Source organism: Megalops cyprinoides, chromosome 10 (genome assembly GCF_013368585.1).
Source record: "Megalops cyprinoides isolate fMegCyp1 chromosome 10, fMegCyp1.pri, whole genome shotgun sequence".
Taxonomy (NCBI): Eukaryota; Metazoa; Chordata; class Actinopteri; order Elopiformes; family Megalopidae; genus Megalops; species Megalops cyprinoides.
Genome location: NC_050592.1, coordinates 3356049 through 3425534, shown reverse-complemented (window position 1 = coordinate 3425534; position 69486 = coordinate 3356049). Strand labels below are relative to the sequence as shown.

At 45.4% G+C, this 69486-nt stretch overlaps 6 protein-coding genes and 1 non-coding gene across 7 annotated transcripts; 3 read left to right on the top strand and 4 right to left on the bottom strand.

Moving 5' to 3' along the window:
• The first annotated feature begins 276 nt into the window (after positions 1-276).
• LOC118784514 (cytochrome P450 4B1) lies at positions 277-8129 on the top strand. The gene is made up of 12 exons (XM_036538777.1): positions 277-710; positions 1353-1497; positions 1621-1665; positions 2408-2535; positions 2763-2887; positions 3249-3403; positions 3724-3830; positions 4146-4336; positions 4796-4929; positions 5920-5984; positions 6173-6255; positions 7337-8129. The coding sequence occupies exons 1-12, from the start codon at positions 510-512 to the stop codon at positions 7512-7514; spliced, it is 1557 nt and encodes a 518-aa protein (XP_036394670.1). The 5' UTR covers positions 277-509; the 3' UTR covers positions 7515-8129.
• Positions 8130-12550: 4421 nt separating this feature from the next.
• Positions 12551-23928, bottom strand: ppp1r8b (protein phosphatase 1, regulatory subunit 8b). Its single transcript, XM_036539008.1, has 7 exons — positions 23870-23928; positions 21211-21271; positions 19337-19490; positions 17982-18199; positions 17481-17625; positions 16536-16600; positions 12551-14412 (listed from the first exon to the last, which is right to left on the bottom strand). The coding sequence occupies exons 1-7, from the start codon at positions 23917-23919 to the stop codon at positions 14065-14067; spliced, it is 1041 nt and encodes a 346-aa protein (XP_036394901.1). The 5' UTR covers positions 23920-23928; the 3' UTR covers positions 12551-14064.
• LOC118785298 lies at positions 20631-20797 on the bottom strand. The gene has a single exon (XR_005005276.1).
• Positions 23929-27064: 3136 nt separating the features above from the next.
• On the top strand, positions 27065-44744 carry themis2 (thymocyte selection associated family member 2). The gene is made up of 6 exons (XM_036539350.1): positions 27065-27251; positions 31255-31395; positions 33723-34148; positions 37409-38598; positions 41526-41646; positions 43726-44744. Exons 1-6 carry the CDS (start codon positions 27143-27145, stop codon positions 43809-43811), a joined length of 2073 nt encoding a protein of 690 aa, XP_036395243.1. The 5' UTR covers positions 27065-27142; the 3' UTR covers positions 43812-44744.
• Positions 44745-45657: 913 nt separating this feature from the next.
• Positions 45658-54407, bottom strand: rpa2 (replication protein A2). The gene is made up of 9 exons (XM_036539517.1): positions 54287-54407; positions 53668-53762; positions 53294-53395; positions 51238-51351; positions 49792-49866; positions 49580-49696; positions 47572-47706; positions 46994-47088; positions 45658-46045 (listed from the first exon to the last, which is right to left on the bottom strand). The coding sequence occupies exons 1-9, from the start codon at positions 54297-54299 to the stop codon at positions 45958-45960; spliced, it is 834 nt and encodes a 277-aa protein (XP_036395410.1). The 5' UTR covers positions 54300-54407; the 3' UTR covers positions 45658-45957.
• A 1955-nt stretch (positions 54408-56362) lies between these two features.
• Positions 56363-59816, top strand: smpdl3b (sphingomyelin phosphodiesterase acid like 3B). The gene is made up of 7 exons (XM_036538561.1): positions 56363-56421; positions 56786-56883; positions 57046-57189; positions 57798-57967; positions 58191-58371; positions 58777-58910; positions 59451-59816. Exons 1-7 carry the CDS (start codon positions 56378-56380, stop codon positions 59814-59816), a joined length of 1137 nt encoding a protein of 378 aa, XP_036394454.1. The 5' UTR covers positions 56363-56377.
• Positions 59817-60898: 1082 nt separating this feature from the next.
• Positions 60899-65959, bottom strand: mecr (mitochondrial trans-2-enoyl-CoA reductase). Its single transcript, XM_036539270.1, has 10 exons — positions 65628-65959; positions 65240-65337; positions 64917-65048; positions 64654-64797; positions 64117-64219; positions 63525-63627; positions 62828-62901; positions 62137-62197; positions 61731-61803; positions 60899-61264 (listed from the first exon to the last, which is right to left on the bottom strand). Exons 1-10 carry the CDS (start codon positions 65876-65878, stop codon positions 61101-61103), a joined length of 1203 nt encoding a protein of 400 aa, XP_036395163.1. The 5' UTR covers positions 65879-65959; the 3' UTR covers positions 60899-61100.
• Positions 65960-69486: the final 3527 nt, after the last annotated feature.

The window sequence follows — 69486 nt, the reverse complement described above, 5'->3', positions numbered from 1 at the left end:
TTTGATTAAGTCGTTTCAACTTCTGCTTTTTATTATTATTATTTTTGCACTTCATATATCCGAACTTGCTGTTGAGAAAACAATTGTTTAAAATCCACTACTTATTTTTGACCTTTTTTCTTTTTAATAGTTGTAGGCTATTCACCACATCACATCTTAACACAGGCCTTGCTTTATCCGTATGGTCTTTTTTCACAGGTGATCATGAAGGAAAAATGCTCTCTGAGGGGAAAAAAAATCATAATGCCCTAGTCGTGAGACAGGCGTTTGTGGATTTCTGTAAACACGGATGGAACACCGATGTGCTAACAGCCTGGCTTTCTGTCCATTGGCTTTGCAGCGATACGGCAGAGACGCCACCCCTCCGGCAGCCAATCCCGAACATTTTTTTCTCGGCCAGCGGGACGCTCCGTGCACAACTCCACTGTCACGCATTGTAACATCGAGTAGGTCACACCATACGCCAAGGATTTTTGCAAAACGATTGTCAGCAAAGCGTTTCTTTTGCAATGGGGCTCATCGAGTCCGTTGAGAACTTGACGCAGTTCAATTTCGATCCCCGGCGCGTGTATCACTTGCTGGCCGTCTTTTGTTTGGTGTTTGCGGCGTTGCAAATAGCGAAGCTCTTCGCCAAAAGACAGAAGTGGATTCGAATTCTCGAGTGTTTTCCGGGGCCACCTACACACTGGCTGCTCGGACACGTTCATGAGGTAAACAGTTTTCCTTCGCGGTCTCTTAAATTGCTATGTGACGAACGCCACGATCTATGTGGCCGTGAAAGCCTGGTGCAATATTACTTTATGCAAGAGGGACTGATACTGCACGTCATTCATATTGCGATGCGGACCACGTTTAGAGTTCATCTCAGGTCTGCCATCTTACAGTGAGGCTGCGTACAAACAGGTAACTAACTGCAGCGTTTAAGATATGAATGCAGATCTGTGTCCAGATGTGAAAGGCATGAGTGTCTTTTTTTCTTTTCATAATGCAAAGGTATACTTATCGTAAGTTTCTCAATTGTGTGTTGCTTTCTGAAAAAATTTGAGTCGACTCAGCCACACTGTGAAGCACATACAAAGTGAATTGGTTACACAGTTATTTCCAGTTGGGGTATCATTTTCGATTCGGCACAAAGTAGCCTCCATACAGAAATGGCCAGCAGCGAAGGCAGACAGGCGAGATTCGGCATTGTTTGCAGTGGCAATGCGTTTGTTTCGATAAACCTCTTTATTCTGTGCGAATACATGTCATATTCCAAGCGAGAAGGGTTTAGTGGTGGATAGGTGGAAACCACTAGCTTCCCCGGCCTGCGTCTCAGACATCCTCTCACACCAATTTCATGTGCATTTCAGTTTCGGCAAGATGGGACGGATTTAGACAAAGTTTTAACGTGGGGAGAGAAGTACCCTCTGGCGTATCCGATGTGGTTCGGACCATTCGTTGCATTCCTGAATATCCATCACCCCGCTTATGTGAAGACCATTCTGGCATCACCAGGTGCACTGTGTACTTTGTGTACACAATTCTAGATAATGTGGCAGCTTGGTTCTCCAATGTGCATTTGCTCTTCTGTTCTGGGAAGGTACAGTAATTTCTGTAATACTGTTTCTCTCATAACAGAACCCAAAGATGATATTGCATATCAATTCCTAATTCCTTGGATAGGTGAGTTCTGTTTTCAATGTATTATATGTAGTAAATACTTTTACTCTTTATTTGTATGTGTTATTCTGAGAGTTGTGTGCATTAAAGGTATGATACAAATTATGTGAGCCTCTTAAAATATGTTTGGAAAAAAGGAAATTTAAAATTTCTGTTAATCAAGTATGACAAAAAAAAAAACAGATGTTTGCTGCCAGGATTAACCGCAGCGATAAAGTATTATCATGGTTATGAGGAAAATGCAAAGATGAAGGGGTGTGGATTTTAGCAAACATTTAATGACTGATTAACCCCCAGTGCCATTTTTATGCCAGGTTACATTCTGTTATGTATGACTGGTTCAGGGACAAGCATAGTGAGGATGTTTAAAAACGGCAATGTATCATAATACTTCAGGGTATTTAAGGTTTATTTATAATTAATACTGCATTATATGGAACACACATGTGCCACTCTGTTGCTATACCAAGGGCATATGCCATGTAGCTATTATTGTGCTTTGTCCTAAATAAATTTAAATTGGTTTATGTTTAATTCCAATATAAGTAATTACAGTTATATATAATAATTAAATAAATCCCTTTTAATTTTTTTTAAAATTCTTGCTGAAATTCTTCAGACTAAGATCAGAGGGATATCACTCTTGATAAACATCCCCGTATGTACACACCATGTAGCTGCTGCTTGGTTATTAAAAGTGGAAAAAACTGAAGTGATTTTGAGGCTCATTCCTGTGGTTTTGCAGGGGACGGGTTGCTCGTGTCTCAAGGTCAGAAGTGGTTTCGCCACAGAAGGCTGCTGACTCCAGGCTTCCATTATGATGTTCTGAAGCCTTATGTGAAACTAATGGCTGACTCCACCAAAATTATGCTGGTGTGTTGATGGAGCTGACCTTAATGTTGACTTTTCACTTTTCTTCCTTCGTTCTGAGAGAATGATGGTTCTCAGTCCTTCCCTGAGTGTTCGAACACTGGAAAGGGGCAGCCTTTCTGAAACTGGTTGATGAGGTTTGCAAATATTAGCGGATATATGAGTGTGTTAGACACACACGTCAACCGCATTCTTTTTGCAATTAAAGTGCACCTCACATGTTTCTACAGGACAAATGGGAAGCGTTCGCTAACAAAGACGAGTCGTTTGAGCTTTTCGAACACGTGAGCCTGATGACTCTCGACAGCATTATGAAGTGTGCCTTCAGCAGCAACAGCAACTGTCAGATAGAGAGGTTTGGTGATTCTTCATATTAATGTAGTCACCATTCACTAGCCCCATGGTTTGTGCCTGCTTTCATTTTGACTTCTTCCAATGTCACTTAGTATGGAGACAGTAAAAATTTCCCTCATTTCTAAGGTTTTGGGGTTACAAGATAAACCCTTTCCTATCAAAGCCTGATAGGCTGACAGTACAAGTTCCTGGAATTTGAAGTCAAATTGGTTAGAAATAGTTGGTATTCTGCCGTATGCTTTAGAATTTTTGCAGAAGGTGCATTTTAATTCAGCAGGTTCAGCCAAAAATCATGGGAGAATGTCACTATAAGCTTGGTAACCAAGACGTCATGTGTTTGTATGTTTTTTTTAATCTTTCAGCGGCACTAATGCATACATCCAGGCGGTGTATGAGCTGAGTTATCTGATAAACCTCAGGTTCCGGACTTTTCCATACCACTGTGAAACAATCTTCCGTCTCAGCCCACACGGCTACAGGTTCCGCAAAGCCTGCAGTATAGCACATCACCACACAGGTGAGTTTTTTTTTTTTTTAATCATATCCTCACCTGGCCACATGCATCAGGACCGGAAGCCCTGTTCCAGGAGGCTGCAAAATAATTAGATTTATGAGCTAGTTTTATTAATAATAACTATGATGTTGACTCACTAAAATAGCCTAAGCTAAATTAAACTAAACTAAAAAGACTAAAATTAACAAAATAAAAATAAACCAAGCTAATAAACTAACATAACCTCATTTTGCAGTTGGCTCCAGCATGTGGTTCACATAGATATGGGCCTTGGGTGAGAGCACTGGGGTATACTCTTTGATGTCTGTAAATTCTCTTCACAGAGGAAGTTATAAAAAAGAGAAAAGAAGCTCTCAAAGACGAGATGGAACTGGGCAAAATAGAAAAGAAGCGATACCTGGACTTTCTGGACATCTTACTGTGTGCAAGAGTACGCCGCCGCCTCCCCTGCTGTGTTTCCCTTCCCGGTGCAGCTAAACAGAACACAAAATTTAGTGGAATTAACTTGAAAATGTGGAAAATGTGGAACTTAGGATCTTAGAGTAAAGGTACTTGTTTATCATTAGCAGCTGATTGGGCCTTTTAGCCATTTCACTGCGGTGTGACTGGAAATTTAGGCCCTTTCAGTGTGTAGAAAGGAAGGATCCCGCGGTGTGATTGGACATTTAGGCCCTTTCGGTGTGTAGAACAGAACGATCCCGCGGTGTGATTGGGCGAGCCCCAAACGGCTGTGGTTGCGTTTCAGGACGAGCACCAGCAGGGGCTCTCGGACGAGGCCATCCGGGCCGAGGTGGACACCTTCATGTTCGAGGGGCATGACACCACGGCCAGCGGCATCTCCTGGATCCTGTACAGCCTGGCCGGCCACCCCGAGCACCAGCAGCGCTGCAGGGAGGAGATCGCTCGGGCGCTGGAGGGGAAGGACTCCATGGAATGGTATGGCAGGAACCCAGCCTGTCCTCTCACAAGCGCTCGTGAGCTCGGCCCCGATATATCCGCACCTCGTGCTTTATGGCACAGATCCCAGCTTCTCTCTCTGAAACGTCACGTACATAAGGACAGCAGTGTGGCGCAGTGGTAAGGAGCAGGGCCCGTACCGAAAAGGCTGCTGGTTCGATTCCCCGCTGGGGCACAGCTGCTGTACCCTTGGACAAGGCTCTTAATCCATAATTGCTTCAGTAAAATCCAGCTGTATAAGTGGATAAAACTGTATGCAGGTTGCTCTGGATAAGACTGTCTGCTAAGTGACAATAATTTAATGTGCCTTCTGCAGTAGCTTATCATCGTATGCTGTAAAGAAAATCTTTAATTTTCCATCAGATTCTAATTGAATTTTAATCCTATTTCGATTTCTATCAGATTAAACTAATTGTGTAAAACTTGCCTTGATCCCAGGGAGGACCTCAGTAAGATCCCATACACAACAATGTGCGTTAAGGAATCTCTGCGCCTCTATCCCCCCGTGCCTGGGATGTCCCGGAAGCTCACCAAGCCAATGACGTTCTTCGATGGGAGGACCGTTCCAGAAGGTGGGGAATTCATATCCGTCTCTTTCAGAGCAGACAAAAACAAACACACTTTGATTATGAACTTTATCTGTACAAGATAAAGATCCTTGTGTCACGAAACATTAATAGGTCATCGTTCGCAGTTAGACCTTTGTCTCGGTCAGAAGTTAAATATTAAACGTCCTAAGCTCTCACCTGTATCAGCATATAAAAAAACGTGAACTATAACCCAGGTTCTTCTGCAGCTGGGTCACAAGTTCAGGTGCAAAAGTTAGTAGTGTGAAGCTCCGTACAATGGCAATCTCCCCTGTGAACTTTCACTTTAAGAGATTACACAGTAAACTCATCCAGTTTAAAATGCAGACATTGTGCAAAACCACAGCAGCTAGGTGATGCTGCCCTTTGTCAGCCATTAATTCCAGCTCAAGTTCAGTTAAATTCTGCACTGAAGTTTGGAAGTATTTTTTCTGCAAAGAGTTAACGTATGGAGTAACCTGCCAGGATTCACAGCAGTAACGTGACAGGCGTGACAGAGCGCAAAATGCACTTTAGGCCACAGGACAAAAGGAGGGGCCCAGGGGGACCCCGTTGCCTGTTCTCGTCACTGAACAATATGTTCTTATTGTGTGCATAGTTAAATGAATGGCAGTATAGCGCAGTGGTAAGGAGCGGGGCTCATAATTGAAAGGTTGCAGGTTTAATTACTTGCAGGGGCAATGCTGCTGAACCCTTGGGAAACATACTTAACCCAAAATGGCCTCAGTAAATATCTGGCTGTATAAATGGATGAAAACGTAAAAATTGTAACCTGTAAGTTGCTCTGGATAAAACCCGTCTGTTAAATGACAATGCAGTGCAAGCAATGAATGGTTAGGATTATTAAATAATACACATTTTCACAATTTAGTCATAGGTCATTTCTCTGCATATTTACATTAACGTGCATTCAGGAACAAGCCATAAACATTACATGCACTGCAGTCTGAACAGGCATGTTGTCACGCTTTGCAGGTTGTCTCATTGGAACCAGCGTTTACGGCATTCACAGGAATCCGACGGTTTGGGAAAATCCCAGCGTAAGTTTGCGATTACACTTAAACACTTTAGTTATCTTAAACACTTCAGTTACTATGGGAGTAATAAGCCTGTAAATGTTTGTTAAATGTGTTGTTAAATAGAGTCAGGGTGCCAAGAGCCTTTTACTGTCATTTGTAGCTTTTGTAAACTATCTGACTTAATACATGTCATGCTTCTGTCTCTTAAGGTGTTCGATCCACTGAGGTTTCTGCCGGAAAACTGCGCCAAGAGGTCTCCTCATGCTTTTGTGCCTTTCTCTGCCGGACCCAGGTTTGTATTGGCCAATGCAATCCGTGATGCAGCAAAAAGTAAAGAGAACATGATTGGTCTGGCAACAGATTGCAGCTCTTAAGTTACAAAGGTCACAATAGTTGCTGGTGAGGGCTTTCATTTACCAGACAATGGCTTTGTGTTTGGATTGGAGGTCTGGTGTCAGTGACCTACTTCTTACAACTGTATCTTTTAAAGTGACAGCGCAATCAAATTTAAAAGTGCTTTAAAGAAAAAAAAAAAGCATTTGCTTACCTTGAAATGCAGTCTTCAGAGAGCTCCAGCGGTGTACGGGGTCTGTCTGCACGCTCAGGCCCGCTGCTGCTGCATGCTGATGGTCAGCATTATCATAGAAACAGGAAGTCAGTTTGGCACCCCGGAACTCTAGTGGCAAAATTTCATTCCAGAATCACCAAACGACATATTGAATCCAAATCGTCAGGGAGAGTCATCCTTCGTGAATCCTTGAATAGAGACTGGAACTCTGTTTTATCACGGATCAAGATGCTGCTGCCCACAGCCATTTGCCTTGCAGTGATTGTTTTAGATGCAAACCAGCTTTGCTCAAGGCTGTGTAGTGCCTACAGGGCGCACTCGAGTGAGCCTGACACTTTCAGTGTGTTGCCACAGGACTAAACGTACCACAGAGCTACTGCAGCATCAACAGGATTTAAACAGTTTGCGAGAATGAAAACAGGCTTCAATTGCACAAAACATAAGTTTGTATACTGTATGTGTACAAGTATATACTGTACTAACTTGAAACTTAAAGAAATTGGGTATAAAAGTGTGTTTTGGCATTTCAGTTTTTTTCCTGCTTCTTTCCATAAGAAGTTTATGAAAACACTAAACTCTTTCATAAGTACTTTCATAAGTTATTTTTAAATTCATCACTGTTTTCTCTTAGTATAGTTCTGCTTTGTACCCACGATAATCCACAACACTTGTGGTTTGCTGTGTAGATTCAGTCATCTGAAAATCGCTTGATTTAGATTCAGTAAAATATACTTATTGTGTAGAAATAATTCCTCATTGATGAAAAAAGTATATATAGTGATGACATTTGTTTTCCCCGAAACAGAAACTGTATCGGACAAAACTTCGCCATGAACGAAATGAAAGTAGCAGTAGCGCTGACTCTGAGACGATACAAGCTGGAAAGGGACCCCGAAAAAACACCCAAAATGATCCCCCGTCTTGTGCTGCGCTCTCTGAACGGAATCCACCTGAAGATCAAACACGTGGAGCTCGAACCCTGACTGCAACTCAGTGGGTTGCGTTTGGGATTTTTAACGAGGGCTCTCTGTTAATACTGTAATTCACAAAGAAACTGGATATAACAATAATTATGATACAGGTTACTTTTTGTGTGAAGTACATTTGCAATTCCCAAGAACAAGGGAGAAATGTTTGATTCAGTTAGCATTTTAAAGAATTACTGCTAGTGGTGCTTTCAACATAAGGGCAATTCATCAAATAGGGGTAGCATTATATTTTTAAAGGGATTATCATTGTCATTTGGTTTTCTTTTGTCAGAAACATTCTTTTTTGTACTCAGAATGTCCTAATACTCACAAACCTTTAGGCATTAATGTTAAAATATTACAAATCATCTTTGATTTTGACTGATGTCAAATTAAGATGCTGCTTTTACTGTGCAAAATACACATGCTAGTGTCACAGGTGGTATTGTGTCCTAGAGTGTTTTGTTTTGAAGTCTTAGTTTAGTACAGCTACCGCAGTACAGACTTACTTACCCTAAACTCTCAATGTGTTTTTGCTCCTTTAGACTTAAAGAGTTATTTCTCAGTTTGAGAATACTTACTCAATTCTCCTTCAGACGAATTAAAGAGCCCTGCTACCACTATGTTTTTCCTGTTACCCGGTGCTGAAAATGCCCGGCACATCCTCTTTCCGTAACCTAGCAACAGCTGAATGTGTGTGTTGTGGTTGACAACACTATTTCATTTACCCATTGCCTTTAACAAAACCAGTGGCTTGGAAAAGCATTTGAGTCCTTCCGTCTCACAGGATCCTGGCTGTGACGTGTTTTTTTTTTCCTTCTTTTTAAAGTATTTGAACAAGGCTTCCCTTTACTGCAGCTGACTGACTTCTGGTTTCAATTCACAACACCAAAGGGAAAAAAGACACCAAGGCCTTCAGAGGAGTTAAATACATAGTGTAGTGTATCCTCAGTTGGCCTGTCCCGTGACTGTGCATAGCTGAATCTGAGACATGTATCACATTCAGACTGCGGCAGGTGGCATTCAGGCAGCCCCAGGGTCCACATGCAGCTGCCAATGCATTTCCTGTTCACACTTGCAGATAATTCAGGGGAAAAAACATCGAGAAATCAGCTTGACTGAAATGAATATTAGTGTAACTGATTAAACACTATTCGTCAATCACTCTAGGAAAGCAAGGTGTTGAGGAATGGCTTGCTTTGTTGTTATTACAGAGTAGGATGTTCCCTGTAGTCCTGGCCCGAATTCCAGTTCTCTCTCTTTCAATCCAGCCTTCTAATGATACCTCGTCAGTGTAAGAGACTAATTAATCCATGCTCCTCCTCAGCTGGCGTACGGTGACCACTCTGGCACAAAAATGGGCACAGATCCCCCCAGATGGGTGCTACATGTTGGAAGCTGAGGCAGGTCAGCCAGCTTCACTTTAAAGCACTTAAGGATCCATTACATTATTATCACTTAGCGGTCACTCTTGCCCAGAGCAACTTGCATATGTTACAGCTTTAAATGTTACCCACTTATACAGCTGGATATTTACTGAGGCTATTGTGGGTGAAGTACCTTGCCCAAGGGTACAACAGCAGTGCCCCAGCAGGGAATTGAACCGGCAGCCTCCTGGTTTTGAGACCTGCTCCTTCCCACTACCCTTGCATGAAGCATAAATTAATTGCATTGTAGGCAAAAACATGAATGCACTCAATGATTATTTGACTATTTGCCTGGGAGTTCAGCGTAGTTCAGTAGCTTACCCGTCTCACGCTTCTCGCACCCCTCTTGTGTAACGCATGGCGTTGCGCTCCGTTCTCACAGCAGGTAGCACCCGCAGAGGCAGCGGCAGGTTTCAGAGCCTCACAGCACACAGGGCGGGCGGGCAACGTGTTGCACACGACTGCAAACATAGCGCCGTAGCAACACTTTCACGCTCACGCTCACACTCACGCTTACGCTCGCGTCTCACAACTGTCACACACAGCCGTGAATCGCAACGCCCGCCTGTAACGGCAGCATGCTTTCACTTCACTCGTCTGAGCACGCACTGAGAATTTCGGTCGGCGCTCCTTCACCCTTCTGCTTTCATGAGAATCAAAAAAATCACGTGTGTGCAGAATGCAGACGCTCCTCACAGCCAAGAACGAGGACCGTTGCATTACGGCAGGATAGAGGCCTTAGTCTGACAACAGTCACAGGAATTCAAATGGAGACCAAAGCTGGACACAATTCCTCGGCGGAGGACAGCTTTCTGCTGCCCCGAACCAGGACAGCGTGATGGCCGATATCCTCATTTGATCTTCCTATATATTAACCACAAAGGAAAAAAAAATTAAAGCCTGTGTAAATGATTACTTTTTTGCTCTGTAACCCCATGTTCAAGACAATAAATTTCACACTTTAGTGCAAAGATGAACTGTGTTAACTTCAGTTCTAATGAGGTGCTGCATGCTCAATTGAGATAATGGGTGCCGTGTTTCATTGTTCAATGATTATCACACTCTTCTGAGAAAGAGTACGCCAACTAATGAGAAATGGAGAGACAGTGCTTCTGAGTGGCATGCAGCAGAATGACTGCGAAAACGTGAAGTGGTTATCTGACGCAGTGACACCATTCTCGGCTCGCTGAAACCGTCTAAACAAGTACAGAGAAATTCCCAGCTTCTGCTTTTCTACTGCTGCACATCTAACGGCGTTAGGTCGTACTGCTGCGCTGGCCTCCCGCTCCCGGCTTAACTGCAGTTTATAAGCAGAGAGGGTTGTCTTGTGTCATTCGAGCGATATAGGAACTGCCCGAGTCCTTTGTGACCTGCACCCGTGAGAATGCCGTAGCCTACATGAAACCAGCCGAACTGGAAATGATTCATTTCACCTCCTGAGGCGCACACAGCAATCACAAAACACGGGGCTGAATGCAATGACCTGCCGCAGCGGAGGGGGCCGCATAATGGGCGGCAGTGTAGCATGGTGGTTAAGGAGCAGGACTCGTAACCGAAAGGTTGCCGGTTCGATCCCCGCTGGGACACTGCTGCTGTACCCTTGGGCAAGGTACTTAACCTGCAATTGCCTCAGTAAATATCCAGCTGTATAAATGGATAACATTGTAAAGAACTGTAACCTATGTACGTCGCTTTGGATAAAAGCGTCTGCTAAATGAATAAATGTAAATGTAAATGTAAATAACAAAGCAGTACGCTGTGCCAGAAGCTTAGCCAGCCCTGAGAAGTGGAAAGCTAAACATACGGCCCTCGGGCAGCGCTGTAAAGTTTCAGTTAAACATCTGACCGCAATAGACCTGCTGCGGCAGACATGCGATGTTAAAGGCAGGGCGTGTTAGAGATGTGCCACCTGAAACTGCAAACCAGACAGGGAAAGTTAACCATTCACCATGGTTACAAGCAAGGCAGATGGTCACAGTGCACTTCAACCCCTCTTCCCCTTGGCACAGTGAGTATCCAACCATACTTACCCTCTACACATCCAGCGTCTAATCCTATTCCCCCCTCTACACAGCCAGTATCTATCCATAATTACCCTCTACACAGCCAGTATTGAGCCATACTTCCCCTCTCAACAGCGAATATGTAACCACTCACCCTCTACATAGCCAGTACCGAACCATAATTACCTGTTAAACAGAGAGCATATGACCACACCTCCCTTGTACACAGCCAGGATCTAACCATACTTCCCCTCTACACAGTGTGTGGAACGCAAACTTTACAGTCTCTCCACACTGCAATTATAAAACTGTACTTCTGCTTGCACACTACGAAGGGAGTGTCTGTCTCCCTCGAGAGCGTTCTGCAGTTCGCATTTTCACTGCCGAGTTCACATGAACAGCATGGAAACAATGCAGCTCGCAGCTTCGAACACTGCCGTAAGCAGACAGCAGGCTGAAGGCCAATCGGCCGTTGGTTCCTGTCCAAGTTTAGGGAGGATCCAGTGACCCCCCACCACCTCACAGTGCAAACACCAGTCACAGAATACGAAATCTGTAATACAGTGGGCCACAAGAGAACCCCCAACACTTTCAGAAACACGCATATTGTGGTTATGTGGTCGTTGTGCAAGAGAAGAGACACGACGTGGGGATTGTGACAAAATTCTGGTGGTGTTTAATTTAAACCCAAGTGCAGCTTACAAATTAAAAGCTGAGATTCATCCCCACGACGGGGCAAGGGTACTTTTTTTAACACAACTGTACACGTCTGTACAAAGCTTGTAGAAATCGCTTGTTTTATTCACAGTGGTAAAAAGCTGACAGTGATCCTTCCTGAAGCAGACAGCTGCATTTCAGTGACCAGGCGGAGAGGCAGAGGGGGAGAGGGGCACAGTTCAACATCAGCGTTGCTGAATACAGTACTTCCGGGTGCTTTTAACCCTCTGTTTAGCGGGACTTTGGAAAGGTTGCTCACAAGTATTTCCATCTGAAAAGTTTAAAAATGGTTCCTTTTCCCCAACTCTGCACGTTTCCAAGAAGCCTCCATGACTTACTCTTGCGTGTGGATGAAACGATCGACCTGAGGAGGGGACGTGACCTTGCACCCTTTACATGTGTGATACAAACCCGCTCCCCCGATAATACCCAAGAGCTCATCATCCACCCGGAAAAGCTCGCCTTCAGGTCGGGTAGACTCATCTAAACATTCAGCATATGTATCGCCATCTAGTGGATACGAGCTGTCAGCTTCTCCTCAACACTACACTTTAAAATTTAGTTAAATTATTTTTTCTTTTTCAGCACAATGTAGGTGCGCCTCCAAGTCTAAGTCATTCAAGGCTTTTTTTTGCCACAGAATGGCTACGTTTATGACTTATGATGCAATACTAGTTCTTGAGGGCACCATCTACACAGATCTTTAACGGACATGATATGACAAGCAAGGAGCGGCCAATGGAAAAAAAAATCTGGTTACACTGCACAGCTCTGATGCCTTTTAATTTCACATCAGTCATGACTTTGTGTTCTTTCCCAACAGGCCACACTCTGGGGGAAGCTCAAGGAGTTAAAGCTACAACATTACCACATTTTCACCATACCGTTTCCTGCTGCAGCTTCAGCTTCAGCTTTAGGATGCAATTTGTCTTTGCATGTTGTTCAAATTACTGAAATTTGTTTCTCATTCTTCTCCTGGGTCCTTCCCAGGCAGAGAATACAAACCTCATACCAGGATGCTGTAGCCGAAGCTGCTGTAGACTGTGACATCAACACCGATGTTTAACTGCCCTCCACCGTCATCTCAACCCCTGTAAACAAGCTTTCTGCCACCAGGAACATTACACAGTTTGTCAAACTATAAAAACACAAATATAACAACAGCCACATTAAAAACTAACTGTGACGGGCTGCTGACCGCACTGGAATTCAGCTTCACCGCAGGAACTGTCTGAACGGTTTAAAAGTTGAACGTCAGCAGAGGGGGGTGAGATGAGGGTGTTCCACAGCACGGGACGAGATTCAGGGCTCAGAGTGTGAAACACACCCTGCCAGGCCAGCGTTGCTGAGAGCACAGGGCTCCTCTCACGCCTTATTGCTTTACCGAAATACGCCCCCACAAACGCACCCATTCTGCATTCTCATGCTGTCCGGATGGAGATGGTACATCTCAGCCTTTGTGTGCGATAAAGCCTGGTTACTGAGAGGGTGGAGGCGGAGCCAGCTGGTCCCCCGACACTCCAGCGGAGCGTCTCCTGCTTGTGACAGAGCAGAGGGAGAGAGAGCACGGAGAGACCAGCGCCAGACGCAGTGTGGACCGGGCTGTAAGAGAGGAGTCCCACACGTGAGCCGCGTTTGGCCACCTACGCTGACCTGTGCCGGGGGACCTCTGAGGAAACTACCGCGCTTCGATCTTACGGCGGATTCCACGCCAACACCACTGCCTGGTCACTGAATGCAGAGCTGTCTGGCTTTACGAAGGCACAACAGAGACACGTGTCACCAATGCCTCTCCCTCGTTTATAAAAAAAAACAAAAAACAAAAACAATATTACACATAAAACGTAATATATAAAAAATGTACGTCATTTCCTGCTGTAGAGTAATATTACGTATGATCACACCTCTGCCTGCTAAGAAACTGATATATTCTGCAATGAATGGATATGTAGAGAAGGTGTTTCATGTTCCCAGTTCCCACTTCCTGCGAGCGCTCCGTTTCTTCCTGCGGTAATTCACGTGTTTCCCAATGCCCCGTACTCCCCCCCCAACGAACACAAAGTGCATACAGCTCTGACCGGCTCGCTCCCATGAGACGGACATGGGCATATCTGAGCATAATGCACTGTGCGTCTGCAGAATGAAATAAAAAAAGAAAATGACACCCACTCCAGGATATCAAACGGTGGGTCTACTGACGCGCACGACACAGAAAACTTGGTCTTGCAGCTCAAAGTGGGTCAGGACGCTTGTCGATGAGGGGAAAGAAAAACGACAAAAACGAAAACAAAAGATGGTCAAAATGTCCTCCCCGCCAATCAACAAGGTTCCGTTCCCATGGTAACCTACTCCCCAGAGCTCTTACTGACACGGTCCCCGGCTTCAGCCCCTCCCCCCACGCAAAGTTCAGGTGCAGGGCTAGATCAGCAGGGAGGGGGTGGGCTTCTTGCCAGGCCACGCCTCCTTGGCGTACTTCTTCTTGCGGGGCTCGTTGAGAGCCTCGGAGACGTAGGAGCCGGGTGCGGGGGTGGGGTTGAGGGTGATGGGGGGCTGGGGGGCGGCCGGGGAGAGGTCGACGTCGGGGGCTGGGTTGGGGAAGGGGAGCCCCCCCATGATGGTGCTCCCGCCCTGGGCTCCGGTGGGATGGGCATCGTGGCTAGTGGGGGGCAGGTCTCCATACAGGCCCCCACTGAAGGGAAAGTTCTGCATCCGCCGGCCCACACTGTCCTCCAGACCCAGAGAGCTCTGCCCCTGCATCTTCTTCTTCTACAGACAGAGAGGGAGAGAGCCAGCGTGGTTACCCTGCACAACACACAGTCCACAGTCCCGCCGATCACTAAGCTGTTCGGACTTCCCTAAAAATCCTGCCCTACAATAGACAATCAAGAACTGAATCCTACTTCCAAACAGACCGTTACTCAGTGCCAATTACTCTCCTGAAAAAGTAATATATAACTATGGGATTAATTAAAAACTGATTGCCTTTTCTGCGCGTGTCACGTTTAGCATCACGTTAAGCTTACGTGCATGCTCCTGACCGTGTCGCTACACTGGAGCCTGCATGTGCAAGCTGTGATTCCTATCAGAGTAAATGCAGACAACAAACAAAGACACACTCAGATGGGCAAAAATCTCTGATGCCTTTTTAGAGGGCTGTCTTCACACTCCTTTGGCTCCTTCATTAACAGTGGCGTTTCCGCAAACGGCATACGCGTGAATGGCGGGGAAACAGGGCCTGGGTGTGGCAGCACACGCACCCGGTGCTGGAGGGAAAACCCCAGCTGCATCCTCACCGCAGAGGGCTGCAAAGCCTGGCTTCCCGTGCTCGGAGACACTTCTCACTCGCTCAGAACACCTCAGACGCGAAGGGAACGGCTGGCCCTTTGCCCAAATGTGGCGTCCGTCCAGAGTTTTAACTGGCCCAGCAGAGAATTCATTTACATATGCACTGAGTACTCAGCTCTTACGATATAAGGCCGTAGGAATGTGGTAATATTGGAATTGGCCAGTAGGTGGTGGTGTTTGCCTAAGAGCTGGAGTGGGCAACTTACTCCCCTTTAAAGGAGACTACGCCTTTTTGTACAAAAATGCAGACTCCATTATTTTTACCAAAAAAAAAAAAAAAAACTGACATGAATCAAGACACTTCAGCTTTTCATTACCAAAACATTACAGAAATACAGAACATAGTATGTTTCCTACATTACACTGCTGTCATTTTGCAGAAGCTCTTATTCAGAGCAACTAACATTTTTACGGAACAGGTTACCATATGTATCTTTCCTAAGGCAATTTTGGGTTAAGTACCTTGCCAGGGCTCCAGACTGCGACCATTTAGTCGCATTTTGCGACCATTTTTGAGACAGTGTGACAAAACTTTATAACTAGGTGCACCAGTGCGACTTGCAATTCGTGTGAGTGCATGATGATCATTATGCCGTTTTGGTGCCCGTCCGGCACAAGTACTGTGTGAGCCATTGTGGTTGAAAGTAGTACTTTTTCTTCTTCACTGGCTCAGTCGGTCTCTCTGTGCCTGCACCTGCACTCTCCCTGCCTGCACTTTCATCATGCGCACGCCGATGATGAAACGCGCGAAAGAATCCATTTAGCTGTTACCGTGTTCCAAAGATGAAGCGGTCTATAGCTGATTATTTTAACCCTTTCGCACGTAACTTATTTTATGCTATGTAGCACGTGTTACGTTACAAGGTTCATTATGTTTTCATTAGCATTATTAAGCTTCTCATAGTTTTCACTGGCGCATTTGCTATATTTTTTAATGTTAAATTGCTGTTTCCCCAAAGCTAAAATTAGCTAGAATTTTTCCAATCTCGTGTTCTAATTGCACCGGTTTTAGCATACGCGCTAAATGGCTAATCACACCGGTGTGACCGTACGAGCGAAAGAGTTAAAAAACCAAAATGAGTTCACTGCAACATGCAAACAATGTTGCAAACAACTGCTGATGATTTCATAACACAGCAATTATTGTAATTTATACTTTCATTATTTGGCTTTATAAAATAACTTTTGCTTGCAATTTTTCAAATTCTTTTTTTTCCCCTCTTGAAATGAACTTCTGTTCAAGTTTAGAAAACAGTACAATCTCATTCTATGTACAATCTGCATGTTTGTTACTTTACTGGTTTTTTACACCCTTGAGAAACTGATGATAATCTTAAAAATAGATGAATCCTATGATTGCGGGCCACACTGCTTTACGTGCTACAAAACAGTTTGTGCTTCATACTGCAGTGTTATCTTTCACCAATGTCACCCACCAAACATGGGTGTGACCACAGGGACTTGCACAGCCTTAAGACGGCCTCTGCACACAATCTGTAATGATTAAACACGAGCCTGTGCTAACGTCTTCTGCCGAAGCTTACCTTTATGGGGACGACTGCAGTCTGCACCATGTTCCTGAAGCGCCCGACCGAGGGGTCGACGTCCTCTGCAATGCAACATTCAGGTTAAACGCAGTTTTAGCCTCAGGTCTGCACAGGTCAGCTGACCTGGCACTGCAGGTAAGAATAAGAATAAAGTATTTCTTATTCTTATTCTTACCTGCAGTGTGCTCCTTCAGAATCTCTCCTCCTGTGCGGGGGGCTATGACAGGCTACACTCAACACTGAGCAGGCAGACCAAGGCCATTTTCCACTGGTGCACAGGGCTGCCGTGGACCTCCTTCCTAACAGCTGCAAACGCATCTAACGTCCTCAGGCTGATTTAGTGGGGCACGCTAATTTGTTCATAAAAGAGTGGAATCTGAGAGGTTTTTTTTTTTCTCAGGATATAGGAGGCCAGGAATCAACACATTTTTTTAAAAAGCAACTTTTTTTGGCTGACTGAACGACAGAAGTGCTTGTGATAAGATTATCACTGAAATGTACCACTCAGCTGACCCACAACCTTAAACACACCAAAACGGCCCCGGTGTTTTAATTCCACCAGGACTGTGGGCTGCTCTGCGGATGGAGCTGCAGCCGAAACACCTGTGGGATGCCTTCCTTTCAGCACACTGCAATTCCGGGTTTACACACTTGTAGATGGCTGTAGGCAGCAAAACCCTGTCACCAGTGACTTTTCATAGTGATCCTTATGAACAAGCCAGACAAATGGAAAATCGGGAGTATCCAATAACATGGCTAGAGTGGACAGAAATGACCCTGAGCTTGTGCATTACAGAGTGATGGACATATTTCCCACATTGGAGTGAACCCTTTTTGGGTGGAGGTTTGGCAGTTCCCCACGCCCTTTCCCCTGCATTCGGACAGTGTCCTCAGTGTCTTGCAGGGCATTCAGGCTTGGGGGGGGGGGCGTTCCGGGTGTACCTGGGTTGATGATCTCGTCGTCCTCGCTGAAGGTGACTCGGGAGCTCCGTCTCTTGCGTTTGGGCCTCTGGATGTCCAGGTTCCCCTCCTCGATGGTCAGGGTGGAAATGCGCTTGTTGTGGGCCGTGTTGAACTCTGTCAAGTTCTGCCGGGGGGGGGGGGGGGGGGGCAGGAATACATGCACAGAGTTAGAGATCACTCACAGGCAGGGGGACAGCCTCACCAGAAAGCAGGTGCAGCGGGAGAGCAGAATCACACCTATTCCTGCGTCTGCACAGGAGAGGGTCACCACTTTCAAACAGGATGAGCAGGTTCACAGCTCAAATACAACTGACTCCTCTCCTATAAGCTCCCCTGTATCATGACTCCCATGTAATTTTACTTTTTAACACTGAGGCACATACAAATACACACACACACACACACACACACACACACACACACACACACACACAGGTAGACAAAGATAAAACAGACAGATACACACATGCACACACACACCTCCAGCTCAGTCTCCTCCTCCGGCAGTCCCAGCAGGCCTTTGAGCTCCTCGTCCTCGCCCCCCTTGCTGTCGCCGGTGCCGGCGCTGGGCTGGGTCTGGGGTTTCTCCCGGATGGTGTACGCCCGTGTCGACGCCCCGAACGACACCGTCGAGTCGATGGGCACCTGCTGAGGCTTATGGGGCTCCAGGCGGATGTGACCCAGGAAGGTGCCATGGGCTGCGGGGCACAGGGCAGCGCTCACATCACACACACACGCACACTTACGTATACAGACACATACCACTCACACTCACATCACACACACGCACACTTACGTATACAGACACATACCACTCACACTCACATCACAAACACACGCACTTACGTATACAGACACATACCACTCACATCACACACACACTTATGTATACAGACACATACCACTCACACTCACATCACAAACACACGCACTTACGTATACAGACACATACCACTCACACTCACATCACACACACACACACACACATTTACAGACACATACCACTCACACTCACATCACACACACGCACACTTACGTATACAGACACATACCACTCACACTCACATCACACACACACACACATTTACAGACACATACCACTCACACTCACATCACACACACGCACACTTACATATACAGACACATACCACTCACATCGCACACTTTCATATACAGACACATACCACTCACACACACACACACACACACACACACACACACACACACACACACACACACACACACACATACACACACAACACACATCCATCACACAAGGTGTGCTCATATCACACAATCACACACACACCACAAACTGCAAGGGACTTCTGACCTTCTTTTAACCGTGTTGAGGTGTGAAAATAAAGAATGCCACTCAGCTCTGATGACAAAGAATCAGCAAAGATGCGGCAAAGCAATGGGTTAAACACAGCCCTCTTTCCTGACCCTTCTCTCTCAACCAACACTGAAAGCCCCCACCTTACACTCCAATCAGCAAATCGGAGCAGTGGTAAGGAGCAGGGCCCGTCCCCAAAACGCTGCATTCGATTCCCCACCTGGGGATTGCCACTGTACCCTTTGGGCACAGTACTTAAGCCAAAAAATTGTCTCACTAAATGTCCAGCTGCATAAATGGATACTATGTAAAACTGTAACCTAAATCTAAGTAACTCTGGACTCTGGCATCTGCTAAATGACAGTAATGTAATATAACCTCAATACCTGAGCCCCTTCCCTAACCTACCCCGTGTTCCTCTGTTCAGTTCCAGCACCCAGAGGTCAGAGGTCAGAGGTCACGGACCCCGAGGAGAGTGACCCTGACCACATGCACTTACTGCTGTTGAGGTCGATGAGGAAGACCCTCTTGAGGTGCTTGTGGTAGACGAGGGCCGCGTGGACGCGCGAGCAGGACTGGTGGTCGATCGTGAAGTCGCAGATGTCCGGGTTCCTCCCAAACAGGTAGTACTTCTTCTCATCGATGATCAGTTTCTGAACAAAGACACAGACGACTAACTTACGGGCCAGTGTGGGAATGTCAGGACCCAGAATGTTACAGGTTCAATTCCCTGTAGACTACAGCAGCAAGCTTTCTTACATTCTTAACTAAAATTCTAATGTTTAAGTACAAGAAAGCTTTAAAATGCAAGATCCAATCACCTCTCAACTTTTATTTGAACTAACTTCACTTCAAACGCATTCACTGACTCATTTCTCATGAAATTATTAAAATACAATATTGATAACATCAGATGTCAGGTTCTGTGGTTTTGAGCTAAATGACTCAGTATGTAAAAACATTAAATAAAAATACACCTGCTTCTAAAAGTTCAAATCCCCCTTCCTGAACTAGAGTCAGCTCCAGTGACCTGATAATGAATGCTGATTGTGATGAATCTGACATTTTGCATCTCTAACACCTCAAAACACTTTGGATTCTCTTTGCCTTGCTTTTGCCAGCTGCCTAAGATCCCAGCTGGGTCTTGCTGTGCAAACTGGCTACTTGCCTTCTTGTTTTCAATTCTTAAATGACACTTTTGTTTACTTGTTTTGATTTAATACTTTTACTATAAATACCTCATATTTCTCATGCATGTTTAATTCAACTGGCGTATTTTTCTTGATCCCTTTTTTCACACACTTTCATCCATCATCCATACAATGCCAGTCAAGACAACTTTTGCACAACTGACAAACTGATCAAATATTCAACTGCTTTTCATCTTAGCAACTCAATTATTTCAATTTAGAATCAAAAGTGCAAGCTTATATGCACCTTACACATATATAATATTTTCAGTGGATATGAGTGGCATTTTAGCTGCTGCAGCAGTACCTGAGACCTACAAATTTCTGATTACACTATTTTACAAAAGTGGTCTGAATAACCTTATAATTTGTCTTATTCTTCATTTCTGAGGCTGAAGAGAGGAAATGACGGAACTTTTGGACACGCTACTGCCCTACAGTGATCAACTGCTGTCAATCAACCACATGGCGCAAGAACTTTGGAATCAAAGTGAGGTAACTGAATTAATCAAAAACAACACGATGACAGTGCAGATGAGAAACCCCAGCGAACCTAGAGATGAGACATGCAGACAGCTCGAGGGGGGAGTGGGGAGGCGGGGGCCGTGTGCCACCGAGTTATAACACAGAGCGAGTCTTCACGCTCTGAGCTTAAATCACAGGGCTCTTGTTTCTCTCGCACCTTTGGGGACCTGGAAGCCACTGGGACACAGCGTTTAGCGCCCTGGGGGGCGCCAGGCTGAGGACAGCCAGGTCAGTATCTGGTGCTGCTGAAGCAGTGCATTCTGGGAACAGCATGCGACACGGAGAGCGGTGGCAGGATGGATGAGGCAGCTGTATCCAAGCCAGCTCCGCGGAGATGCGACCGACCCGGTCTCCGCGGCTATGAACAATGCCGTTTACGCACACACACGCACACACTCCACGCATGGATTCACACAGAGACAATACGCTTATCAAAGTACACAGGTAAGAGGGTATTCCCACAGCTGGACGTGGAACTGAGCAGTAGGCTCTAACAGAATTCTCCCTAGAGAATGTTCTAGAATGTTCAGAAAAACGACTGTGGGGGTTTCCCTTACATGTGGATGGATGAGGGGGACCCATGTTTTGTACCACCCCCCTGAAAAAAAAGCACACCTTAACCCTGCCCTTCCTCCCACACACACAGACCCCCTCTCACCTCCACCAGCTTGTCTCCTTTCACCACGTCCAAATGGAGTCCGGGAGGAGGCTTCCCTGCCCTGCAAACACATTGCCACATGGATCAGGGTTACATTCTCTAAAGCCTGGCTGCTAACAGACTGGTGTAAAAGGACATTTCTAGGCTGTTGGGATTATACTGACATGTACTGCAATATGGCGTCATCAGTGCTTTAGCAGAAATGTGTGCAGCGGGTAGACTGAAGTAAGGAAAAAGTTAAATGATTTAACAACCAACAAATGCAAAATTTGTCCTCAACTCATATTTAACCAAAAACAGAGGTAACACAAAACACTACTATATACAATATCCCTGTGGATGTAACATCTTTGGTCACGCTATTGATCAAAAATATTTCGTACATAGCTAAACAGCAAAAGATGTTTTTTTTTCAGTGCTCAAAAATGACAAGTGGGAAAAAACATGTTGCCATGTGTTCCTGATGTTTAGTTATGTGATAATGATCTGTTCTTCTCATGCAGCAAAGATATATGAACAGAAACACCAAAACAAACGCTTCCCACAGACTGTAGAAACGCAGCTTTCACCACGGCTAAACAATGCTAGCCTAACCACAGGTTCTCTGTCTACTTTAGATATGGATCAGAAATGTGCTTGAGAAACTAATTGCAAGTGTACGTAAAGTGGGTCTATTTGATCCATCCGCTAACAGTTAGATAGCATTACAATCAACAAACGCATATCTGTCAAAAGCAGGAAACAGGAAGCAGTATAATCAAAAAAAGTACCCACATAACCAGGTCGCACACAGAGCTAGTAACTCTGTGTGCTGTCAATCTCTGTTCAGTGCTTTACGACTGAAGGGCTCCATCAGTGGGGCGGCAGTGTAGCATAATGGTTAAGGAACAGGACTCGTGACCGAAAGGTTGTCGGTTCAATTCCCCGCTGGGGCAATGCCAACAATGTAATGGTAAGGAGCAGTGCTTGATTCCCAGGTGGGCTAATGCTGTTACACTTTATAAGATACACTTTATAAGCCATGCAAGTCACTCAGGGTAAGAATGTCCGCTAAGCGAGTATAATGTAATGCAACTTGATACGTGTTCTGACAGGGCTGCGGCAAAAAACAACTTCTGAAATGTTGTGTATCAGCACCTCAGCACTTGGCAACAATTCTGGAGTCATACAGTATCACCCACTGGTCATAATATTACATTACATTATTGTTATTTAGCAGGCACTCTTATCCAGAGCAACTTGCATCGGTTACAGTTTTTTTTGCAATGTTATCCATTTATACAGCTGGATATTTTTTGAGGCAACTGCAGGTTGGGTACCTTGCCCAAGGGTACAGCAGCAGTGCTTCAGCATGGAATCGAACCTGCAACCTTTCGGTTACAAGCCCTGCGCATTATCACTACGCTACACTGCCACCCCTATGCTGTGCCACTACAACAATGTGCTGGAAAACAGTTAACAGTTCACTCCATACTGTCTAAAAATAATTGTCTCGTGTGTATAAGTCATATGTGAAGTAGCTTTAACTTCCACTAACAGGCGACGGGGCAGCACCCACACGGCCCTGATGACCATGTAGAGTCACTGTGAGCGGGCCGCTGGAGGAGCGGTGCATGCTTCCCCCGGGCAGGGCCTCGCACCCTCCGCCTGCTCAAAGGGGTTTATGCGCAGCAGTACAACACATCGCTGACAACATACCCAAGTTGAGCTTTCAGTCCATATTTCCCAAGCATTCTGAAATGGTACGGTGTAGTACTATCAACGTAAATGGGCCCTTGCTAAATCCTTTAAGTACAAATATGTACATTTTAGTAGTAATTAAGAGGGTGAATTAATCTGGGACATCACGTCAGATCTGCTTAAAAACACCTGGCTGCACGGGGGGGGGGGGTTTCCACGTCCATTTATCTAACATCAAATAAAGTGACGTTCCGACTCCATTCTATCCTGTAGGCATCTGACTAAAAATTAATCACCATTTTTGAAGAATGCAATCAGAAGTCAACCGCAACGGAATTTAAAACGTTTCCTTTTCTAATCACCTTTGTTTCTGCTGCGCCATCCTGCTATAGCTACTGCTACACTATTGCTCACAGTGTGGCTACACGCTCGTAAATATTTTTTACAATCTTAAACAAAACTTAAACTTACACACTTGGAGAGAGACCCCAGCACCGAAATTGAAGCAAGTAGCAGACAACCTCAGCGGCCCCTTCGTTTCGCTGTTAGCTAGCTAACTAACTAGCCGCTAGACAACTTACCTAGCCACTCGACAAAACTTACCCAGCTACCCACCCTTTCTATCCATATAAAGTTTGCTACTTATGTGAGACAATAAAAATAGAGGGAAAAGAGCCACATCGCCCTAGAAATGTGGCCAACGTTAGTTAACTTACAGTTACAATAGTTCGCCATATAACTTACTCCAGCTGTTTGTTTTAAAATTAGCGACCCAACGCATGAAACTAGCGAGCTAGCTAGCTAGCTCGCTATGCTAACTAGCTATGCTAACGAAAACATTTCACTGCTGCAAGCTGAGACCACCCACAATTTAAAGCGACCATTAGGATAAGATTCACTGCACCCCGGACATCGCTTTATTCCAGTTTAACTGAAGAGTTAATAGTTCACGTATTGGTAACTTAACGTTATGCCTTACCATGATGGACACTCAAATACAGGTAAGTTTGCAGCGGGCTTTGCAGCCATCTTGCCTAATTCATCGTTTACACGCTTCCAGAGGAATGCTGGGTACGTGGAGGACTTCCTGGAACAACGGTCAAGTTTATTTATACCTCTGGGTATTGTAGTTTCCAGGCAGCCAGCACCAGTTGCAATTTGAATCATTTGAAGTGGTTTTGAAACCAACGGTGAATTTGCTGCCAGTGTATCAGATAGTACAAGGCAATGAAAGATGTGTCCCGAAAACATGTGAAATGTTTAATGTTTGCATGGATAATTGGTAAACGAATTACGACCAAGTTGGCCATCTTTGTTTCCAATGTTTCTTGTAAAGGTTAGTAATTTCAAAACTGTGACTCACATTTGAACTTGCCTTTGTGGACTGGGTGGAGTAATATTATAACACTTAATTGAACAGCATATAATGTCATTTCTTTTGTTTGACAAACACTATGGAGCTGTACTTCTCAAATTAAATTCTAAAGATATGGCGGATTGTTTGGGTCCAAAACCGTGATGGTTGTCTTTTCATGCCGAGAGAACTACATTCATTAAACTTGTTTTGCATATAAAATGACCAACTCCAGGCATCACAATCTAATGTACAAACCCGATTGCATTATAAATAAATGTTTTCGTCTATTCTTGTAACAGATGAATCTTTAAATGCTGTAATGTGCAAGCCACATGATAATGCAGGTCTAGGGCCCAAAATAATACTAAATATCATAAAAAAATGACCCATAGTCACAGGTTGATCTACACTATATACACTGTGACCATACATATACGCACTGCATGGCTTGAAATGGAAATGTTTCTCAAAACTTTTTTGATCACCCTAATGCAATATGACTGACATGCTGGGGTATTCTTTAGATTAGAAAGCATAACATGTCATCGGAAGTTGCTCCATGGATAACCTTATTCCGAGGAAATTCAAAAGTGCTGAGCAAAATACAACATTTGTTAATGCATCTATATAAAAAAAAAAAAAAAGCAGTTCCACTGACTAGACTGATCACCAAACAATTTGCTTTTAAATCGGAGCCACACCACGCAAATGAAGCCTCTCTTTTCTAGGTGTTTCCTGCCAAGGGATGCAACACAGAACATCAGCCTTGAAAGCTGCACTTCCTGACCATCCTCCCTCTCATGAGTCCAATACATTATCTATGTGCCACACACAGAGTTCATTGTTATAGTATTGCGATCTCTGTGTTATGTTTGCTGTTATGTCCCTCACATTTATTTATTTATTTATTTGCTTAATTACTTCAGAGAGATTTTTTTTCAGAGTCAGAGAGATTTTATTGTCAGCCCATCGATATGCGGTATACAGTGCGATTGAAATAATGTTTTCCTGGGACGCATGGTGCTACATCCAAAACAACTGAATAAATACACAAGACAATAAATAGACAATAACAAGACAATAAATAGACAAGATAAAAAGACAATAGATAAATATACAAAAGTAACATGACATCAGCAGCATCATGTTCGGGACCCTGAGTGGCCGCTGCAACCTAGCGCGCCACCATCTTGTAAGGCATCTTAAAAAATATTACTTATCTATCTATCTATCCTTTTTTTAATCAGGAAAACCTCATGAGAGACTGAAATCTCTTTTGCAAGGGGGACCTGACAGGTAGTTTTGTTGACAGCCATACACAAGTTTGAAGATGATTGGTGGAATTCATGCCACATCTTGCTAGGGAGGGTGTTTCGTCGTTAAAAAGCAAAAGAGACTTCCTTATACACACCACTATTGGCAGTGTACGAGCTCGCCAGGAACACACAAGCGATCAGACTGCAGGGTTTACATAGAAACACTGCAAGGTTTTATTGTTTTTGTAACTGTATACGTTAATGTTAAATAGCAATGACAACGAGGCGTTATAGTGTTGATGGTGTTTATGAATTATTACAGCGGCATTGAAAAACACTTTTGAAAGTGTAACTTTCACGCTAGAAGCTGTGCCAGCGTGAACACTTTATCAGTGTAACTCTGTTTGCACTTCTTCTAAACCTGGCATTTGTTGCTGCGCGTGTGTGGTGTGGCAGTGTAGCGCAGTGGTCAGGAGCAGGGCGGGGGTGCATTGCACCCCCAGGCGGACCTCAATGCACCCCGTTGTCTCCTTATCCCGATGTCTACACAGTATGTATGACTTTTTGTGCACCCCGCTGTAGCCCATTTTCTCCTGGTGCCGAGCCTGCACTGCCGCTGTGCCCTTAGCCAAGTACTCGATCCAATTGCTTCAGTAAATATCCGATTGTAAAAATGGATGTTTTTTAAGGTATGTAAACTGTAATGATAATGTAATTCATGTCGCAGTTTGAATATGATTCTCGTTTAAAATTATGAATAATATTCATCATGAAAATGAACGTTATGGGCATATGGGAAACGTTAAAACTAAATCACACAGTACCTGCACAAGATAAATATTTGAATGTATGAACAACGTATAGCCTACTTGAAGTTATTTCAGTAGTTTACTGCTTTTATTATAACCAGGTTCACTCTGAATAACACTGGCCTAATAATATAGTACTGGTAGGGTTCTCCACAAGGAATTATTCAAAGGTAACACAAAATATAATTACTTGTCTTACCTTTACAGACTAAAAGCACTGTGACCGCATTAACCCTACAGCAATAAAAAGAAAACGGTCAACTGCTCAGCACAGTTTACAAAACATAAATCCTATAAGTAACTTACGGTAATTTGGAAATCCAAAGATGATTGCTTTTCAAAACGCCTTAAGAGTAGGCTAACTATGCCGATTTACATTTGACAGAATATGAGCAAAAGCAGTCTTTAAAAGATATTTACCAAGATATTTAGCCAGAATCAATTTAAGGTTCATGACAATGACAAATAGATAGAAATACTTTCAAAACTGACGTGACACCGGGATCAAATATTTGAATACAGTCCTTACAGTTTCTTTATAATATATAGGTATCATGACTGACTTCATGTCTGTAAGTTACTGCGCCATCTGTCTGAAGACAATGGTAGTCTATATTCATATCAGCTAGTTCAGCCCTGCTCATCAGCGTTCTCACGTGCCGAAGCGAACTTCCTTCTATTTAAAACGCAGGAACGTTTTGATCGTTTAGAAACCACAGCCGAGTTAACACTGACTGTCTGTCTGTCTGTCTGTTCGCGTATCACTCTGTGCGAGAAGCCGGTGGTGAGGCCGTTACTTTCTCTCAGTCTTCCTCCGCCCGACGGCAGCGATGCATGCAGCGGGGACCGACACACTATCCCTCCAGGAGTATGCTGCGTCCGTGGATAAAACCACCCTGCCTCGCATTCTGCAAGTCTGCTCCGGGGTTTACTTCCAAGGTGGGTCCGTCTCTCTGATGCCACTGGATGGGCGTATCAGGAGTTCACGTTTTAAACTGTTATTATTATTATTATTATTATTATTATTAGGCTATTATTGTAGTTTATATAACGGTTTTTTAACCGCGTAAGACATAATTCATTCACACAATCATGAAATTGGAAGACGCGCTTAGGTGTCTGTAAGGGTGTGTTCACATTTGTATGGTAGGTAGATGTCACATTTTAATGAACAGGGAGTGTGTAAAAAAAGTGAACTGTTGTCTGAAAGCGCGCCTCGGGACCTTCCTTTCGTTTCAAACTTCGACACCCCGGCAAAATAATATGCCATAATATGCGTCGCGTCTCAAAATGATTTTTTAAATAGAAAAAGTTGTTAGACTAGTGCCTCTGTCAATCGACCTTCTTTGGAACTGAGAATACATTTTCATGAGAATAATAGGCTTGTAATAAGATGATTATTACACTGATGATACAGTTTGTCTAAGTAGTGAAATTAATCCAAGAGCATTAGTCTTTCTGAATCTACCAGTCGGAGGTCCTTGACAGTTTGCAGCGAATGGGAAAAGTGAATCTATTTTTTAAAATTCTCATCCTAGCTGCCACTGTTGGTTTAACAGTCTGTCAACAGTTTCATGTAACTATACACACAGAATAAAACGCATGTTAGAACGTTTAAAATGACACAATCCTTGCTGTTAGTGGTTTCGGGTCTTTTTATCCGTGACATCCTCACTACACTAGGAGCCGTTTCTTCAGAGATAAAATTTAAGGCAGTGTTTTGTAGGTGGTTGAAAAAACATGCTTTATCCTTTGCATACTTCATTTGCCGATCTTTTTCGCGTGTTTGTAGCGTCAGGCGAACTAAAATGTCAGCTCTTTCGTGAAGAGTAGCTTTGTGAGAAGTTTGATTTTCATCTTTGTACATCCATATTTTTTGATGGACTATGAGCACAACTACTTAAAATTTGTCACCACTTCCTGATTTTCAAGGGAAAATGATAACAAAGTAAATGTCTGTGTTAGGCTTCCTTGTGTTAAGGCAACAGTAGCATTTTCTCACTGACTGACAGGTGTTACGGTTTCTGTCACATTTCTGCATCGTGTGGTGCTGTAGTGAGTCAGTAAATCTATCACACCTATGAAATAGCATTTATCATGGTTCCATCTACCCACAGGACTGTCACATGATGTGATGTTCAAAGCGCAACACAAAATAATCGAGCCTATGTTGTGCCAATTAAAATAGGTGCCGTTATCTTTACGTAAAGCAGGCATTACCAAAGTTTTTTTTTTCTGGTTGTAGGTGGTAGCAGGGAGAGCGGCGTAAGAAAACATGCCAATCACTAAACAGAATGAACCGGTTTGATCTCGAGTTATTGCATGCTTCGCAGTGGACAGACAGTACTGATAACAGTTCAGGCTAAGATTCTTTTTTATAAAGAGGGTGAAACGCACTGCCACGCAAGTCTTTAAGTGCATGGCAATGCTGGACCACTTTTGATTCCTTTCCTCTAACCTAGAGCTCAGTTAGTCACGGAGTAGTTTGTAAGAAACAGTGCCCTCAAACTTAAGAGTTGAAATTATTATTATTATTATTATTATTTAGAAAGCACACCAGGCTCACACAAAGTTACAATTCTTCATTTGAATTTAATTATAATGGCTGGTACACACTAGATTGGATTGCAATATCATCTTTCAATGTTCTGTACAATTGTTAGCCAACAGCCACATGTACAGTCAATAACAAAGCTTGTGCATTTTAATTTTCAATGTTGAAAGCAATTGAGCAAAAATCCAAAAAAATTTTCAAAACAATGGAACAACAAGCACTCAAAATCAGGAGAGAACACACAGGCCTTATGATAGATGGAGCAACAATGCCATATTAAACTGCTAGCAAAAGATGCGGTGTCTCACTGTCCGTTATTATTGGCAACTTATGCACTGGAATGGGCAGCTGAAACCGCAGTTTGTTTCTGAGGTAGTAGCAAAGACAGATGTAAGATGCAGTGCTGTGATCTGACACCAAGATGTTGGCTATCTCATTTTCAGTGGAGGGTAAGGGGTAGGCTGCATGGTTACGTTTAGAAACCATATTTTCTCAGAATAAAACAGGGCTGTATTTTGATAAGTCACTTCTACCTAGACAACAGAGAAAAGTATATATATATATATATTTTTTAGTGCGCTTTTTAACGTGAAAGGTCAGAGCTTATTGTGGTCAGATATTCAAAGACATTTCTGTCCTATTCTGTTTTCTAGATTTAGCACCCATATTTTCTGTGAAGAAAACAGGGTTGTGTTTTGATAAGTCACGTCTACCTAGGAAACATAAAAAAGGAGATTTTTTAGAGGAGACTGCCCTTTTAATCAGAAGGGTCAGAGCTTCCTGTGGTCAGGTATTCAAGCCATTTCTGTCCTATTCTGTTTTTTTTTTTTTGCTTTTCTGCTTTTTCCCTCCCTGAATGATTACCAAAATTGTTGATGAGGAACATGCTGAACATGGTTGATGTTTCAAACTGATGGAAGAATCAACTAGTACAGCAAATAACCTGAGACTGGCTCAGAGCAGCGGATTTTCACATAAACTCATTAAATATTGACCCGGGTGGTGTGTTTTGCCATGAAAACCATGCATAAGGCGAAAGTGAAAGTGTGCCTTTGCTCTAAAAGGGGAAACTGCTTTGGTGTTGCTGAGCGTGACAGTTTTGGACGGTGAGTCAGATCACTGTTGCATGTGGCGAAAGTGCTGCTGGCCATGCTGGTGGAGTTGGAAGCACACAGCACACAGCGCTCTGGGTTTTATCATTCTTACACAGTCGGAGCAGGGGGTCGTAACCGAAAGGTTGCTGGTTCGATTCCCCGCCAGGGCAGTGCTGCTGTACCCCTGGGCTAAGTACTTAACCCAGATCTGCCTCAAGTAAACATCCAGTTGTATAAATGTATAACAAGTAAAAATTGTAATGTAGGTAATTTGCCCTGCATAAGAGTGTCTCCTAAATGAGAACGTAATGTAAAGGGGTTCCCCCTGCAAAGGACGGTGGGATATAGGAAGGCTAAATACCAACCTTTAAACTGCAATTGATTCTTTTTTTTTTTTTTGTTGCATTATTCTATGGACGATTGTAACTTTTTTGCACTTTGGATTATTCTTCGTTTCATCTTACCAGGAAAGCAGAATGAAGAAAGCTCATTTTAGGCAAAATGTGAATGGGATATAGAATTCTCAAGAGTATTCATCAACTTCTCTAATTTAGTTCCCTGAACAGTGGCTTTGCCCTGACCAAATGTACAGCCACACAGCCCTGAACAAATTCTCCATTTCTGCAGAAGTCGGCTGAAGCAAAAATTATCTTTTTGTGGAGAGGAAGCGGTGAAAATATGATTCAAATAGGTTTGCCCTCTTTCCTTTCAGTATCCACATGCTGGCGAGCTTTGTCTTGGTTTTAGGAGGAGTCCCGAAATTCACCATCTGCAGATTCACTGCCATAAAATTGCTGTTTGTTCCTCTACTGTGCAAGAACAATATACAGAGAAATAGTTCTCTATTTTATTATACGTATTCTTCTAGCATCTGCCACCACTATTCCAGCGACTGTGCAACATTCTCTATGTTGCGAGAGTGTTAGCTGTTAGCCTGGAGTCACAGCCTGACGATAACCAGCAGGGTGAATGCAAGCACAGAGAAGACTCAGGACACCAAAAGGCTTGGTTCAAAGAAAATAACATTTCCTTTACTGAGGACTTGAGAGAAGGCTACAACAGGTTTGGCTCAAAAGTTCACAGACAACAAGCATGGTAACTCAAGACTGAGCAAATGTGTGGACAAAGGACAGGGCTTAAATTACAGAAAACCAATAACTAATTAACACAGGTGGAGGACATTAACTAAATGAGACATAGAGAACACAGGAAGTTATGAGGCCACCTGGTGGTCATCGCAGGAAGCAGCAGCTGACATGCACAGTGTGTTGTCTGGTGGCGCTGTGATCGTTAGGGTCCGTGTACGAGCTATCGGGGAGCGAGGTGTGCCTCTCCACGGGGGACCTGCTGAAGATCATCGGCCTGGAGTGCCAGTCCGTCTCCTGTGAGGACATCAGCACCAAGGAGACGTCGGAACTGCCCCTGGACTACACAGGTAGGACTCTCCTTTGTGCGGCTCAGTACCTGCTGCATCACACATGTGGGGGGGGGAAACCATGGCGACACCTCCAGCTGGGTACCAGCGTCGCATAACTGCTGTCTGCAGTTGTTCCACCCATTGCCCAGCTGTGAAATCCAGCGCAGTGTTAGTGCTTCAGCGTTAAGCACTGCTGTACGTCCTTGCTAATGCCACGTAGGTTCATATTTTCTCTTCTTCTTGCTGTTGTGGTTGCCCTTGCTTCTTATTTGGATTTTTTTTTTTTTTAACACCGAGATGAGGCGAGATGATTGTTTTAAATACAGCTTGTATCTGATTGGTGGCATGCTATCTTCCTCTTTGTCGTTGATGTTTTGCTTGTCATTCTGTGCCTTTGTGCTTGCAGCTGTTGTGGTATGCACGTCGTGTATCTACAGCTAGCGGGCTACGATGTAGCTTTCTCGTGCCAAACACCTGAAGCAGAGTGGGGCAGGAATCGGTTAGTACCTGGATGGGAGTCTCGCTGGGAAATCCAGATTGCTGCTGGAGGTGGTGTTTGTGGAGCAAAAGAGCGCACTTTTGCCTCAAGACAATGCAACTCAGATGCCCTAATTAAGTGATGGGGGCATTGTGTTGTGGGGGGAGGTATCTCTAACAGGAAGTGTTAAATTGTGGCTCACAGTGACCAAAATAGATCTGTGTGTCTCACAGGCTGAGCACAATGGTGTGCATGGCAACACTGATTTGTTATGATAAAAACAAATCAGTCAAATAGGATCTGTACCTATGGAAAAAGTACAGGCGTTAATCCCAGTACAGTGGTCAAACGACCATTCTGGCTCTTCATCTGCTCACCCAATCACCTCCTGAAATTATAATAATTCCATAATCCGTTGTATTCCCTTCCTGCCTTGATTCCACAGGTCATCACCAAACCCTGTTTTAATACAGTACCAGTCAAAAGTTAAGACACACCTGCTCATAGAAGGGTTTTTATTTATTCTTACTATTTTCCACATTTTAGTAAATGGTTGTCTGACAAACTGTTGAAAGTCATGCAGCGCTTCTAATATTGTTGACTCCTTATGGTTTTTTTTTCCTTATGGTTGTACTCTGCCTCACTTGTAAGTCGCTTTGGATAAAAGTGTCTGCCAAGTGAATGAATGTAAATGTAAGTAAAGACATCAAAACTATGAACTAACACAAATGAAATTATGCAGTGACCAAAAAAGTGTTAAACAAATCAAAAGTATTTTATATTTTAGATTCTCCAAAGTAGCCAGAAAACATTTTTTAAAATTAAAATTTAAAAAGATAGTTCATACATAGGCATCAACTTCACTATTTATATTTGCCTAAGAAACAAATTTCAAGCATTTAAGCATAAGTCTTTAGATCAAAATGTCTTTGAATGCCTTTTTCCCATTATCTTAGGTCTCAGTTGTGTTCAGACTTTTGACTAGTACTGTAAGGTCTGAGTAAACAAATAAATCTTAACTGTGTGGGAACCCCAGTGTGAAAAACAGCCAACGGCTGTGTCCTGGTGCCCTGTAGTAGTGCACTCACTGTGCACAGGGGTGAGTGAGGAGAGGAGCTTAATACAGCACAGCTGGAAGGTCCACGATGGGTGAAAAAAAAAGGAAAAAAGCATTAAAAAGAAGAAATTAACAATCTCTCCCACACACGTTAAAGGTTCACAGTCAGCTTTCACACCAGGCCTCTAGCGTCTTCATCTGAAATTTCTCTGCGGTTCATGGTGCAAGGCTGAAAAAACTGCCCGCTAACGGCTATTTAAATTGGTGGCCCAGGCCGACCGGCCGTGAGTTACCGAGGCTGGTTCTCAGAGGAACAGCTTCTGAGCAGGGTGGGGTGCGTGCATGCAGTTTACTAATGAGCACTATGTACTTCTGCTGTAGCATCCACACTTGTCAGCAATTTTGAGCCTTGCAGCATTCACAGAGTACTTGACATGAAGCTTTATATTTTTTGCTTAGCGGAAATTTTTTTTTCCAGAGCAGCGTGCAATTATATTTTGTTACTTAGCAGATGCTCTTATCCAGAACAAAATTACAAAGCATGTCATCCATCTATGCCGCTGGATATTGGCTGAATTGGTTTTGGGTGAAGTACTCTACTGAAGACCTCAACAGCAGTGCCTCACCTTGAAACTGAGCTGGCAGCCTTTTACAAACTCTGTGCCAAAATTGAACTGAAAAAGAGTTGAGGAGATATTGCCCTCTGAATCCCACTATCACAAAGCCTGGGAGGTGCGCAAATGTTCTGGTTAGAAGTAGGAATGGTAGATACTGACGATAGCCTGTGTTTGCCGCGGGTGTCGGCGTCAGGTCTTTTCAGGCTGGTCCCAGAGGACATGCCGTTCGGCAGCCTCGAGGAGATGGTCGGCCTGGTCCCAACCGAGGTGGACGCCTGCGACTCCTTCAGCTTCACCTGCCGGCACCAGGTGCTCCTGGAGGACTGCACGCTGGAGGCCGGAGAGGCCGTCACCGTGCTGTCTGTGGAATCCCGGCACGGGGAGGAGGGACACGCCCGCTGTCGCCTGAGGGACCACGCGGGGGCGCGGCAGGATGTCCTCGTCCCGCTTTCCTGCCGCGGGGAGTTCTACGAGAACGACAACGGGCACAGCTACTCGCTCCGGGAGATCCTGGCCACACCCCGCCTGCTTCAGCGCCGGTTCCGCCACTCCAAGGCCAGCAGATGCGGGGGGCCCCTGGTCCTCAGCGTCATCTACCAGGTGCAGGCCATCATGCACCGTGAGTACCACCGGAACTGCACCCCGCCTGTCCCGACCTGGGCTCTCTGAGCAAGCCCACATCCACATCACTTCCTCTGGGGTCTGTCCATCCCCGGGGGGTCTGTGGTTTGTGGGTGTGTCACAATTTTTGGCACTTTGGGTTAGATGCCAATCAGCATGGATCCTCTAGACCAGGGGTGTCCAAACCTCTCCTGGAGGGCCACTTGTCCTGCATGTTTTAGATCTCTCCCTGCTCCAACACAGCTGATTCAAATGATCAGTTTTTTATTCAGTAGCTTCAGGAGTTCGTTACGAATTGATCATTTGAATCAGCTATGTTGGAGCAGGGAGAGATCTAAAACGTGCAGGGCAGGGGGTCCTCCAGGAGAGGTTTGGACACCCCTGCTCTAGACCCTCTGCTGTAAAAGGACCACAAATACACAGGCCCAGACTGTGTGATAGGAAGCCATGTTTTAACGTAATGAGTCAGCCTGTGCGATGCCAAGTTACCAAAATGTTTAAATATACTGTACAGCCACAGTATTCAAGGCATATGTGGCGGTATTTTAAGTGTTTGTTCAGCTGTGTTTCTTCCATAGACAATGAATGGAAATGGGCTTCTTAGTTTGTCAGCGCCTTAGGGAAGTGTCGGGCCACTGTATCGTATCTGGCTTTCTTGCTAGCTTCTAAAAGCATTCGTGAGAGCGGTAGAGAGGTGACAGTCATGAAGAGAAGATTAGCGGTATTTCAGAGCATTTTTCCTGTCAGAGAAATTCATCTGTCCATCTCTCTCTTCACTTGTTTCTCTGTGCATCCAAACCCTCTATGAAAAACCAAGGCTAGTGATGGACATTGCAGTCCTGGAGGGTCATGAGATGTAATGATACTAGGGGGGGTAGTGAGGCTTCAACAACCCCATAATGCTTATAGTTATGAAAGTCTGTCTATCCTTGAGTTGTTTGAGCTAAACAAATGGATTTGCTGTCGCACAAAACCAGTGTGATCGGCTCAAAATGAGTGAGTCACCGATGACACGGGGTAGCTCCACCCATTCTGGGATTCATGAGGCCTCTGCCATGCTCCTTTTAGTATCTGATGAGATTCGTCGTGTCTCAGCTCTCAATTATTTATTAAAATTCAGTTATTTAACCTGTACAAAATACCCTCACTTCTGCCTAGTGCACATGTTGCCGTTTTAGTCCACATTTAACTTTTGCTCGCGATTTTGATACACGTTCGATGAAATTCCCTGAGTGTACGTTGACGCTATACCAGGGCTCATCACCATAGGCTGTGTCTCGCATGCGGCTGCACGGGTGCCAATACTTACGCTATGGCGTGACTTACAATCTGTGAGTGGTTACACCGATTTCTGTCCAGCGTTGGGTTTAATAACAAAATGAGGAAGTGGCAACACCCAGTGAAAAAACTTAACTTCCAGAATGACACATGCATATGCAGACCAGCTAAGGCCGTGGGAAAGCAAGGAGAGTCGTGTGAGGTCAGAAACACACAAGACCAAGAACACAGGCTAGACAGAAGTAAAAGATGACAGATATGTTCAATGATATGATCTGAGAGATACGATAGTACTTGGATGCATTTAATCTGTCCACAGGAAGCTGTAATTTTAAACAAAGGAAGCACAATAAGCAGTATGAAATAGCCAGGGAGCCTGATAGTTACACAGTCAGTTTAGACTTATGAGTTCAGGAGTTCTGGAGTTAAAGGAGTTCAGTGCTCCACGAACCAACAGGGGAGCGGCAGTGACCAGCGGGTGCCACCGCATGGCTCTGATATGCTGTCAAGCCCTGCGGTTGGAACACTGTGTGAATCTCCAGTTTCAGAGTGTGTATGGTGTGTCGGTCCGAGCCCGGTCCGTTCTGCAGGAGCACACTGGCAATGTGCACCGTCTTACTTTGGCAGAGTCTCGGTTGTGACCTTCAAGAAACATAAAGTGCATGCTAGACTCCAATGAACCACGTGGAAATCCTTTGCTAACTCGATAAGGTAGAGGTTACTCATTTTTATTAATGGGGAATTTAAAATCTAGCCTACATTCAAAGGAGCGGTAGGCAAAACAAGAAATCTTCCTCAGGTACAAGGTGGATGGATTTGTCTGTCTGTGGGTGTGAAGGGGGCACCTGGCTACACTGGCCTTCCTCAGTGGCGGGAGGAAAAAGAGATCATCCATGAAAGCATTAATAGTGTCACAGAAAGAGGAAGTGTGATGTTAGCAGTGTGTCCTTTTCACACCGCATCTGACTGACCACAGGCGCAGTGTGTGAATTCTCCTACCCCTGAACACAGAGAGGCTGAATTTGGATAGGCCTGAATTGAGGACAAAGGCCTTGATGGCTATTCATAGATGCAGCTCTACTTATTCTCACGTGGGATGCACAACTGCGCACCTGCTTCAACAGGAAAGAGATCAGGTGTTTTATTTTTAAAGCATGGCATCAACCAATCACAGTATTCTTTGCGTGTGGTATATCACCAATACCTGCTGTAGAATGGGTTGTGTATGTAATTCTGGTGTTACAAAGAAACAGAGGACCAAAGTAGGTTGCAAAAGCATTAGATTCGGTCAAGGTTTGGATAGAGGAGCAGATATTACACATACACATTCTGTATCTGTGCAGACATAAGCTAACACAGAGACAGACTTTTCTTAAGCAACCGTTTGCTAAGCTTTCCTCTCTCACACAAGCATCTACGCCTACCATCACATTGCATTATTGTCATTTAGCAGACGCTCTTATCCAGAGCGACTTACATACGTTGCAGCTTTTACATGTCATCCATTTATACAGATGGATATTTACGGAGGCAATTGTGGGTTAAGCACCTTTCCCAAGAGTACAGCAGCAGTGCCCTAGTGGGGAATCAAACTGACAACCTTGTGGTTGCAAGCCATGCTCCCTTCCACTATGTTGCACCGCTGCCTCTACCCCCTACCACATACTCCCTACTGACTACCACATAAAACTGACCACAAATACAATGCATGCTTGAAATCTGTTGTTAGAGCTCTTTAATTTCATTATGACATACTGATTGTTTGGAACTACCACTCCTGCACCAAGCAGTCATGGCTGTCTGACACTCATGTTTTGACCACTACAGTGGCATTTTTCATAATGACCAATGACAAGTGTCAGTCTTTGATGAATACCTACATTAAAGGTAACGTACATTACTGATTGGTTTACCAAAAAAAAAAAAGGGAACCCAAGTGCTTTCAGGGACATTTACTCACCTTTCCTGGTCCTCCAACAGTGAGGAAGAACGTGGTGAAATTCCCCTCCAGCCTGGAGGTGGAGGTGGTGGATGTGACGGAGCAGTCGCAGGACGTGGAGTTTGTGACGCCGCTGTCGCTGGCAGAGGTGGCATCGCAGCCCGAGCGCGCCTTCCCCACCGTGGCCGAGATCCTGGAGGAGCCCGAGGCCGCCCAGTCTCTGTTCCGCTGCGGCTGGCTGCCGGCCCTGCACAAGGGCCACCTCCTGGTGCTGCACGGGGCCGGCGCCTCCTCCATCGTGCTGGCGTCCAGCTTCAAGGGGAAGAAGGAGAGGCAGTACTTCCTGCTGTCACAGCGCTACGGCGGGTCCCTGCGGCGGCGCCCCCGTGACTTCACCTCCGTCTACGAGCTCTACGCGGCCTCCCTGTGCCACCCGGGCCTGCGGGTCAGCGTGTCCAAGCACTGCGAGGCCCCCGAGGAGGGCCTGCCCTCGCTCAGCGTCGGGGACCAGCTGGAGGTGCTGAGCTCCAGAAAGATGGAGCTGACCTGTGACGGGGAGAAGCAAGCCGTGGAGGTGCTCGTGTGCAAGCACATGCCGGAGGAGGAGGACGAGGAGGACGAGGAGGACGAGGACAGGGGGGAGGAGATCGAGGAGGTCTGCCTGCCCATGTTCCTGGAGGGCCACTTTGTGGAGAAGATCACCGACAACAAGAAGTACAGCCTGGGGGACCTCTGCAAGCGCTTCACCCTGCCGCTGGATGTCAAAGTGGCCAAGCGGGACACGGGGATGGAGAGCGACCCCCTGGCTGGCTTCTCCGCCCTGCGGCTGGAGGAGGCTAACGTGGAGCCCACGGTGTGGGCCAGCCTGCCCTGCAAGCCGGACCTGTGCTTCGAGCTGCCCATTCGCTGGCTCACCATGTCCCTCTCCTTCACCAAGGACCCCCTTCCCTGGTCCGAGGGCCAGCCCCCCGAGCTACGCTGGGAGACGGTCACTGAGGTGACAGACAATTTCTACTACGAGTTCCGCAAGCTGACTGGCTGCGTCATGGCCCCGCCCCCCCGGCCTCCCAAGCGGAGGGTATCCACTCAGAAGCCGCCCCGGCCGGCTACCAAGTCCTCGTCCAGTCCTAGACCTGACAGGCCACACTCCAAGAGCCACACCCTCTCCCAGGACATGGGGCAGCTGAAGCTCTCTGATTGGACAGATAGGAGCCCTCTTCCGCCACCCCCGGTGAGTCCTGAAAACTCTGATACACACCCCACAGCAAACACCCTGTGTGTTAGGGTATTCTGACATGAACTTGCTGCAGTGGAACTGTTTTCACAGGAAAACACTATCCTATATTTTACTGAGCAGAAGTGAGCCAAAATATGGATTGGCTACTATGACTACCATAGGTGTCATCAGGTCATGCCAGAGTTACAATGCCATGAAAAGCACGTTTATGCTTTTTTTCCCTTTTATGCAACCCTGTTTTGGAATTTCCAACTGCGCACTAGGCTCATCTCACTGAGACAACTTCTGTGCTTGCACAGGATTTCAGGGGCAAGATGAATACAGTCCAACCAAACATAGGCATGCAGCCAATGGCTATTTTTCACACTGCAAGTCATATTAAAGTGGAACACACTATAGCACAGTACAGTGGAGTGAGCACTCATTGGAGGATTCTGAACTTCCAATGACATCATTTAAACAGCAGCGGAGGAATCACAGGGTGCCTGAGAATGGCGGGATGAGCCACTCCTGCCAATGTCCCCACCTTTATCCCCATCCGCCATCTTGTATTGGCTGATGGCATGGGCTGGGACTGAACCTGGGCCGTAGAGCTCAGCTTGCACTCGAGGTAGAGTTCACTTTTTAAGACGCGGTCATCCAAACAACTGCAAAGGGGGACACCCTCTGCCTTTCAGCGCTGAATACGGACACCTTTGACTTGCGCAAGCAGATGCCATTGCACAAGCGCGATGCCATTGCTCGCATTGCATTAACACACCTCTCTCCCAGGTCTCATTCCTTTACACGTCATAAAAGGACACTTTACAAACAAAGCCCGTTGCCATGGATTTGTGAGTCTTTGACACACCATGCAACAGGAACCTCTGTGGACTTTCTGCATTCTGAAGAGTAAAACAGGGTAATATGAATGCGGGGACCTCACCAAAACGGTTTCATTCCTTTATTGCCCAATACTATTTCCTCATAGCTATACACGTACAAAACACCCTTTCATGATGGTGTGACTCTCTGAACAATAAACAGAAACCTTTTGTCAAACATTTATATAAAAAAAAATTCTAACACCCCGGTCCACCACTCACCACAGGAAACATTTTTTTCAACATTTAGACAGTGAGAACACACATCACAAAGCTATCCATGAATGAAAATAACACCCAGAGCAGAAAGACAAAGCTTACAAAGTGACAAACCATCAGAGGCCACTCAGTCAAAGATTGATAATTAATTTATTGTCAGGCTTGTCAGAAATTGTATGGCAATAGAAATAAATTAAATAAAAAAGGCGAATTGGTTTCAAACTAATTACACAATGACCATTTTTACTTGCCCACGCTGAATTTGAGAATACTTACTTATGAGACTATTTTCGATTACTGCCCCAGATTTTTTTCCCCCAGATTATTTATGATGTTAATTGTTATTTTATAATTGGTCATAAAATATCCAACATGCTGTCTGTAAAATAGGCAACCGGTCTTGTAATGGCAACATGGGTCTGAGTTGGATTTTTTTTTCCTCAGATGGCACATCCAGGTGTGTAGTGTTACCTTGTCATCTCATCCTCATCCAACCATGTGTATCCCACTGCTAATAGGCTTTGGGCGGCATTTATGTCTCCATTGTAGCCCGTTGTCTTCAGATATACCACTTAGGTACACAATCAGGTGTGAGAGGTTCATTTGGTTTCACATTTGTGGAATGCCATCCATTTGCTGCCTGGGAGATACATGTCATTGTTTCTGTATCAAACCATGTTTCCCAGCATGCAACTACGCAGATCAGAACTGTGTAAATCTTCGAAAAGGGAAGCTCACTGAAGGCAGATCTTGAGGCACCCAACACAGAAAACAAAAAAAAAAAAACAAGGGAGAGAGAAACTGGCTAACACTGGGCCCTATGTGGAAAGAATGACAGTTTTGTTTTGACATCATATTTATTTCAGATGAGCCACTGAGAACAGCGATGTTTGGGGAGATAAAAAGAGATACAGAGATGGTATATTATTGGTCTTGGCGGTTAACAATGTTAATCAGCACTTTACAATAGTTCCCCCAAGAAACTCCCAGGGGACTCCTTGCACTGACCCTGGTTTCAGCTGAAGGGTGCAGGGCTTGTAATCCAAAGTGAGCCAGATAGATTCCCAAGTGGGACATTTCTCTTGATTAAAGAACTAAACCCAAATGTTATTTCAGTAACAATCCAGCTGTGTAAATGGGTGATACATAAGTTGCTCTGGATACAGGTATCTGCGACATCTGAGTCAAAATTCTTATAGACTACTTAAATAATATATATAATACAGTAACATATAATACACTCAGTTCATGAAATTGAGTTCATGATACAAATGATTACAAAACAAGAGAACTGAGAAATAATGCTGATGAGAAATAAAAAATATAACATGACTGAAGTTAAGTTTTACTTTTACTTTCCTTTCTTCAGATATCAGATATAACCTTCGTTTTCTTCAGACATAACCCCTAGCTATCACAGCATTTATGATGTACCACAGGTTCTAATTCTGCATTGCGATCATAAAGCAGATATCATAAAGCAGATCAATAATTGGTTAAACTCTCCTTAGCTGTGTAAAGCCGTTAAGAAGTTTTTTTGATTTTACTTGAAACAGCCACTGAAAGTAGCACCTAGACCGTTTTTCTCTTACATCATCAAAGGCAACCCAGTTACCAGTGGTTACTGTTTAATGTTTCTCTTTACCATTTGACATGACTGCCGTTGAATAAGGAAACAACTCAGTGTTATTTTTTCAGTGGTTAATGTTTTGCTAATTTCACCTGTTTTCACAATTCCCGGAACGCATCCCCTTTATGGGCCTTGTTATTAATCTCTCTGACAATGACATTATGGAATGCCTCTGATCTTTTCGTGTGGTTTTGCTCCACTTCTTCCAGGACATCTCAAATGAGACTCCTCCACTGATTCCCAGAAAGCCCAACTCCAAGTCAAGCGGCCGAGCGCCTCCCAACACCTACGTGCAGACGCCCAAGAGCAAGAGCGCTAGGAAGAAAAAGGGTAGGTTCCCACCCGATTCTCCTACAGCAGCCGTACCGCTCTACCCTGCCTGATGGTGACAGCTAAGCCTGCTCTTGAGTCACAGCAGAGAAACAATGAGGTTGCTCCTGGAAGTGGTGTTGTTGGACCATTCCTTCTGGGCTGAGCAGAGGATCAGTGCCTCAAGGAAGCCCCCCCTCCCCCCCCTCCAATAGAGTCAGCGGGAGGGACACTGTGCTCTAGGAGACACTGTTTTCTGAACAAGACTGTAAACCGAAGTCCCAACTCACTGTTTCAAATTCTCAATACCCAAATTCCCAGTACAGCCATCAAATAATTCCCCCGGTTTAGTCAGCGAATGAATTCCCAGCTCCTCACCACCTCAGCTGACGCATGGTGAACATTCTGGTGCGAAATGAATACAGCGCATCACCTTGGTGAGGTGACCGAGGTGTGTTACCGCCCCCTTCAATGTAAATCACCTTGAGGTCCTTAAGCTGGTATAGTCCAGCAGTGTGGCATAGCGGTAAGGAGGAGGGATTGTAGCTGAAAGATTGTTGCTTCAATCCCCCACTGGGGCACTATAGTTGTACCCTTGGGCAAGACACTTAACCCACAATTGCCTCACTAAATATTCAGTTATATAAATGGATAATACTATAACCTATGTAAGTCACTCTGGATAAGAGCATCACCTAAATGACAATAATGTAATGTGGCCCATTCATCATTTTTATTATACTACCCAAAACTCTCACAAATGCTTCTGTTGCTATCAGTGACACTTCAGGTCAGTCACCCAGCCAAGACCAGGGTCAAAGCCCCACCCCTTACTGCAAAGTTTTCGGGAACTTTAAGGCTCAGTAGTCTCTTAGCACCATGTTTGCTATGCAGATACCTTTATCCAACATGAGCTCCATAGCTTGCATTTTTTCCATTTAATCCATTAATACAGCTGGATATTGACTGATAAATTTTGGGTTAAGTGCCTCACCCAAAAATAGAACAGCAATTCCTCACCAGGCAATCAACTTGTTTACGCAGTCTTAGGGTCGCAAGCCCTGTTCCTTACCGCTATACCACACTGCTTCCTTGGAGTCCAAGGGCTGCACTCCTCCGGTTTTCATTATGTTGTCTATGTTGTTTGACTAAATCCTGACTGCACTCGCACTGGGGGGGGAAACTGGTAGAGACCACATTTTTTTCCACAAGATACAAAGACTGCTCAACCTGTGATGGGCCCATTTGTCTCTGATTGGACCGTTTTGACCAACCATGGAAGACTGCACTGCTTATTCATGGGAGTCAAACAATAAGCAGCCGATAAACTAATCTTTTTATCAAACGGCAGCATTAATCTAGTCATGGACGTGAAACAGTACGGTGCTCAGGGGAAGTGGGCAGCGCCCCGCCGAATGGGCCAACTTCACTTACATCAGTTCTCAGTTGTTCACGCAGGTTTCGCGAAACGTCATCTCATGGCCTCAGAGCTGTGAACACAGGGCTCAGTTTGGCTCAACCCCCGACTTCAAAACCATGGCCACACCCGTCAAAATCGAAAAGCGTCACCCATTTAATACACACGTGTTTGTATCAATAGCTATCACTGAGCACTAGTTTCACGTTGCTATGATAGATAAGTGTTGCGTTTTTGGCCCGATTTATCCTCATCCCGTGCTTCTTCAGGGTGCATTAGAGATGCTAACATGGTGCATTTTGAGGAGCATTTCTGAGTCTACCATGATCAACAAATCTTCTGGCAGTTACCTATATGTGTGTGTTTGTACGCATTGTGTATGGTTCTGTGTCACGTGTTGCCTCAGCGTATTTGCATTGAATTGAAATTCGATTTATTTTGAATTAAATTGAATTGAATAGGGCTCCGATACACAAGCTTCAACTTCTGATATCTGTGTGTACAGCTGCGGTCACAGTGTGTAAACAAATCAGAAAACCTCCAATAACCCCTCAGCTTCGGGAGGGTAACCGGTTCCACCTCATGTCGAGCAGAAGTTCGGTTAAGAAATGAAGCAAAATTGGACAAGCACCTCTGACAGACCCCTTTTCTTCCCTCTTTATCTCTTTCCTTCTCTCTCCCAGATCAAGAAAGATACTCGGACAGTGACCATGACTACGAGATGATTGACATGGTGAAAAAAGCACAGGAAAGTGTCATGTTTTACTGAGCCCGCCGTCTCAACTCGAGGGGACCACAGAGCTTTTTTTCTGCCGTTTTGTGGAGAATTCATCGGGACAGAAGCCGGTGTACGGCAACAGCCAACTCTGCTCTGCAGGGTGCAAGGAACACCCCGGTCCCACCATCACGAGTCTCGTCCTAAGACTTCTGCATGTCAAAAAACATTCTCTGCAAAGAAACGCCAAAGAAAGAAAGAAAGGCCACATTTTATTATTATTTTTTAAATCTGTCTCAACATGTTATCAGTACATAATTAACTTTTGCCCTGGGTTCCTCTTTATCAAATTTTGAAATTGCGTTTGAATTGATGTTGGTTGAGATAACCTTCAGCGCCACTGAATACAAGCTGAAGTCGGTTTCTCTGAAAGCTGAATGTCTGCGATGGTTTTTGAGATCTGTATGCAAGCAGACACTGAAAGACAGAACGACAGAGCCGGTAGCCTCCAGATACAGCATGTCCGAGCATTACATACTTTCTTACAGGCATCTCGGGAGTCACCATTAGGCTCCAGGTGACAGACACCGTCATAGCAAAGTGTGACAAATAAATCTGAACGTAGTCCTCAGACTATAATCTGTTCAATTTAATAGCAATGTGCTTTGCCTTCAACTCTGGGAAATGAATTTGTTTCAATTTAACTTTGATGTGCTTGGCAATTTAACTGAGTTTGAACAAGTTACATTTTTTGTTAGAACATGGTGTATTTATAACATTAATATACTCAAAAATGTAAGAAGACAAAACTACATGCGCAAAAGGATTTTGTTAAAGCAACCTTCATAAATCCACAAAAATAATGGTTCAAGGTCCTTTGATCGTTTTCAGACTCCTCAGAATGTAGATGAGGCATCTGAATGTGACAGTTGTGCTTTTCACACAGGCATGGACGTGATTTTTATTAAATTTCCTTTGTGTCATGCAGCGATGTGCAAATGTGTTCTGGTAAGTCTGAGACGTTTATTTCGCAGAACTTGTGAGCATGAATCCCCAGGGGTAAAAAGGCACTCTGGCTTCCGTTCTGTCTTTAGAAGGTGTCAACTGAAGCTCACACTCTTCCCCTATTTGCATACCAAAAACACAGTAATGTTTTTTCTGTTTAATTTTCATCCAGCGAACAGCTTCCTCAAAATGCAACCGCTAAAGGACAACAGTGGGTAGGACGTGGAGCAGGCTCTCAGCTAGTGCAAGTTCACAAAGACCTTCTTTGAATTGCAATATTTGTGATGAACAGAAAAAGGTCTGTTTTGCATGCCATGAAGGACAGCATTGCTTTTCTGAAGTTCCTCCTAGAAACGCAGTCGAAGACACCTGCGTCATGACATGGGAGATTGCCACTCCGCCAGTCAGACACAATGTCCTGCTGTCCCAAGTGTGACGTTTAAAAAAAAAGCTGCGCAAGTTGTGGGGGACTGGATTTTATCTCTAGAAGGAAATAAAATCAGGAAATTAAGTGATCTTTCTGAACCACGTACCAACTAGCTCAATACTCATGGGAAAAACACAGAAAAATCATAATGTGGTTCATCAAATATATTGGGTTGCTTTAAGTTTAGATATTTCATTTACTAGCTTATTCAAACTGCCTTCTGTTATGCAATTGTTTACAGGTTCCCACAGATCTGGAGCAACGACTCCTCTGATATCAGTCATACACAATCATCCATCACATTCAAACAAAGTAAATAAGTGCCATGAGCCATGCTCCATTTGAAAAATCAGACAGTCATTATTTCAGAAAGGAACTACATTTTTCATTACAAAACATACACAAGCCAAAAAAAAAAAGCTTAATATTCAAACTATAGTTTCCTAAAATACTTACAGGTTGGTCAAAATAGACTATTATGAAAACACCAGAAATCTGATTTCCTTTAGAACCGAACACCTTAATTCAGACGTAGGCAAAATGACACTGAGCGTGCCAAAAGCTCCTCCTCCTCTCGGGAGTCACACAGCTGATGCAAGACAGGATGTGAGAACAAAACACAGGAATCACTGGTACGATCTGGAGTCTCAGCTTCCAGAACCACCCAGACCACTTACACTGCCTCAGTCACCGGACGAGAAAAAGCGATGCATTGTGGGAATTGTATTTCTGTGGAGCGAAATGGTGGGTTCTTGGGGATAGAGCTCTTTACTCGTCGTTGTCTGTGGATCTGAAGTGGTCTTCGTCGATGGTGGAGAAAATGTGGCCTTCGTTGCTGAGGAACTCCACGGCTTGCCTGGGTGGGAAACGGCGTGAGAGTGAGGCTGCCGGCCCGCGTGCGTTCGGCTGCGCTTGCAGCGGCACACATCACATTTACATTACAGTACTGTCATTTAGCAGACGCTCTTATCCAGAGTGACTTACATCGTTAAGGTTTTATCCCTTTATACAGCTGGGGTAATTGAGGGTTAAGTATCTTGCCCAAGGGTACAGCAGCAGTGTCCCAGTGGAGAATTTAACCAGCAAACTTTCGGTTATAAACCCTTCACCTTACCACCATGCAACACTGCCGCAAAATCGCAACAGCCGAACCACACACTGATTCACTACCTCTTCCCTTCCCATTTTATGCTCCTGTCAGGGCCTCCATTATTGCAATCTTAAATAAATGATTTTATTTACGCTTCCCCACACCTTTTCACTTTTCTTTCAAATCACCCACTACACTCACACTCAGTCAACGGCTACTTTTCCACACCGTGTCCCACAGTGCACTACAGCAGAGCAAACCCCAGCTGGAGGATAGGTGCATCTCCACTAATGTCATTCCACCGAGATGAAGGTGCCTCACTGGCAACCAGAGAGTGCTAACTGGGGAAGGGAGCTCGGTGACAAAACCCACCATAGCTCCAATCGATTTCTGCTGCTGCAGCGTCCATGTCAACGATGGCCAATCACACAGTTTAATGTCACCGTTATTAAGCATTTATGCCGTCACCATGTCATTCTCCAAACGCGAAGTGAAACTTAACTAGCATTCTTGTTCTGAAAAACCGATCTTTGGGTTGACCGCACAAGAAGGAGGAACGGACGCGTTTCGAAGAAACGCTGCCAGATGACTGCTGGCCTGACTGTGGAAAGAAGAAGTTGGCTTCGCCCTGCCTCGTCACACTGCTTCGGCGAAACCCCCCCCCCCCCCCACCCCCGTCCCCCGCGAGGCCTGGGTTTATGCGAGAGGACTCACTTGATGACGGACGCACTCATGCCACTCAGTCGTTGCTTCAGATCCTGTAAGCTGATGCCCTGAGGGTCCGGGCAGCTCCTGATCAGGCGCAACACCTTTAAGGGGAGGAGAGAAAGAAAGTCGAGAATGAGCACAGACCGTATCGTATTCATGAGTCTCTTTTTTTGCTGGGAGAAGTGGTAAAGCAACCATGGTGGCCTGGGAAGTCTTTACACATGATGCTCTGGGAGAAAGTCCAAAGACATGTTACATTACATTACATCATTATCATTTAGCAGATGCTCTTATCCAGAGCAACTTGCACAGGCTTCAGTTTTTACATGTCATCTGTTTATACAGCTGAATATTTACTGTAGCAGTTCTATGTTAAGTACCCTGCCCAAGGGCCTGCCTTTGAGTTATGAGCCCTTTTCCGTACCACCATGTTACCGCCACGTCTATGAACGCATTGTGAGTAAAAGTGAACTGAAACAGCTCAGCCGACACAAATATGGCTCAACTGACAAATAAGAAAATACTAAGAGGCCCAATGGCAAAGTCCTTCCCTGCAGCTCCATCGTCCAATCAGAGCTACTCACCTGGTTCTGGCTGGCGCTCAGCCCGTTGGCCGACGTGTCGCTGGCTCCGGAATACCCGCTGCCCATGCCTCCAAAGCCCGCCATGCCGGGGCGCGGCACGGTCGCCATACTGGTGTTCATGCCTCCTCCGCCCATCTGAAAGGAACCCCAAAAAGTTTCCCATACAGTGGCCAGCAGTCAGCAGGGTCTGTACAAAACTGCAACAAAATGTTTTAATTTTACCAAACCATTTTCTTTTGCATCATATCTGAATCAATAAACCCATGAATTTTGCTTCAATTCCATGATGCATCAATCATTTGAAAATCAGCTGTACTAAATATGCTTAGTCACACAGCAGAGGGGTAACCCCACAGCCAGTGCAATGGCCAAACCACAGGGTTCCAACTGTCCAGGGGAAAACCATCTCCAGTCTTTTTCCTCCCCCAAGAGCACCACCTAGTGGTTATGCTAATATCTGTGGACACCACTGGCAGCAGTACCGTCTTTGCTGCTATGAATGCACACGCGCCTGTGTTTGTGACGATCACGCAGTGCAAGCTAACTGGAGCTGGATAAGTGCAGCTCTACTCTTATAGGTTAAGGGAGAGAGGGGCTGCATGGGTGTGTGCAGTGGGTTCAGTCCGTGTGTGTGTGCATGTGCGGTGGGTTCAGTCTGTGTGTATGTGTGTGCATGTGCGGTGGGTTCAGTCTGTGTGTATGTGTGTGCGTGTGCGGTGGGTTCAGTCTGTGTGTATGTGTGTGCGTGTGCGGTGGGTTCATTCTGTGTGTGTGTGTGTGCGCGTATGCACAGGGTGGGTTTGGTGTGTGTGTGCGTGCGTGTAGTGGGTTCAGTCTGTGTGTGTGTGTGTGTGTAGTGGGTTCAGTCTGTGTGTGTGTGTACGTGTGTGCGCGCGTGCGCGTAGTGGGTTCAGTCTGTGTGTGTGTGCGCGTGTGTGTGTGCGCGTGTGTGTAGTGGGTTCAGTCTGTGTGTGTGTTTGCGCGCGTGTGTGTGTGCACGTGTGTGTAGTGGGTTCAGTCTGTGTGCGTGTGTGTGTGTGTGCGCGTGTGCGTCTGTGTGGTGGGTTCAGTCTGTGTGCGTGTGTGTGTGTGTGTGTGTGTGTGTGCGTGTGTGCGTGTGGTGGGTTCAGTCTGTGTGCGTGTGTGTGCATATGCACAGGGTGGGTTTGGTGTGTGCTCGTGTGCATCTGTGCAGTGGGTTCAGTCTGTGTGCGTGTGTGTGTGTGTGTGTGTGTGTGTGTGTGTGTGTGTGTGTGCGTGTGTGCGTGTGGTGGGTTCAGTCTGTGTGCGTGTGTGTGCGTATGCACAGGGTGGGTTTGGTGTGTGCTCGTGTGCATCTGTGCGGTGGGTTCAGTCTGTGTGCGTGTGTGTGTGTGTGTGTGTGTGTGTGTGTGTGTGTGTGTGTGTGTGTGCGTGTGTGCGTGTGGTGGGTTCAGTCTGTGTGCGTGTGTGTGCGTATGCACAGGGTGGGTTTGGTGTGTGCTCGTGTGCATCTGTGCGGTGGGTTCAGTCTGTGTGTGTGTGTGTGTGTGTGTGTGTGTGTGTGTGTGTGTGTGTGTGTGTGTGTGTGTGTGCGTGTGTGGTGGGTTCAGTCTGTGTGCGTGTGTGTGCGTATGCACAGGGTGGGTTTGGTGTGTGCGCGTGTGCGTCTGTGTGGTGGGTTCAGTCTGTGTGTGTGTGTGTGTGTGTGTGTGTGTGTGTGTGTGTGTGTGTGTGTGTGTGTGTGTGCGTGTGTGGTGGGTTCAGTCTGTGTGCGTGTGTGTGCGTATGCACAGGGTGGGTTTGGTGTGTGCGCGTGTGCGTCTGTGTGGTGGGTTCAGTCTGTGTGTGTGTGTGTGTGTGTGTGTGTGTGTGTGTGTGTGTGTGCGTGTGTGTGTGTGTGTGGTGGGTTCAGTCTGTGTGTGTGTGTGTGCGCGTATGCACAGGGTGGGTTTGGTGTGTGCGCGTGTGCGTCTGTGTGGTGGGTTCAGTCTGTGTGCGTGTGTGTGCGTGCGTGCCAGGAGCTCACCGTGCTCTGTGGTTTGCTGAGCAGCATGTGGGCGCGCACCACTTCCAGCATGTGTGAGGTCACCTCGTTCATGTCCTCCAGGGGCCTGACGCTGAACGCCACCACCGACTTGTGGTTCTGCAACAGGAAGAGAGACGTGAGCTGGCGCCATGGCAACGGCGGGCCACCTCCTTTCAATGTGGCGAGAGGAGAGGGGGCGAGGCGGGCGTCACCTGGAAGGAGCGGAGGTTCCCGGAAACCTTGACATACGTCCCCGGGGGGATGACTGTGCTCTCCACACTGGGGTCCTGAGAGAAAAGGGGAAGCAGAGGTCAAAGGTTAGATGGGCCAGCGGGTGGCTCTTACCAGGGCGGTGCCTCTGATGGACCCCAGTGCAAGCTTAACAGAAGGAAATTCTATCTGTCCCAGAGGCAATATGAAGTTAACCACAACAGCGTGATTCTGTCTCTGAACCCTCTTATATCAGTATTTCTGGGGTGTTCTTCCATCTGTGTGACACTTCCATTTTGCAGTCTGTTCAACAATTACTCCTCTTCCTTTGACCGCTGAGAAGCATTCACGTAAATTTCACATTATACAGTTAAGTGGGTATACTCATATTGTACATTTTTGTGTGTGACTGTGTGTATGAATGCTCTCTTGTGGCCCAAATCGTAACTGCCCCTAATGGGATGAAAAAAGTCACACTGTATTGTATCGTTAGCACAGTGCGGTAAGCTCAGAACAAGGTGATACATAAATAATTGCCGCTGATCCACTACATTTTGCAATTTAACCTACAAGATAGTCTGCGTGTCAGCGTGTTTGCCAAAGACCACTCCACTACAAAGCTCCTTGTCAAAGCGACTTCTGCCCTTACTGAACGTGTTAGAAGAGAGACTGGAGAAGTACTGATCACCACAAAAAGCTGCAAAAACCACATGTTGTTTTCTCTACAGGAAGGACCCTGGAGAGAACAAGTGGTCTCATGAAAGGCACACAGTGCAAGAGGCACTTGCAGCATTGAGCTCTTATGTTCACACCCAGCGTTTTCAACTGCTAAAACTCAGCATGCGTAAGCCCTTCCTAATAATCACACTTAACGGGGGTAAAGCCTATATGGAAAAGGTGGTGCATGTTGACTCGGTGTCCATGTGGAACACATTTACACAAAGACAGAGAGCAGGAAATGGGCAAGGCAAGCTGATCCAGGATCAGTGGGTGAGATGGGGGGGAAATGATGCACCTCGAAACAGGAGAGGTGCTACTGTATCCTGTGAAAACAGCACTTCTGAGTTCAGCGGGAAAGAATCTGTGCCGCTTCACAGATCTCTGCCTGCTGAACCCTTCACTGATAGTCTCACGTTTGCTGTGGCTGAGCCCGGGACAGCCAGACACCAGCACACATGCCAATCAGCCAACAGGAAGCGGTATGGAGGTGTCAAACTGGCTGCTTAATTTAACGGTATCTGCATGCCTGAAGCTATTGCCAACAGGACGCATGGCGGGGTTAAACACTGGTATGGAGTAACGTCACGTACAGCAGGAAACGGCTGGGCAGTTCTGAGCAAAACGTAAATGAGCGCATGAATCTCAGCAGTGCAGTTTGCGCTTAAACCACTGAATGCAGGGAATTCTCAAACATCCGGCCATCTGTCCGTCAGAGCTCCGGGGCTCACCTCCACATCCACCCACTGTTTGACGTCCATGGGAGGCCCGGTCATGTCATCCACTTTGTACTGGATGTTGGTCATTGACTTCTCCATGCTTCTGACGATGCCCACCAAGGTGATCTGTGGTACAGCAGTCACAGACAGAGAACGTCGTTTGGCACAGATGCACTGCATCACTGTAGTTGGGAATGTGTAAGCAAAGCGCTGAGTAGGGCTGTCACTAAAGGTGCATACAGTACACGTCTGCCTGCAATGACCTGATTCTTATAAGAGATGAGCCTTAAAACAGGAGTTCCCAAAGAAGGGGTTAAATGAATGCTAATATTTTGAACAAAATTCTCCTTTTAAGAAATATCTATATCCATATTGATACTCCACCTCAGAGAAATACCAATACAGAGGAATAAGTATTGGATGTGTCTAGCAGTGTCACAGTCTGTTAAAAATAAAAATGTTTCATGGCTCTCGAATGGCTCGGACAGTCAGTGCTTGTTTCAAGCGCAGGCTGAGCCCTATGGCCTGGGGTCAATCCTGGCTGTGTCATCAGCCGGCAATGACTGGAGGCCCACAACAGCAGACCAAATTAGCCTCGTTTTGCTGGGGGACTGAGATGGGTAGGTCAGCCACAAGTTTGTCTGTCTTGCTGCACACCAGTGACCCCTGTTGGTCAGTCAGGAGCCCACAGTCTGCCTGTAGAAAGCAGTCTATGAAGTGTCCTCTTCTGATTCATGTCTGTGCAAGCCCGGAAAGGGACCTGTGGTGTGTGCAGGAGTGATACATGTTTTGGAGGAGAGCACGCATTTGCCTGCATGCTTCCAGATTGTTAGCGGGGGCTGTGGTGGTGAGTGGAACCTCTTTGATATAACTGGGCATTCCAAATTGGGAGGTAAAGGGGGAAAAAGCAGTTTGCTCCAAAATTTAAATTAAATATATAAAATGACTCACTCCTTTTGTGATTGTCACCACTGCTGGGTCATGAAAAATTTTATCGATGTTAATATTCTCTTTTCTGAGGATAGGCCTCCTTAGTTATCCACACGATATAGCCTACAGAACGCCTGATTTCTCAGCTGCGCTCCCTCCATTGGTCTTAGGACTCTCCTAAGACCAACTGCTTCTTATACATGGACTGCAGTGTATTACCCAGCAAGACAATAAACAGGCAACATCCACACCACCGTGCAACTTTCTCCTGCATGACAGCAAAAGATAATTGTGGCTAAGTTTTCGGCAACTTGACAATTACCAACCGCGGGGGCAGACTCTTGCCGAAAGCTTTAGCTGCACGGTTTGAACTCAGCTGTTTGAATGGGGTTGATGCACTTGAAGAAAACCACCAATCAGTTCTGCTGATTAGTCACCAGAGAGGTTTTCTGATACAGCTGGTAATGCTGTTCGGTGTCCGGTTTGTGTTGCAAACTTGTCCTGACAAAGATCCATCTTGGACAGAAATGCTTTCCTGTCTGCATCACTAAAATTAATTACTATTGGGAACAGACAGTGTGCAAAAGTTTAATTGTTTCACTTATACTTATCTCCTGAAAAACAAGATAGGTGTGAGTTTCTTGTGTACTACTAAAGCAAGCGTGAATTTAAAATGACTGCGATTTAAAATACTGCATCCTATCAATGCTGCCAAAGTTTATTACACACCCCCTGTCAAAAACAAATGTTCTGCATGCTACGTCAATAAACAGCAGATAAAACTGACTGTGGCAGCAGTGTGGTGTAGTGACAGAAAGGGCTTGGAACCGAAAGGTTGCTGGTTTGATTCCACGCTGGGGCATTGCTGTTGTACCCTTGTGCAAGGTACTTAACCCACAATTGCCTCAGTAAATATGCAGCTGTATATATGGGTAACCTATGCAAGTTGCTCTGCATAAGAGCATCTGCTAAATGACAGTAGTGTGTAGAGCGTACTAGTGTAAAAGCACAGAATAAACCTCAGTAATGACCACTCTGTCAGTGTAACGTCAAAACAGCGATGAGATGATTACGGTAGGTCTGTGAGCTCTCAGTTCAAACCCTCGACTCAAACAGGGTGACTCTAGGCTGGACTCACCTGCGCGATCTCCACCTCTCCCACTCTGAAGACGTCCTCCGCCTGGCTGGCCGTCATGAGCTGGGACACCGTGCACGGAACGATCTGCTGCGCTCGCGTTCTCTGCAACGAAAGCAGCAGCAGCAAAACACACACACACACACACACACACGGCACGATTAGGCAGAAACGCGGCATACAGTCACTACACAGTCGCTTTCAACAGCCGCAGGCTACTCGTTCATCGGTACAGAGATGGCAATCGCCGCAGCACGTCCAGATCACAGATTTGGTGGTTTCACGAAACAGCTCTACCTGATCATATAGAACATTCTCAGCTACAATTCATCCTGTTTGGAGTGGCGGGGATATCTGACTGAAAACAGACAACTCACCCCTTTCTTTTCACCGCCTTGAGATGCGGCAGGGGAAGCGAAGCCTCCCGGAGACTGTGTGTACCCGCCGCCCATGCTGGACTCACTGTAGCCGCCTGCGGAAAGAGACAGAGCTGGTGAATAACAGGCACAGCTGTGACGCAGGCATTGTGCCTGGTGCCCCGGCCCGATACCCGCTCAGCTACTTAACCAACACAGAGCCTTGGGCGAGAGATCTGACAGCTGTTCGGACTGAGATTGCCTGCTTTGGCACGTCTGAAACTTGGCTGTCAGGCTAACAATGAACTGAACTGAGAACTTGTTGGCCAGCTAGCTAGCTAACCACCACTGCTTGTCACGGCTAGCTTGAAGGTCTAAGATGGTCTGCACCTTGACAGAATTAATATGTCTACCTACACAGTTCGCCAAACTTAGATACCTTAGCATTAGGTAAAGGCGGACTAAACAGCACACTAAACGGAGCAGGATATCAAGCAAGAGTTAGCTAACATTATTGAGCTAACAACTTCCATGCACTGATTCAGGGCCATGGGGTAGCTTGTTAGCCAACTAGCTAAGAATTCACGAAATAGATTTTGATTAGCCTGCAAAGCAAACGGGTGCAATGACCCAGACTCACCTTGGTTCCACATGTTGATATAATGTGGAAAAGCAGTTATGCGATCAGACCCGCAGAACCCTTACAAAGCCAAATTCCCCGCGAGTCGCTGATTCCCGGGACTCACTGCCTGCGCGCGCTGCTGAAGGGACGCATTTCACGCATGCGTCTCAAAGTATTGCCGCGAATGTACCCGGCCAATCAGACGCCGCGGGGCTCTGAGACTGTCCAATGAAAACCTCAGAGCCATCATTTTGCCAGCAACCGGCTTCATTCTTTACACATGTATGGACAATCAGCCATATTTTGTGAGGGACACAGGTCGCGAACGAAGATGGTGAAATTTTACAAGATATTTCAGTTTTACCGGCGAGATAACCATAGAGATAACCACCTGTTGCTGAATCATATCAACTAATCATATAGATATGTAGCAATTGTTACTTTATTGTTCGATTTACAGCTAGACGGAAAAATCACAGACGAAGAAGGCGTGGTTCTTTTTGTCGGTGTCGCACAGATCGCACATACTTAAATCCAACTGGATCGTTAGTGGGGCCCCAATCTGCATAGGCTTACTTCAATGAATCTACGGAGCAAAAAAAAGACCAATTTTTGGTGACAATTTTTTTGGTTTGATTTTTGTTTTTTTTTTCGGGGCAATTGGAGTAAAGATAAAAAGACATTCACACACGTTCACATTTGTCCCTATAAAATGAGCTAATCTTTAAAAATTTGTTTTCGACTGCATTTTGGACATTTTTTGAACATTTCAATCAAGTGATTGGCTCGATAGGCCAGTCTGTTCCTGTAGCCTACCCGCAAACCCCAACCCTTGAAATATAATTGAAATAATAAACTATATAGGCCTATCATTCACTATCCCTACATCAAATTGATAAATAAAATGCGTAAGCCTATGCTGCATCCTTTGACTTGAGACATTTGTTTTAGTTCATCACTCTCCTGACTCATGGGAATTAATGCAATTTTATACAAACACATTTGCTGGTACTTATTAACAATTATTATACTCATGCTGTCGTTCCCTGGAGAAATTGAAGACATCGGTTAACCATTGCCGGCAATAGTCCAAGAATGATAGTTTTATAGATAGGCTACCGCTTAAATATTAAACTTGTTTGAATGATCATGCATGTTCTTTTCCCACACGAGAAAAATGCACACGACAGGCAAAGTCAAAACAGGATTTATTTGCTTTGAAAAGGCTCAAGTTAAATTCGCAAAGCGTTTACAAATTCTCCGAGTTACCCACGTAATGACGCAGCAACATCACAGGTTGCGGATTAAACGCCTGCCGGCCACTGTCTTATCTTTAGCATTTATTGCCGTTTCGGTCACAGCCCTGGGGCAGATAGCGGTGTGTCCTTCTTTGGCTCTCTTCTAATTCAAGCAAGGGACTGAAACGGCGCATGATGTTAACCCTGTGGACGAGCCTTTCCCTCTACATCATTTTCTCCAACTGTCAATGTTCGGCATCTTTGGGTGAGTTTGACACGATTTTGTGATATCCAGTCAAGTAGTAGGCTACATGTATTTAAAAAAAAATATAAGTGAAATAGCGTTTTCTCCCTTAGCTTCAGTTTCAACAGTCCCTCGTTTTGCGCGCATGAAGTAGCCTACTTGTGTCGACAGAAAGCATGATTGCTATGATTGCTATACTGTTGGTAGATTATAACGTGTGGAATTCTAAAAAAAGAAAAAAGCGCTTTATTTTGCTTTTTAACAATCTTAACTCTAACAAGATTCAACGTTCAGGTACGTGGCTTCGGTGTAAAATAGACCAGAACTCTCAACATTTTAGCACACGTCCCTTTTGAGAAAGATTTAACGCTTTTATTTATTTATGTATCCTTTGGTAGAGCACAAAAATCGTATGACAACGTATCCTTCGATTAATTCAAACTTATCAACACTGTAGGCAGCTTCTGGCACATCACGGATCTCCACTGGGACCCAAGCTACACAGTGACGGACAACCCTGACCTTGTATGCGCGTCCAACGGCGCCCGGCCCGTGTCTAACGCGGGCAAATTCGGGGACTACCTCTGCGACTCGCCCTGGGATCTCATCAACTCTTCAATATATGCCATGAGAGCCATTCTGCCGGACCCAGACTTCATCGTCTGGACTGGGTAACTGAACACAGTTAATACAAAATCAGTGCTGGAAAAAGCAAATACCAGAGAAACATCTGATAAGGTATGGATGCAGGATCCATTCCGCACGCAGGCTTAAAGACAATACTTTAGTGGACCTAAAGTTCTGAGCACAATTTTTAGGTTTTACATAATCTCCTCTTTGCAGCGAAAATACAATATTGTGTTCATGATTATTCATACATCTTTAAAGACCTTTGCGTCCTTCCTTCACACTGAGTGTGTGTTTTTGCTCTCATAGCCATTTCGATGTTTGTTCTCACCTGCTCCTGCAGACTGTTAGGTTAAAAAAATAGTTTTGTCTTCAGTAAACCTCGAACAAACGTGCCTTTTCTCACAGTGATGACACACCTCATGTGCCTAATGAACAGCTGGGGGAAGAAGCCGTACTCTCCATCATCGGCAACCTAACCCACATTATAAAGCTGGTGTTTCCAGGTACATCCACCCACAAGAACTACATCCATTTCAACTGACCAGTCTGGCAGTTTAGGTCCAGAGGACCTTCATCAAAGTAACTATGTCGTACATGGGTCTCAATACAGCAATGACTCCAACATGCTAATGGTCCTCTGTACCTACTGGTCATGTCTGTTGCAGATACCAAAGTATACTCTGCACTGGGTAACCATGACTACCACCCAAAGAGCCAGCTGCCTCCTGCACAGAGTCACATCTATGAGGAGACAGCCAAACTATGGCAGGACTGGATGGAGCCAGATTCCCTGCAAACCTTCAGAACAGGTAGGGGTCTCAGAAGGAGGGGCTTCTCATACATTAAAGGTGATCAGTGCTGGTCCTGGGGGTTAAAGTCCCCCACGTTTCAAGGATGGCAAGAATGGCAAGGGGAAGAGCTTGGCTTAGCATCAGTCAAACTCCCTTGTCAGAGCCATTGATTTAGCAAATCAGGGTTGTGGCCTCTCCAACCAAACACCTCATTTGTTTTAATGGCTGAAGCTGATTTAGAACTGATATTAAGATACAGTTGGATATAGAAGTTAACCGATATGAGGGGGCCAATATCTGTAGGTTTTCAGAAAAACAGACCCAAACTGGTTGCATATGCTAACCAGCAGAAGTGGGTGGAATTGGTGAAGTGGCTCGGCATTGGCAACACTGGGAGGTCACATGCTCAGAGGAAACACCAATCAGAGCAGAGGTTCACTAGGACAGGGACAGTTGTGACATAAAGTCTCAGTGTTAGCAGACCCTTCAATCCTTTGTATTTGAGCAGTGCATATGGCTGGGCGTTTGTATCTCCATATGTTATGTGGTTGGCCAGTGATCTTAACAGGAGTGATTGTGAATACAAACACTCATAATTGACTGGCCTGGGGTTGTCCCGTCTTCAGGTGGATACTACACAGAGAAGCTGCTAAACCACACAGGCTACAGGGTCCTAGTGCTCAACACCAACCTCTACTACGACCAGAACAAAGTGACGGCGGACATGGAAGATCCAGCGAACCAGTTCAGCTGGGCGGAGCAAGTGCTGACGTCGGCTGCCAGCAACAAAGAGAAGGTCTTAGCTTGCCGCTTGATGTTAGAGAATAGCGGCAGGACATAGGAATGTATGAGAGTGAAAATAGATGAAGAGTGCTAAGATGCAGTCATTTAGCGAAGCTTGTTAGCTACCATGCTTTTATAACAGAGCACTTACTCTTTCTTCTCAATTTCAGTTACATTTTGTGTATTTATTGTTGTTTATTTATTCCTGGGTAACTCCTCGGTGTTTTGACGGACAGGTATACATCGTAGGCCACGTCCCGCCTGGCTTCTTCGAGAAGAAGCGGAACAAGCCGTGGTTCCGACCCAACTTCAACCGGCGCTACCTGGAGCTGGTGCAGAGGCACCACGCGGTTATTGCCGGGCAGTTCTTTGGCCACCACCACACCGACTCCTTCCGCATGTTCTACAGCTCTGATGGTACAGGCCTCACCTGAGAGGTTTACCTGAAATTACAGGTTGGGGGTTGTGTGATCACATGTGCAGAGACCCTTTATGAAAATGCTCTGTGCAGGTGGCCATTTTGGGACCTCGGGTTTAATGGTTGACAGGGGTCAGCACTGTTGGATGGTCATTAACTACATCTGTGTGCCACCAGTCCATTCTGGTGCCTCCTGTACGGATGCATTCAAGTTTCATAATAATATTAATGACAAGAAGTGGCCATTTGGCATTTGTCCCGTCTGGGGTCATCATATTGCCTATAATCTAAAGCAAGGGTATTTAAACTTTTAAATCCAGCCATCCATAATATTGCAAGTAGTTATTATGCCCCCCCCCCCCCGGCCTTGAAAGCTGAGCAGCCCCCCCTTTTCCTCTAAACAGACACCCCCATCAGCGCCATGTTCCTGACCCCCGGTGTCACCCCCTGGAAGACCACGCTACCCGGGGTCACAGATGGGGCCAACAACCCCGGCATCAGAGTCTTTGAATACGACACCCAGACACTCCTTGTCAAGGTATGGCAGAGACCTGGTCAGAGACTGAGGGGCACATTAGGCAGGATATGCTTGTGTATACATCATATAATTTGAGGGAAATTATAGATCGGTGCAATAATTTTTTTTTAATGTAGCAATGTAATGTCGCTGTGCTCTACAACTTCATCACAGCATCCGATTCACGCAGGTACCGATGTGAGAGCTGTTTGTCTATTTATTGCAAAGTAGGATTTTTAAAAATCCACCCCGATTGGTTGGAATCTCTTCCACTCAGAGAGAGCAGGCTTCAGATCTCAAGGAACAGCCTGCACCAGGTATCACATGGGCAGCTAATGATGGTGCAGGAGCTGAAATTACCTGGTCTGCAGGCTTTAGACTCACGTGATGGCTTCTATCCATAAAGATCTGAAAATTTACCTTGGGTCCATCTAACCAGAAGCAAGCTTTCATGTTGCATCTGAAGGGAAAAGGCCTTGCTGTGGTCGAGGCTGTGAATGTACCCCAAAAAACACTGTGCATGTGCACACACCTACACTGCCTTCTCCGGCCCTCTCCCAGGACGTGGTGACCTACTACCTGAACCTGACCCACGCCAACGTGGCGCGAGCTCGCTGGGAGAAGGAGTACCGCCTGTGCGAGGCCTTCCAGGTGCCGGACGCCTCCCCCGCCTCCATGCACCGGGTCCTGGAAAAGGTGGCCGGACAGCAGTGCCATCTGCAGAGGTACTACGAGCTCAACTCGGTCAGCTACGACCTGTCCCGCTGCGACGAGCACTGCCGGGCCGACCACGTCTGCTCCATCCGGGAGGTGGACTTCCACAGGTACGAGCGCTGTCTGGAGAAAGAGGGGGCGACTGTCGCCCGACTCACCCTGCTGCCCCTCCTCCTCTCCGTGGCCCTCAGCATATTCGGGGTGACCCTCTGATAACTGTGGGGGGTGTGGGGGTGTGGGGGGGTGAGTGGCAACATGTCCCCACCACATGCTGGTATTTAAAGTACTGTTCACTGAATCAATGGGACGATGAGTTAATCGAGTCTGTATTGCAATAATAGTTTGTTCTTGAGTGGGTTATTGTATCTGTAAAGTTTTGCGAGAAAATGATACAAATCTCTTCGATTTTTTGTGTTAAGGAGAGTAAAGTGAGCATTTTCTTAGATTCATAAGAGCTGGGACTATGAGAGTATTCTTTAAGAGAATGAACAGCTCCCTCTTCTCCCTACCTCTACATGGACATTTGTCTATAGGTTGGGGAAATTCAAAGTTACTTCAGAATGATTTTTTGATTGCAATGGACCTTTTTGTGTGTGACAAAATCTTATAGAGTAAAGAAAAAAGAATAAACAGAATGGTAAGTTATGACGCATAATACAATTGTTTCTTTGTTTTTGCAGTATTTTGCCATCCGTTGATTCTGAAAATGTAACTTTTTTGAAACTGTTTCAATATCCAATGTTCACTGTTTTCAATCTTTTTGCCAACTGCTGTCAATTACATTGTAATTTTGAATGAAGGGAGAAACACTCGGCTGTCAGCCACGTGTTTTTGCCCTATTTCCAGCTTGTTAAAGTCAGGTGTGCTATTGAAATATCCAACTTTTTACGAAAAGTACACGACCTTTGATTTAACAAGTTTTTCCGTTGCATTTTGCAATGCTGTGTAAATTGGATTCCTTGTGAAAAGTTTTCATATGTCAATAAATGAGTCACTGTCTTCGTGTCTGTTCAAGGCTCAATGAATGCAATTCTTAAAGCGCCGTGCTTGATAACACTGTAACAAATGTGTCCGATCATTTCCTGAAATCAACATCATTTCTTTTATCAGATATAACTACACAGGCTGGCTTTGAAACTTTGGAAAATATGTTTAATTACATTTTTGACCAGTGCATACAAACACATGGATCAGAACGTACTCCCACCCAGAAAACAGTCATCAAAGTCCATGCCTTGTCAACATTTATATGAAAAGGGAATTTATTCATTTTCAGGAATGCTGATTCAGCCAGAGATGATAACGTTGATTGGACTTTGAGCCTGTATGCCAATAACACCTTTACTGAGCGCGTCCTTGAGAGGTGTGTGCCAGAGAGAAGCTGCCTTCCTGAGACACACCGTATGACCCTGCATCTGGTGGGCTGCTCAGGGCAGTGATGGGAATAGACACTACCTGTCTGGGCATGCTGGGACGCAGCTATTGGCTGCCTCGGTGTCACATGACCAGAACCTGCTTGGTGGAGGCAAAGGGCTGCATGGCGCTGGCCAGCGCCTTGGTGTGGTCCTGCAGACCCACCTCGGTACAGGCCGGGGGGGACAGCTTTCCCTCCCGGATCAGGGCACAGAGCTGGGCCAGCATGTCCCGCAGGGCCCCCTCATCTGTGGAGCACAGGAAACAAGGTCAGAGCACTGAACTGAGATTCTGAGTGGCTTTCTCCTTAGACATATCCCAAATCCCTGTCACCAGGTCTCCTGAGGTGTGGCTTTCTCCTCAGACATATCCCGAATCCCTGTCACCAGGTCTCCTGAGGTGTGGCTTTCTCCTCAGGCATATCCCAAATCCCTGTCACCAGGTTTCCTGAGGTGTGGTGCAAATGCCATTTCTGTAGCAGATGATCCTTATGATACCTGACCGCTTCAGATCTCCCAGCCTTCTGCTGCACGACCGGCCTTCAGCTTCCCAAAACAAACTCCCCACTGCACCTCTCCTCGAATTCCTTCACTGGCTTCCTTTCCTGGAAGCCAAGGTCATGGCTTCCTGCTACCCTCACTCTGTCATTGACCCTCACAGCCCTGCATCTGACACACACGCAGATTCTCCCAGCCTGGTTTCGCCCGGACTCACCGTGGGCGTGGTCTCTCTTCCACTGGGTCACCCAGAACCCCCGCACCTTCACGTCCTTGAAGATCAGGGCACTCTGAGGGGAGAGAGAAACAGGATTTGGGGGTTACAACTGCAAAAGGCAGCTTTACTGGATAAATACGGGCAGTCATTTTAGGACAGCCCTGCTCATCAGACACTTGAAGAAAATTTAAAACAGCAGATCTCTCCTGTTTCCTTCAGTAATCACTTATTCTACTGGCCCAAGGTTTGAATTTGTCGTATAACTGTTCATGAGAGATTTGCAAACAGTTCAGACAAAACGGTAACAAATGTCAGCTTATTTTAAAATGAATTTAGCCCAATGTGTGAACCACCCAGTGGAGACATAGGGTATTGCACCCAGTAGTAACTGCTAATGCTAACTCACCACTGGCACTGTGACTGGTTGCTTGGCCATTCCCCCATATGTGACCATGGTTCCTGTGCTCCTGCAGATGCAGATATACCCACAGTAACTGACAGAACCTCCATTTTTTGCTCAATTACAATCACAAAGCAAAATAAGAATTATGCAGCTCTATTTGCCTGTGGTGAACAGCCGTGCAATATGTAAACCACACAATCTTTCTCTAGGGCATCAGGAGAATGGCAGAATTTAGGATTTAGAATTTAGTTGAAGAAAGGTCTCGCACCTTGTCTTGCTTGGAGTCATACACCAGAACGTGACAAATGAAACACCCAATCTGATAGGGCCCCTCCGGTCATGTGACTTTCCACAGCCACTACCTTACCGCTGCTCCACAAACGTGTGCTCATGAATCTCACCTCTCAGTGCTCCCTCACACACTGTAATATCTGATGCACGGTTTTACACGATGGGCACCTTTAAAAGGTACAAGAGAGGGGGTGGGACTGAAACCCCAGGATATTTATTTCCCAATCACGGGGTGTCTCAGTTAGAGTGATGCACAGGTGAGACTTCAGCATCACACTGCACAGTGTCTTCCTCTGAGTGTCGTTACCTGTGCATGTGCAGCGGCTGCTCCAGTGCTGGGAGTCACTCTGCTAAATGAATGTAATGTAATGTAATGCAGTGTAATGTGATGTAACATGCTCACTGCAGGTGTCGCAGCAGCTCTGTGGCACTCTTCCCCCCGACTCCATTCAGTGCCAGCCTGGGGCGCGGAACTTTCTGCAGGGGGTGAATACAGTCACTGTGACATCACACAACACTGTAACATCAGCATCATTTCCCCTGGAACCTCAAAAAACTGGATACCCTGCAAACAGTTTGTCGTGGTCAAATTAATATTTTGTTTATTGAAAACAAGATCAGTCCAGTGCAGATGATCTGGCTGTGTGCATATTCTGTTCTATCACTGACAAACCAGTAATGACTTATGATGTCATGTCTTATGATGTCAAAATGTGGTCAGTAAACAAAAAACAGAGATTATTAAGTTTTTCCAGGGCACCTCTCCAATGTCCATATCATCATCCCTCCACAATAAAAAAACAGGAGGTTCCTGCTATTTTCAGGCAACAGGATGTAAAGATAACTTCGCAAATCTGCCAAACCTACACTGTGCCAGTGATAAAGGAGATTTGCTCCCAGCACAACAGGACAGAAACAATGCAGAAAAAAAAAACAAATTGTAGAATAAATTATACACAGACAATTTATAATAAATGCATTCATTATAAAAAGCAACAACAGGATTAATATGTATACCTATATAATAATGCTATAGACTCCTGACTCATGTCACATGTAATGCGCGCCCCCTAGGGTCTCCTGTAAAGAAAAACGCTAACCTTGAAGAGCTCTTTCATCTCCGGCTTTCTCAGCATCTCCTCCTTGATGACATGACTGGCGCCAAGCTCCTGCAGCCTATCACTGAGCTGCTGGAAATCTGGCCTGTGGGACAAGGAGACAAAATGGCAGCCAGCCACACACAAACAGACAGACACCACATCCACTGCCTGACACTACAGCTCCTCTGAACGCAGGAAGAATTTTTTTGTTCAGCAGAGTGCTGCACCAAGGGTTCAACCATAAACTATGAATGAATTTTAAAATAGGTGGGGGGAGTAATCACGATGCATTAAAACAGCATGAGGAGGCAACTATCTGGTGACGGGAAACCAACATGACTGCAGGATTTTGCACTCTGGCACTGCCTGTGCGTATTCCCCCCGTTACTGGCAAGACTGGCTGCCATTCTGGAGGACATAAAGAATAATCAGTGAGAGAGAAACGCTTCACTGTAGTGAAGGTGAAGCACCGCTCCTGAACACAGACCGCATCAGAGACCAGTCACTGATCATTGCGTGGAGCTGAACATCTACTGGATCACGACTCCAGCACTCAAGGTCACGCTTCCTCACACCAGAGCCATGGGTCTACCTGTCTCGAACCACGTTAATGGTGTGGATGCCTCTGGCGGCTGCAATCTGGATGACTGCCTGGCCCACGCCACTGTTCGCTGCGTTCTGGATCACAGAGTCACCTGGAACGAGGTAACAGGTAGACACAGCATGGGTGAGGGTAGAGCAGACACACTGACTTAGCTGACCTGCTGGGCTTTGGATATTTTTATATAGTGTCAAATTACTGGTATGGTTCCAAAGCACTGGGTTGATCCACAGGCTATGCTCCATATTCTAAATGAAAACTCACGCCCCACTGGGTTTGTGTCAAACCCAAAGCTGAAGACTATCCTAGAGCAGACCTGCTCTGGTCCTCAAAGAATCCAGAATTAAGATCCAGGTTCTTAAGAGCCAGGGGCAACTTTATTTTTCCCAGTGACATAGCTGATTTGATCACTGAGGTCTTGGACCAAAACCAAAAACCTGTCAGACCCTGTGGGACTCTTGTTGTGCACTACCCTACGTTTCGAGGCTCCTGTCCATAAGGACCCACTGGGCCAGTGGCTGGCGCTACCTGGCTTTAGGGCCTCAAAATCAGACAGCATTCTGAAGGCGGTGCAAGGGTTCACCCCCAGCGTGGCGGCAGACAGCAGGGGAATGTCATTGGGCACTGGAGTCAGGGCCTTTTCGCTGAATACTGCAGCTGTCCGCCATGTGCCTGTCCAAAAAATATATATATTGTGAGAGGTGTAAAGTAAGATCTGTAGTAACACTGTATTTTCTTGCAGGTAAAGAAATGAAAAACAAACAGAGGATCCAAAAAGAGAAGTGACTAACCGAGTCCGGCATCCCTCGGGATCACCCAATCACCAACTTTTAAAGAGGTCACCTGACTGCCGACCTCCGTGACCACGCCCACCCCCTCATTGCCCCCCACTGCGGGGAGATCTGGAAGGATGGCGTAAGTTCCTGCGAGCAGGGGGGGAGGAACAGTGCTGGTCTCAGGATGACAGTGACCAAACAAACATGCATGCTGCATACCAACACGCCACAAAACTTGCAGGTAAAAACCATACATTCTTCATGTCAGTAAGTGCACTTTTGCAAACAGAACTCAACCACTCAAAGCACAGCACAAATCTGACTCTGCTGGTTCTCACCTTGCACCATGTTGATGTCAGAGGGGTTGATGGGGGCTGCTAGCATCTTCACGAGAACACTGCCGTAATCAACTGCAGGCAGCTCCATGCCGTCCAACCTGTGCAGGGGCACGCGCCAAGTTACCACGTGATCTCACCTCCTGTCCTGCCAGTTTCCAATGCAGTATGTAGCATGCAATTTGTCGGCAGAATCCAACACGTCTGGCCGCAAATTATTATTGCATCAGGGCACAACTGAACCAGAATGTACTGAACTTTACAATTAGTTGACCTGGCATGAATTCCAGCCAGCTAACAGATACCACACTGGAGCAAAGCGCATGTACTAATGCAAATATGGACAGCGCTTAGCGGATGGTCTCTGATATTTCTGACGTGAAGTGCTTACTGAACGACTTGGACCGGGTCTCCGTGGCTCTTGTACAGCAGCGCCTTGCAGTCTTTCACAGAGGCGGTCGTGGAGAACCTGGCATGAGTCGAGAAATGGCCTCGCACGCTTGTCAACAGTGACAGTCCACCTACGCGGGTCCCATTTGTTAGTTGGCGTGCCAAACGTGAGGTGACCACAGATCTGCAAAGAGCGTCTTTTTTAAACCCAGTTCTTCTGGCCAACAGTCCCACGCGACGTGGAAACTCCATTCTGCCGAGGCTATCTTCGAGTCATTCCCCCCACACCGTCCACCGATGACCAAGTGCTGTGGCTGCGTTAGGACAACCTGCGCGCAGCCATACTTACCGTATATAAGCGAATATAAGCGCAACATTTTCAATTCTTACGAAGTGTGCTGCGCACTTGCTGCAGGGGTCCGCCGGTCTTCGTATCATTCGGGGCGGGTTCATCGTATACTCTACCTGTAATGATGTCATGCAGGTAAAAGATATATGGCAAAAGTACTACCTTTGCCAATGACAATTTGTGCTGAAGACGAGAATTTGGTCGTGTTTTCAGGATAAAATCACAACACGAAATTAGAGTGTTTTATTAGTTATTTAATTGCTCGAATCTGAGGCATCATGGTAGAATCCCAACGGCACAGCATTGATCCTTTGTAACATTAAACAATCGTGTAATAAAATGTATAAAATAATGTCTGTCAGAACGGAGTCTCGGAAGCAGGTAGGAATGCTATCACACTGTTTTGCAGAATTTGCCTGTACAGTAACGGGCAAGTTGTGAATAACTGTGTATGAAAACTTATTTACAAAAGTGGAACATGTTGGAATACTGTAACAAGATAAAACTAAGTAAACCATTGTAAAACTGCACCGCTTTCGTGGATCAATATAACAAATTATCAAACCACGACAATCTGTGAAGAAAAATAAAATAATTTCTTTAAAAATCTCAAAATCCCACTTCACTAATTGAAGAAATCTGTTTTAACTAGATACCGACGGAGGTATATGAAGTGATCCGTATAATAAAGAATGTTTGATCCGTTTCACATAGAACACGCAGAGAAAGGCATGCCTGATCATAGGGCCATCTTCAATCTTACATGGAGAGTTAAATGGAATTCTGGGGTACAGTAACGACTCATCGTATCGTTGTACGCCGATCATCAATCATTAAGATAATACATGTTGATAAAACAATGTGTGCTGTTTGACAGAAGACAACACCGTTTAAGTCATTTAAATGATGTGACTTGACCACAGGGTGGCAATATTGTACCATAGCAGCTTCATGCAGCACTGCGGCTGGACGCTGAAACAGCTTTCTCTGTTGCAGGGGCTCGGTTTTAACTGCGCTAATTGAATGTTGAATTCTCTGGAACTTGTGGTCTTTAATGTGAACGCCGGAGCTCACAGATACAAGCCCGTAAGCAAAGGCTGCCAACAACACATTTATATTACTACTATGTACATTCTCAAATAAAATAAACACAGTCAAAATTTTTCATAATTTTTGTATTTATTTATAAAGTCAACCATAACAATAAATTACACAATAATGTACACCTTTTTATAAATGTATTAATTTTTTCCTCAAAATATATCTTACAACAACAAAAAATTAAAGAAAAGGAAAAAAAAAAATTCAAGAAAAAAGCGCGCTGGTTTCAAACCAGTTTGTTCGAGCTGTTTTATCGTACCTTGTTCTGGTACAGCCAAGCCTGGCAGAAAGTCAGAGAGACCACCACTTATGGGGCTTCAAAACACTGTACAAGTGCATCTGCTTTTTAATCTGACATCACCTCTTTCTCAGCAGCAACCTAGATACTTTAATTAATCTACATCTTAAGACACTTTTTAGCTAAATTGTAGCTGTATAGTGACTTGAGTGAAGAGGCTCCAGGCCTGTCCGCCCGATGGGCTGAAACTAACAAAGAAAAAGCCCTGTTTTGGCATAAAATCTCTTTCAGTTTCTCTCCGAGTCATGCCATTACACAAATGCACTCACCTCCTGTGAACCAATACAGTATATTTTTAAATGGTAATTACGTCAATTTTTTTTAAACGCTTAGGTCAAAAAAAAAGGGGGGGGGGGTTAATATTGCAAACCAAAATCAACACCACTGCAACTCAAAACCTCAAAACAGGTAAGGCCCCAATGAACACCCTCTCCATACTCACTCACCAAACATGTTCACATTTCTTTACACAGTCATGTGTGGTTGGAAAAAAAAAATTCATATAAACAAAAACTTGAGGGCGATTATCAAAGGAGCTTCAGGCTCATAACGCGGGGTATTTTTTTCAGAATTCTTAAATTATCTTATTAGAGCAGGATGTTGAAAACATTCCCCTTGCCCAGCTCACCACAGCGAGAGCGGAATCACCTCGGCCGACCCTATCCCATAAGCCACTGCTCCTGAGCAACCGCATTGTTCTGGAACATGGGTGACCTATTTCTTGAATGGTGACTCAGTTTCCTGATTCAAAACCTGCTGCTCCTCTCAGATCAAAGCGCTGTCTCGACAGACACCTTTTCAGCAGCGGGATTGCAGACGGCCGGGAGCTCGTCCTCTCTCAAAGACCGGGCTTAAATTATTCATATCCCTCTGTCCCCCTTCACAGAGCTTTCCTTTTCTGCAGGCTGAAAACGTCAGACAGGCTGCAGAATATGGACAAATGTTATTTACAATTCCCCGCTGTCAGTATTCATCTGTGGAATTTGTCTGGTGAACACCAACAAGCATGTTTACATTGTCGCCGCCATCAATATCCTGACATCCTGTTCCAGTGAATACCGAAGACCACGTTTGCACGTCACTGCCACTGGCGGTCCGAGTCACTCCAGCAAATCCCAACAAACACACCAACATTTCGCTGCCTCTCTCATCCTGAGATCTGGCCCGGCGGGCAAGACCCACTTCATTGTATTTTGTGCGATACAAGCATCTTTTGTTTAGGTTGATTCATCAAGTATCAAAGTGATGGACAGAAATGTGATTTTGAGGATTAGTGATTTTGTGATTGATTTGTATTTATTAGGTCTACTCCTGACTTGAAAAGCTGGTGAAGGCAAAGTGTGATACCTACTTGTTTTTGCTTTATAAAAGTTATTGGTGAACACTTTAGAAAATAATTCAGAATGACTGCTGGTGCAAGCTATAAGCACTTACATAGTTACCTGGAGAAGCAGAGTGACCATATTATTTATACCAAGGAGCTTCTTGGTTTTGTTCCCAGAGATCTGAAAAGCTACCTATAGCCTGTCGTGTACTGTCACACAAAATGAAAGTGAAAAACAGGACCTGGAATAAGGAGCCAGACTGCATGTGCCTGCCCACATCCACAAACATTAACAGTGTGAAGAGGCAGACTGAGTATCCTGTCCTGCTAACTGTTAGGGCTGCACAGGAGGGCCAGACCTTGAACTTTGGAAGGTAGTAACCTTAGAGAGAGCTGCAAGAGATTAAGGGCATTAGGTGTTGAAAAGGAAGCTGCCCCCTCTCTCTCGTTCTTATGCGGTTGGCTACACTTCCTCTCCGGTCCTCAGAGGCCGGAGAGAGCCACTGCACGAAATCATAAAATGCGGCTGTCAAAACAAATCACTCTGCAGTCAAACGGCTACCTTGGGACCTGACATTATTTGAACCCTGCACATCAGCAGTTTCAAACGGAGATAAAAAATGATACAGATCGCTCACACTCTCAGACCAACAGAGCCATTTCAAATCATTGCGCACCCCTAACATTCAATTCTCCCAAACCACCAATTTCCACGACTTAGTAAACCATGTCAGTAATGAGTAATCCCCTTTCCAAAAGACCCACAGCACCACTCACCCAGAGCAATC

What these genes read in the sequence shown, in the direction of transcription:
- LOC118784514 (XM_036538777.1), top strand. Translation starts at nt 510, where the DNA reads ATGGGGCTCATCGAGTCCGTTGAGAACTTGACGCAGTTCAATTTCGAT. An exon ending in ACATCTTACTGTGTGCAAGA is followed by an intron (nt 3,831 to 4,145) that starts GTACGCCGCCGC and finishes GTTGCGTTTCAG; the next exon opens with GACGAGCACCAGCAGGGGCT. An exon ending in CGGTTTGGGAAAATCCCAGC is followed by an intron (nt 5,985 to 6,172) that starts GTAAGTTTGCGA and finishes CTGTCTCTTAAG; the next exon opens with GTGTTCGATCCACTGAGGTT.
- ppp1r8b (XM_036539008.1), bottom strand. Translation starts at nt 23,919, where the DNA reads ATGGCTGCAAAGCCCGCTGCAAACTTACCTGTATTTGAGTGTCCATCA. An exon ending in GTATTTGAGTGTCCATCATG is followed by an intron (nt 21,272 to 23,869) that starts GTAAGGCATAAC and finishes ATGTGTTTGCAG; the next exon opens with GGCAGGGAAGCCTCCTCCCG. An exon ending in CGACGAGATCATCAACCCAG is followed by an intron (nt 16,601 to 17,480) that starts GTACACCCGGAA and finishes GTTGCATTGCAG; the next exon opens with AGGACGTCGACCCCTCGGTC.
- themis2 (XM_036539350.1), top strand. Translation starts at nt 27,143, where the DNA reads ATGCATGCAGCGGGGACCGACACACTATCCCTCCAGGAGTATGCTGCG. An exon ending in GCCCTCTTCCGCCACCCCCG is followed by an intron (nt 38,599 to 41,525) that starts GTGAGTCCTGAA and finishes CACTTCTTCCAG; the next exon opens with GACATCTCAAATGAGACTCC. An exon ending in GAGCGCTAGGAAGAAAAAGG is followed by an intron (nt 41,647 to 43,725) that starts GTAGGTTCCCAC and finishes TCTCTCTCCCAG; the next exon opens with ATCAAGAAAGATACTCGGAC.
- rpa2 (XM_036539517.1), bottom strand. An exon ending in AAGGCGGTGAAAAGAAAGGG is followed by an intron (nt 53,396 to 53,667) that starts GTGAGTTGTCTG and finishes CTTTCGTTGCAG; the next exon opens with AGAACGCGAGCGCAGCAGAT. An exon ending in TCAGCAAACCACAGAGCACG is followed by an intron (nt 47,707 to 49,579) that starts GTGAGCTCCTGG and finishes GGTTCCTTTCAG; the next exon opens with ATGGGCGGAGGAGGCATGAA.
- smpdl3b (XM_036538561.1), top strand. Translation starts at nt 56,378, where the DNA reads ATGAGAGCCATTCTGCCGGACCCAGACTTCATCGTCTGGACTGG. An exon ending in TATAAAGCTGGTGTTTCCAG is followed by an intron (nt 56,884 to 57,045) that starts GTACATCCACCC and finishes TGTCTGTTGCAG; the next exon opens with ATACCAAAGTATACTCTGCA. An exon ending in CCCAGACACTCCTTGTCAAG is followed by an intron (nt 58,911 to 59,450) that starts GTATGGCAGAGA and finishes GCCCTCTCCCAG; the next exon opens with GACGTGGTGACCTACTACCT.
- mecr (XM_036539270.1), bottom strand. Translation starts at nt 65,878, where the DNA reads ATGGAGTTTCCACGTCGCGTGGGACTGTTGGCCAGAAGAACTGGGTTT. An exon ending in GACCCGGTCCAAGTCGTTCA is followed by an intron (nt 65,338 to 65,627) that starts GTAAGCACTTCA and finishes GCCCCTGCACAG; the next exon opens with GTTGGACGGCATGGAGCTGC. An exon ending in TTTTGAGGCCCTAAAGCCAG is followed by an intron (nt 64,220 to 64,653) that starts GTAGCGCCAGCC and finishes ACCTCGTTCCAG; the next exon opens with GTGACTCTGTGATCCAGAAC.